General features: G+C 45.0%; 6 protein-coding genes and 1 non-coding gene across 12 annotated transcripts; 4 read left to right on the top strand and 3 right to left on the bottom strand.

The window, feature by feature from the left end:
- Positions 1–3,411: 3,411 nt before the first annotated feature.
- nup50 (nucleoporin 50) lies at positions 3,412–9,356 on the top strand. 2 transcript variants are annotated; one of them, XM_069139396.1, is made up of 8 exons: positions 3,412–3,588; positions 4,748–4,826; positions 4,920–5,003; positions 5,121–5,319; positions 5,588–6,187; positions 7,442–7,526; positions 7,743–7,861; positions 8,517–9,356. In XM_069139396.1, exons 2-8 carry the CDS (start codon positions 4,758–4,760, stop codon positions 8,714–8,716), a joined length of 1,356 nt encoding a protein of 451 aa, XP_068995497.1. In that variant the 5' UTR covers positions 3,412–3,588; positions 4,748–4,757; the 3' UTR covers positions 8,717–9,356. The 2 variants fall into 2 exon arrangements, with proteins under 2 accessions (XP_068995497.1, XP_068995498.1); XM_069139397.1 differs by having other exon boundaries at positions 5,588–6,064.
- A 544-nt stretch (positions 9,357–9,900) lies between these two features.
- On the bottom strand, positions 9,901–24,073 carry kiaa0930. 3 transcript variants are annotated; one of them, XM_069139381.1, is made up of 10 exons: positions 23,602–24,073; positions 21,553–21,723; positions 18,861–19,009; positions 18,668–18,772; positions 16,962–17,141; positions 16,584–16,724; positions 16,318–16,509; positions 14,842–15,001; positions 14,498–14,653; positions 9,901–13,357 (listed from the first exon to the last, which is right to left on the bottom strand). In XM_069139381.1, the coding sequence occupies exons 1-10, from the start codon at positions 23,741–23,743 to the stop codon at positions 13,317–13,319; spliced, it is 1,437 nt and encodes a 478-aa protein (XP_068995482.1). In that variant the 5' UTR covers positions 23,744–24,073; the 3' UTR covers positions 9,901–13,316. The 3 variants fall into 3 exon arrangements, with proteins under 3 accessions (XP_068995482.1, XP_068995480.1, XP_068995483.1); XM_069139379.1 differs by having other exon boundaries at positions 21,553–21,771; XM_069139382.1 differs by lacking the exon at positions 21,553–21,723 and having other exon boundaries at positions 23,602–24,069.
- A 3,107-nt stretch (positions 24,074–27,180) lies between these two features.
- Positions 27,181–31,566, bottom strand: fbxo7 (F-box protein 7). Its single transcript, XM_069139378.1, has 10 exons — positions 31,470–31,566; positions 30,488–30,610; positions 30,003–30,210; positions 29,674–29,916; positions 29,449–29,593; positions 29,098–29,181; positions 28,862–28,957; positions 28,210–28,386; positions 28,048–28,088; positions 27,181–27,765 (listed from the first exon to the last, which is right to left on the bottom strand). The coding sequence occupies exons 2-10, from the start codon at positions 30,607–30,609 to the stop codon at positions 27,349–27,351; spliced, it is 1,533 nt and encodes a 510-aa protein (XP_068995479.1). The 5' UTR covers position 30,610; positions 31,470–31,566; the 3' UTR covers positions 27,181–27,348.
- A 727-nt stretch (positions 31,567–32,293) lies between these two features.
- On the top strand, positions 32,294–37,586 carry rtcb (RNA 2',3'-cyclic phosphate and 5'-OH ligase). The gene is made up of 12 exons (XM_069139356.1): positions 32,294–32,563; positions 33,257–33,335; positions 33,416–33,483; positions 33,550–33,649; positions 34,109–34,265; positions 34,405–34,561; positions 34,775–34,934; positions 35,019–35,194; positions 35,770–35,958; positions 36,045–36,155; positions 36,252–36,371; positions 36,475–37,586. The coding sequence occupies exons 1-12, from the start codon at positions 32,471–32,473 to the stop codon at positions 36,580–36,582; spliced, it is 1,518 nt and encodes a 505-aa protein (XP_068995457.1). The 5' UTR covers positions 32,294–32,470; the 3' UTR covers positions 36,583–37,586.
- Positions 37,587–41,172: 3,586 nt separating this feature from the next.
- Positions 41,173–54,511, bottom strand: xpot (exportin, tRNA (nuclear export receptor for tRNAs)). 3 transcript variants are annotated; one of them, XM_069139355.1, is made up of 25 exons: positions 54,409–54,511; positions 51,822–51,973; positions 51,622–51,704; positions 51,400–51,456; positions 51,233–51,302; positions 50,903–51,121; positions 49,950–50,134; positions 49,190–49,358; positions 48,854–49,090; positions 48,681–48,719; positions 48,542–48,604; positions 48,100–48,224; positions 47,612–47,756; positions 46,975–47,094; positions 46,797–46,891; positions 46,333–46,402; positions 46,005–46,243; positions 45,045–45,330; positions 44,771–44,960; positions 44,351–44,467; positions 44,079–44,194; positions 43,953–44,000; positions 43,790–43,861; positions 41,642–41,698; positions 41,173–41,566 (listed from the first exon to the last, which is right to left on the bottom strand). In XM_069139355.1, the coding sequence occupies exons 2-25, from the start codon at positions 51,879–51,881 to the stop codon at positions 41,540–41,542; spliced, it is 2,889 nt and encodes a 962-aa protein (XP_068995456.1). In that variant the 5' UTR covers positions 51,882–51,973; positions 54,409–54,511; the 3' UTR covers positions 41,173–41,539. The 3 variants fall into 3 exon arrangements, with proteins under 3 accessions (XP_068995456.1, XP_068995454.1, XP_068995453.1); XM_069139353.1 differs by having other exon boundaries at positions 54,325–54,511; XM_069139352.1 differs by lacking the exon at positions 54,409–54,511 and having other exon boundaries at positions 44,351–44,461; positions 51,822–51,966.
- Positions 54,512–55,512: 1,001 nt separating this feature from the next.
- On the top strand, positions 55,513–58,305 carry rpl18a (ribosomal protein L18a). Its single transcript, XM_069139416.1, has 5 exons — positions 55,513–55,587; positions 56,997–57,176; positions 57,400–57,529; positions 57,777–57,886; positions 58,164–58,305. The coding sequence occupies exons 1-5, from the start codon at positions 55,570–55,572 to the stop codon at positions 58,254–58,256; spliced, it is 531 nt and encodes a 176-aa protein (XP_068995517.1). The 5' UTR covers positions 55,513–55,569; the 3' UTR covers positions 58,257–58,305.
- LOC138192199 (small nucleolar RNA SNORA68) lies at positions 56,790–56,921 on the top strand. Its single transcript, XR_011177780.1, has one exon. It is a non-coding gene; the product is annotated as a small nucleolar RNA SNORA68 (small nucleolar RNA).
- Positions 58,306–63,297: the final 4,992 nt, after the last annotated feature.

Consider the following 63,297-nt stretch of genomic DNA (forward strand, 5'->3'; position numbering starts at 1 on the left):
CTTAAATACCATATTTGGACGAGCTGGGGAGGAGCGAGTGGGGGGGATCTGACACTATAAGCCCCGCCCACCAATACCGGAAACCCTTCTGCACCACAGACCTGTCAATCAAACCAAACTAAAGATTTGTACCAGTTTGTATTTTGCATTCATTTAATTGGATTTTATTAAATTGTGGTCATCAGCTATCAGAATGGGTGTAAATAAAAGAAAATTTTTGTTTTAATCCAACTCTGAGGATTTTGTATTAATTTAGCTCTTATTTTAAATTAAATAGTCTGAACACTTTGCAGCACTTGTCTCAAACTTGTTGTCCACACAGCTGCTCACAGTTTGATGATTTATCAGGAATAAATTATTAATCAGAATAATTCAATCACCTGTCGGATTGTTTCAAAGTGTTTGCTGACGGTTTGTACTTCCTGTAACTTCCTGTAACTTCCGGGTCTGACTGATGTTTACGGTCAGAAACTTAATAAAAGTGATTACTGATCTCAGGTGTGTCTCCTCCACCTGCACGCTCACAGTGACGTCAGCTCGTAGCGCTGAGACCAACAATACTTTATTTAAAAAACTCACCTGCAGCTCGGCGGCAGAAAGTCCCGTCATCCCCACAGGTGAAGCCAGGTGAGGTGAGGACGCAGGTCCCCGCCACGTTTGTTCTCATCTGAATTCACGTTTAATCTCGTGAGTTCCTGTGAGATCGCTTTAAAATAGTCCGTCCAAGAAGTCACGATGAACGCAAAACAAAAAACAAACAAAAGGTTTTTCACAATGAAGTTAATCAAAAGAAGGAAGACTTTCAAAATAAAAACCTGGTTTATGAATAAAGACTATCTTTACAAAACAAAAACCACAAAACAGGAAGTGACGGGGTCTTATCATGAAAGTCAGTCTTACATTTATTTCATATATTTCATTGACAGACGTCTCAGAATGTTTGTTGACTGAATGTTCAGGATGTGAAAAAAGTTTTCTACAAAATAAAAGGAGAACATCTTTGAAAAAAGGGTTTGAATTTTGAATTGTTTTTTTTTATCGTTTGATAAGTTGATGATAATATTTAAATTTTTTGTTTAAGTGCGAAGCTGTTGAATTTTCTTTGTTGCTCTCTTTCATTCCTCCCTGAGCCACTAGAAGGCCTTCGCTCGTCTTCCTCTCATCTCCAGACAGAGGTCCAGTCAAAAAACACACTTTTACTCTTGAGGTGAGCAGAAACTCCTGAAGTCTCCATCCTGTGATTAAACTCTGATCATTTAGATGTGAGATCATTAAGAAACATCAGTTCTGCTTCCTTTTAATTTGTCACTGTACTAATTGCCGTCCACACAGCCAGTCGATTAATCCAACCTAATTACAGCTCCATTTGCAGAAGCCTAATTGACATGTGGATCTGTGAGCTGAGCGGGAGATTAGAGAGGAGATGCATCGAGTCAAAAAATATTTTAATGATTTAATCAGATCGGATTAATTAAAGGCAGAAATCGGAGGTTTACCTGCCGGCCACACCAGGGTTCATTCACAAAAGACAGGATTTTATTCTGGTGTCCTTCTGCTCAAAAAGAGAGACTTTATGAATGAAGTTCAAACTCCACCGTGTTTCTGTGTGAATTTAAGATCTCTGCAGTGACGACTGATGTTGGAAAGCTCGACACCTCTCAGGGACCACGTCGCCTTTGATTCGACTCTCATCTCTAAAGCCCGGTCCCGTCCAAACCAGGTCCGACTCGCTCTGAGTCCTGCCGGCTGCTCCGGGCTTCAGAGGCCCCCCTGTGGAAGGGGGGGGTGCTGAGCTGAGGGGCCCCTCGTCTTCATCATCCTGCAGTGATTCAGAGTGCACAGCAGGACGGAGCTGCTGAAACAGGAATCACACAAATATCTCCTAACAGATAGATGCTCAGTTTTATTATTGACCATAAAAATGTTAAAAAATAGTCCAAAACTCAAAGATTGCTATTTACTGACATAAAACTGAAAAAAAAATCTGAAATTCTTCCAGTTTGTTTAAAGATTTGTATTCATTTTAAGCTCCTTAGTGAAACATTTTCACGCTTTTTTTTTTCTTTTTCCAACATTTTGTGTTTATTTCAGCTTTAAATTTGCACTAAAGGAACATTTCCGTTGAGTTTTAGACGCATTAAATCAGTCAAATGTTTCTAAATCATCTTTAAAACTGTGCTGTCAGTCAGAGAAGTGTCATCGTGCTTTATTTAAAAGCCTTTAAAGGCCTCTCTCCGCCGGCTGGCCTGCTTCATCCACATTATACAGGTTTTCTGTCTTTTCTGCTGCCAACTCGTTCCATTTTCTCCTCGCCAGCTGGTCAGGGGTCTCCTGCTGCCGCCAGGGCCCACAGCTCACTTCCTTCTTTCTGCAGCACCTGTTCCTGTTTGGCAGCGCCGGCCGGGACGCTGAAAGCTTGGAGACGAGCCATCTGCCGCCCGAATCTGCAGCACGTTGCACCGGTATCTTCCTCCAGCCTCTCTCCGACTTCCTCCTCTGAAACACACCGAGCTCTCCTCCGTCTCCTCCGTCTCCTCCGTCCACACAGAGCCGGACCGGATACCGTTTATCTGGAGAGAGCCAATCAAACAGCTCGTTTACCTCCTGCAGGCGGAGAGACGCTCGTCTTTCACCTCAGCTGCTCAAAGTTATTCTGACATTGATGCATTTAAAAGCTGAAAAAGTCCTTGTGTGAACATCACAGAATTATGTTCACGCCTTCAATGGAAGTTCAAATACATTCTGCATGAAATCAATCCAGTTTCTTGCCTTTAAATGTCCTTTAACACCCACATAATGACATGATTAAAGGGGTTGGAAGATATTTTTTTTTATCAGTAATGAAACAGCAGCTTTTACAAACTTTTAATTTCACATATTTGTAGCTGATAAATTGTTAATAAGTCTCAGATGTGTTTGTTTTGGTTCATGAGTTTAACATGGAAACAGACTGTAAACAGCAGCTTTAGAGCTCGTTATTTCATTATTATTGTTCTGACGTCCTTCAGCTTATAGTCACTATTTTTATAAAAAATAAGTTTTTCAGATGTTACTGTGGCTGAAATGTAAATGTAAATCAAAATTTATAATAACTTTGACCCTTTGTGAAATATGTTGGGAAAGAGAAAATCTGGCCTTTTAAACAAAGTGAAGGTTTCACTTTTGTAGTTCAAATCTTTTGAATGTGGATACAAAGGTCATGTAAATGCTCTGAATATAAGAAAATAAACATGCATATGTGTGTTGATTGTTTTTACCATTTAAATGTGTCAATATGTTGATTTGCAATTAAATCTGAATTCAGAAAAGTCTCCTTTTGCGGGTAAGACCTCCCAACACTTTGTTTGGACTACAACTCCCGCCGGTGATAGCGGCCCTGTCTGCTGCGCATGCGCCAGAAGGAGGGGCGCGTGCGGACGCATGCGGATGCACCGCTCTGTGAAATGGCGGCGCGAGGAAGGCTCGTTCACGCAGAGCGGTAGTTGAGACGGCGGTTAGCCAGCGTTACCGGGAACGGCCTTCGTCCCGCGGATCAACCGGAGAGCCGCGAAAAAGGACAAGAGGAAGAGGATTTACATTCCAGAGAAGGTCCGACATTTTCTAGACTTCATATAAAATAGATTAAAACCCGGTTGGTGGAGGAGATGAGGTTAGCAGCAGGCTGGCCGCTTGCTACTGCTCGGGCCCGGCTAGCTCACCGGGTCATCGGCCCCGAACCGAACCAGAACCGGTCAGCGAGTCTGTGAGTGGCAGCTACGGTAACGGTCACCTGGTTACCTGGTTCACCGGATAACCTAACGGAAACGTTATTGATGATCTAGCTCGCTGTGAACGGACCGTGTGATTGTTGTGTCCCGGAAACGGAAAGCGAACCAAGTTAAACGAGTTAACCGGTAACTAACCACGTTAAACTAGTTAACTGGTAACTAACCAAGTTAAACGCGTTAACCGGTAACTAACCAAGTTAAACGCGTTAACTGGTAACTAACCACGTTAAACGAGTTAACCGGTAACTAACCACGTTAAACGCGTTAACCGGTAACTAACCAAGTTAAACGCGTTAACTGGTAACTAACCACGTTAAACGAGTTAACGGTAACTAGCCACGTTAAACGAGTTAACCGGTAACTAGCCACGTTAAACGAGTTAACTGGTAACTAACCTGCCCGGTGAACCGGACCTGGTAAAGGGGTTAGTGTGATTTTTAAACAGCTGATTAACAGGCTGATCATCTGAACCGATCAGATTTATTTCTCTGGATAATAATAGTATTAAACTAGTTTTACTAATATCAGCTGTTTGATTTTAATATGGTGTCTGAGGTATATTAAAGATGATTTTCTTTTATTGATCTGATCTGTTTTGTATTTTTCTCAGAAAACTGATCAATCAGCTGTTTGGTGGAGAAAACAAAATTAATTTTAATCAGAATTATTGATTTGACTGGTTTAGAGAATTTTTTAACCTTTTATTTATTATTTTTATTTATCCATAATTATCCGATTGTTTTCTACTTGATCGATCTGTTTGAATGTTTCGATTACGATCAATAATCAGAATGTGTTGCCCCAGTGCATGCTGGGAAGGATGCTCAGGTTAGTGTAGATGATGAAGGACACCTTTGTCTGACCTGCAGCCGGTTGAGCTGTTGTGATTGATGGATTGATGATTGATGGATTGATTGATTGACGGATTGATTGATTGATGGATTGATGGATTGATTGATTGATGGGTGTTTGTGTCTCAGAGTCGGAGGGATGGCGAAGAGGATCGCTGACAAGGAGCTGACGGACAGGAACTGGGATCAGGAAGAGGAGGGGGAGGAGGTGAGGCGGCGAGCAGGTTATCGATGGCGGTTCTGATCCGATCTGAGTCTGGTGCTGACTCTGGTTCTGGTTCTGGTTCTGGTTCTCCTTCAGGCCGGGACCTTCTCTGTGGCGAGCGAGGATGTGCTGAAGAATCGGGCGATCAAGAGGGCCAAGCGCAGGAACACAGGAGCAGAGGTACAAACACAAGCTCCGCCCCCTGCTGCCAGCCTGTCTGTGACATCACAGCGCTGCATGTCCTAACCGTGTCCTAACCGTGTCCTAACCGTGTCCTAACCGTGTCCCGTGTTTAAGGGCGAGGTGAGCGGAGCCTTCAAAGGATTCAAAGGCTTCGCTATGACTGCGGCGTCAGGGGGCGGAGCCTCCACCCCGACAGCGTTCTCCGGCTTCGGGAACGGCGGCGGCTTCAAAGGCCTCGGAGGTCTGACCAACGGGAACAGTGGCACCGCGTTCTCTGGCTTCTCGTCTCCACCCGGCTCGACGGCGGCCGCAGGTGAGAAAAACAAGTGGCACCAAACTGCATTCAGAGGATTTTATTTTGAAAAGTCGACACTTAAAGGAAGTGAAAATCTGTCTGAGGGTGTAACGGAGCAGAACCAGCTGTGTGTGTGTGTGTGTGTGTGTGTGTGTGTGTGTGTGTGTGTGTGTTGGAGTTGCTAGGGGGCGGGGTGTATGCAGAGGGGGCGGGGTGTGTGCAGAGGGGGCGGGGCCTCCTCCCTCCCTCCGCCTGCTCTCATGTGTTCCTCCTCCTCTCCTCTCAGGTCTAACGTTCAACGGTCTGACCTCGGCCAGGCCGGCCGCTGACATCACGGCCAAGCAGACGAATGGCTCCGCCCCCGGCGCGGCGCCGAGCTCCAGCGGTAACAAGGAGTACAGCCGCCAGCTGACGGCGCTGAACTGCTCGGTGCGGGACTGGATCACCAAACACGTCAACGACAACCCGCTGTGCGACCTCAACCCCATCTTCAGGGACTACGAGCGCCACCTGGCGAGCATCGAGCGCCAGTACGGCAGCGCCGCCGCCGGGGGCTCCGAGGACAAGAAGCAGGCCGCCGCCCCTCCTCCTCCGTCTTCCTCCTCCCCCTCCTCCTCCTCCTCAGCTCCGAACTCCGCCCTCTTCTCCTTCAGCAAATCAGACGAGTCGAGTCGGGAGAAGAACGCCGCGACGCCCGCCGGCGTCACTTTCAACTTCGGCCAGAAGGTGGACGGCTCGGTTCTGAGCGCCTTAGGGTCCAAAGGTCCGCCCAGCTTCTCCTTCTCCTCTTCATCCTCCTCCTCCTCCCCCTCCGGACAGACCTCCCTGTTCGGAGCCGCGGCGTCTCAGCTCTCATTCACTAAAGCTGAAGATGCTCAGCCGGCAGGTCAGGAGCCTCTTCATCGCTCTTCATCTCTCTTCATCTCTCTTCATCACTCTTCATCTTCTTCATCTCTCTTCATCGCTCTTCATCGCTCTTCATCGCTCTTCATCGCTCTTCATCGCTCTTCATCTTCATCTCTCTTCATCTCTCTTCATCGCTCTTCATCTCTCTTCATCACTCTTCATCTTCTTCATCGCTCTTCATCGCTCTTCATCTCTCTTCATCGCTCTACATCGCTCTTCATCTCTCTTCATCACTCTTCATCGCTCTTCATCTCTCTTCATCACTCTTCATCTTCTTCATCACTCTTCATCGCTCTTCATCACTCTTCATCTCTCTTCATCACTCTTCATCTTCTTCATCGCTCTTCATCGCTCTTCATCGCTCTTCATCGCTCTTCATCTTCTTCATCTCTCTTCATCTCTCTTCATCGCTCTTCATCTCTCTTCATCTTCATCGCTCTTCATCGCTCTTCATCTTCTTCATCTCTCTTCATCGCTCTTCTTCTTCATCGCTCTTCATCTCTCTTCATCGCTCTTCATCGCTCTTCATCTCTCTTCATCTTCATCGCTCTTCATCGCTCTTCATCACTCTTCATCTCTCTTTATCCTCTTCATCTCTCTTCATCACTCTTCATCTTCTTCATCACTCTTCATCGCTCTTCATCTCTCTTCATCGCTCTTCATCACTCTTCATCTCTCTTCATCACTCTTCATCGCTCATCTTCTTCATCACTCTTCATCACTCTTCATCTTCATCGCTCTTCATCTTCATCACTCTTCATCTTCATCGCTCTTCATCTTCATCACTCTTCATCACTCTTCATCTTCATCGCTCTTCATCTTCATCACTCTTCATCACTCTTCATCTTCATCACTCTTCATCTTCATCACTCTTCATCTTCATCACTCTTCATCTCTCTGGTTGGATCTTAAATAAAAATCCTTCAGTTTCACGTTAAATATCTTTTTATAGTTTAAGTTTAATAAATGCAGGTTTAAACCTGAATATTCATAATTCAGTTTAATCAGATTATTAACAGATGTGGTCTGATAATAATAATAATAATAATAATAGTAATAATAATCATAATAATAATAGTAATAATAATAATAATAGTAATAATAATAATAGTAATCGTCTGATTATCAGTTTTATTTGATCAGCTGCTGAAAAACACTTTTTTCTGTATAAAGTAAAACTGTTTGTTTATTTTTTTTCAAATTGAATCCGACTTTGTTTTTGTCCTTCGTGCAGACGTGAACGGAGACGAGGAGACGGAGGAGCCGCCCAAACCCGACGTCAAGGAGGTGAAGGAGGACGACGCCTTCTACTCCAAGAAGTACGTCAGAAAGATCGTTGAAAGAAACGTTCAACACCAACAGATTCACAAAACTCCCGCAAGTCCGACTTTGTGGTATTTTATATATGGATGAAAACCAGACTCCATTCACAAAACGTGCGATTTTAGAGAGCGGTGTGATCCGGAGGTCAGAGGTCGTACTCGCATCAAAGCGATGGTGAATCTGACCTTCTTCTTCTTCTCTGCTGCCGACAGGTGTAAAATGTTCTACAAGAAGGAGGCGGAGTTTAAAGAGAAAGGTGTAGGGACGCTGCACCTGAAAGAGACGGAGGAGGGGAAGACGCAGATGATCATCCGCGCCGACACTAACCTCGGTAAAAAAACACGTTCAATATCACGTCTTCATATTCCAGCAGAAGTTTGGAAAACAGTGAAGAAGAAAAGGAGGTTTTTAAGTCTGGTGTCTGGTGAGACGTTCTCAGATATTGAGCACGCTCACCAGAGACGTCCATCTTCATCCAAACCGGACAGGAAATAAGACTTGGTGTTTTCAGCTGAGCTGTGGTCAGACAGCTCCCCCTGCTGGTCGAACACGGGAACTCCTGATCATCTCTTTCCTCTTTGATCTTCACACTAACTCAGTCACACATCAGAGCTGAAACAATCGATCGATCAAGAAACATTAACTTTTAATTTCTCTTCTGATCATTTTTCTGCCTGAAAATAAACATTTAAAATGTTTATCTTCAGCTGTTGGAAATTGAAAGCTTTTCATCTTTATTTTTGCATTTCATCATTAATCAATAAAATAATTAATTATAAATATTCATTTGAACAACAGAAAACTTTTATTTACTTAATTAATTTGGGAGATATTCTTATTTAAAACTAATCTAAATGTCGAACTGATTTTCTATCACATTTAAAAATCCTGATGTTAATTTGGGGAATAATCAATAATCGAGACTGTATGATGTATATATATGTATATATTGCCTGGATCGATGACGCCCCCCCTCCCCCCTCCAGGTAACATCCTGCTGAACGTGCTGGTGAACTCGTCCATGCCGTGTTCTCGTCTGGGGAAGAACAACGTGATGGTGGTGTGCGTCCCGAACCCGCCGGTGGACGACAAGAACGCCAGCAGCCCGGTGCCGTTCCTGATCCGGGTCAAGACCTCCGAGGACGCCGACGAGCTGCACAAGCTGCTGGAGGAGAAGAAAGGCTGAAGCCCCCCCCGCCCCCCCCCTCTGAGCCCATCACCCCCCCCCCCCCCCCCCCCCCCCCCCCCGAGCTTTTAGCAGACTTCACCTGGTCATCCGCCGACCTCATCACACACACACACACACACACACACACACACGTCCTGGTTAATCAGCTATCTGATGGTCAATCGCTCGTCATACTGTGAAATCTCTTCGTCGTAATCGAAGCCGTCGTCATGGCTACATTCCCTCCGACCTGCTGCTGTCCGTCAACGATCACCGACCGTTTTCATTGGAGGAACCGAGCGAGTCGAGTCGAGCTGTTTTTTGGGGAGAAAAAGCTCCGAAATAAAATTCAAATTTTTAAAAAGCCAGTCGATTTGGTTTTACAAATTAAAACAGTAACAGTTAACATTTTAACGAGCGTCTGCCGAGTGGGTTTATTTTATTTTTTAGCCTTTGTTGTTCTGGATCTATTTATTGTGTCGGCAGGATATTTCGTCTGCAGAGCGTCTGAACACGAGTGAAGGAACGCGTCGGACTTCCTGTCGTCCTGTAAACATGGACTCTGTTGTTCTCCAAGTGTCCTTCGTGGCCTCCTGACGAGGCGAGCTGTCATCAAACATTTGTAAAGACATTTATTGGAATAAAAGGAACAAACCGACTCGCATCATCACTTATTTCATGATTATTAGTGTTTTGTTTGTTTTCAGATTCAGATTCATCTTCTAGTTCAGTTTTAACGTACGGTTTTATTTGTTTGTTAATTTGAGAGCAAGATTTCACAATAAAATGTTGAAATATTCTCGTATATTAAATACGAGAATATTAAACGTTAAACATTTTATCAGTGAAAGTCTTAAATTCTCTGATTATATCAAAATGTTTTCCTAAATATTCACGGAGCTGAAGGTGTGCTCACTTGTGTGATGTCATCAGCAAGGAGGCGGAGCCAGAGAGTGTTTTGTAAAACCAACAATGTCGACTGAAGTCCGCTTGTCAAAACAAACACCACCTGCAGAACAGCTGTCCTGTCACCATGGTTACGGCCTCTGGACATTGTTCTGACGTACAAACTGAAATAACGTAAATATTCGGACAGGTTAGCCTTTTAAGTTGGGAGATCGTCCCCCTACGATAAAATCAATAAATTAAATATAAATTATATTTAAAGAGGAGTTTTACGAAGTTAAACAATGTACGAAGAGTTCGCAGCAGAAAACAATTTTTTTATTTCTTTTTTAAATACGAGTGTTTATTATGAAAATGATTTTGAATCACTAACTGGATATAAAAATGTCTGCAGTCTCAGAGTCTAAAATGTGAAAAAGTCAGGTTTTTGGTGGAGGTGGGCGGGGCATAGTGTCTTAGCTCCTCCCCAGCTCACCCAAATATGGTCATTTCTGGTTTAAAAAAGATGATGACAATAAAAATGTCAGACGGGAAGCTTCAAAACGTTCACAAACCGACGGGGACTCGCTGATACATCGAGTCGGGACGTCTTCGAGCCAATCAGCAGCTAAAACACGTAAATTATTTATTACACATTAATCCTGCGTAACGCTAACGTAACGCTGCTGCAAAGAAAAAAGTTATTTGAAGATGCTGAATCTTCATCCAGGAGCTCCAAAGTTATTTTAAAAATATAATTTAGAGGAAGAAGTTCACAAAAACCAGAACAACAGAAGTGAAAGAAGAAAGTTTGAAACGTTTTAACTGAAATAATCTGATCAAAACTCTAAAAACACGTAATCGTAAAGATCGTAATCCTTTCACGGTTTTAATCCTTCAGTACGACTTGTTCAAAAAGGTTTTTGTACCTACAAGCTTTAAAAAAAACAAAAAAACCTGATCCTGGATCGCGGATTAAACATTTAAGTGAAGCTGTAAGTGTGACGTTTGTCCACCGGGAGGCGCCAGAGGACGCGTCCAGGGAAACAGTGAAACACCAGAGAGGCTTTTCTGCTAATGTGTATTTGAATAAATAAAGAGGAAGATGTACAGAGAGTCTGAGAGCAACAGAAGACTGAAAACATGCACAAAACTGTCGGAGTACAAAAAGCCGTGAAAGAAGAAACAAAAGATTTTGAACAAATCGTTCATAAAAGGCTCTAAAAGCTTTTTACAGTGCAAACTGTCAGCTGCTGTCATCCGACGGTTCAGCAGTCTTTGTATTGATCAGCGTGGATACATTCAGCTGGAGGATCTATCAACTACGTCATCAATAACACCGACGACTCCACCGACACAAGATTAAAAACAACTGAAAAAGTGTCCTGTGGGAGATTTTACCGTTTAAAACACGACGAAAACACTTTGAGCGACTTTGAGCGACTTTGATCGACTTTGATCGACGATGACTTCATCTGAGTGCAAATCAATCAGCGATAGGAATCTGATCAGGAACACCAGCTGACCGACGTGAAAACAGACACCAAAAACAGCCACAGCTGTCAATCATTACTTTTAAATCCATTAAAATCATCAGATCAAAGAGTAACTGATAATTATTAGTTTTATTAGTTTTAACGCTGCTGTTTGAAAATGGATTTTAAATTTCGCCAATAAATTGTTACTAAATTTAATTTGTTTTACACAACGAAGCAAAGAAAGAGAGAAAGAAAGAAAGAAAGAAAGAAAGAGTGAAATTGGAGTTTTAATTTTAAGAAGGAACATCTGAATATTTTGAGAAAAATTCATTTCTGCAACGTTTTCTTTTCCCGTTATTCTCCTAATAGTAAAAAACAACGTTCAGCATCATTAACGATTTCCTATCAATTACTTTTTCTTGAGTATTTGTAATTCATATTACCTCAAAAATAAAATTACTAATTCATTTCTCTTAATAATTTTTTGTTAATTATTTTCACATGACGTTAAATTCGTTATTAAAGTCAGAATTTTGAAGTATTTATAACTTGGGATAAAAGTTAGTAAAGTTTTTCTCATTTAATAATTATTTGTCAAACACTTTATTCCTGCAAATTTCTTCAAAAACTGAAGTCATGTTTGGAGAAAATTAGATTTGAGAAATCAAATGAGTAACATTTTGTTGTCAGTTTATTGTCTGTATGAATTATTTCTCAACAACGATGACTAATTTCAAAACATTAACATTTTTGCCAAAACATTTTCAACGTTTATCTTGAAATTTCATCTTAAAAACTGATGTAACATTTCAGAGAACATTTAGAAAATTGCAATTTTGAAGAAACGTGTTTTTTTTACTTTCAGTTCTTTTATTCTTTGTTATGAATTCTTTCGAAAAGTTTTGAAGCCTCTGAATTCACAAAATCACGTGAAAATCAATCGTCAGGTTTCAGCGGTTCAAACGTACCGACGGCAGGAAGCAGCTGTTCGTATGAAAACGGCAACGATCTGATTGGTTGAAGTTAGCATTGATTGACAGATGGTTCATCCAATCAATAGCCTGCTTTGTTTCCAAACAGTTTAGAATAACTTTCTAACTATTCTGTCACAAAACATATTTTGACTTTTATTTAAGTGTTTTCTTTCTCAAAATATTACATCATAATTTTTCCTCCACTTTGACGTGATATGATGACGTCAAAAATAAAACAATATATATTTGCTGGTTCTATGTTTAAAATGTGAGACTGAAGCTTCGCTGGAAAACAACGTAAAAATCAATCGCAGTAAAAAAGTGATTCTGGCGTCTCTGTTTTCATCGGATCTCCGGGGAGAACCGACGGATCGGCCGGCTGCTTGTTTCTGACCGTTCGAATGTTTTACAGGCGAGTTCAACGAACTCGAAGAGAAACAGAAGAAACGCAAGTCAGATTTTAAGGCTTCGGGAGCTCAGAGGGAGAAAAACCGTTAAAATCCCTTTAAAACATCAGTCGTCTTCGTCTCGTCGGTTTGTTCCCTTTAACGTCTTCGTCACGTCGTAGTTTGTTTCAAGTCTCTTCCAGTTTGTGAGAAGCAGTAAAAAGTCCGCTGGGTTTCTGTGAGGGTGGTTGTGTTTTTGTTCTTTTTCTTCTCTACGTTGGTGAGAAATCGACGTCAGCGTGAATCCGTACGGACGTTTTATTTCTTGAAATGCAGATGTTGATGTCGGGTCAGATTCTGGCTGCTGAGTCGACTCCTTTCTGCTATAAATGTGTTTTAAATACAAAACAAGGTCTGTGTATGTGTGGTTTCACTCCTCCGCCTGACGTGGTGGTTTTTAGAAAAAAGAAAGGAACTCCACGAGGTCCGACGACGAGCCGGACAGAACCGGACAGAACCGGACGGAACCGGACGGCGTCGCTGACGACCTTCAGTCAAGGCGTCTCCGTGAGTAAAGCAGCAGGATATTTACAGGACAAAACACACATTCTTCACCTCCCTCGACTTCCCGGTCAGAGTTCAGCCAATGCCTCGTCACAACACCGAGGGGTCGCGGGATGCCGGCGCCGGGCCCGTTACCGCGGAGACGACCTCGGACGCGGCAGGAACCGAACAGAAGAGGAGGCACTTCTCGGATGGCTGGTTGGTCGTCGTCCCTCTGACGGCGCTCGTCTCCGGGTGATGTTTGGTTGCGGGTCTCGGTCTGGACACCGGGGGGCGCCGCAACGCTCTCAGCGGCCTGATGCAGGAGGCACTTGGTAGTGATGCTCTGAGGCTATGTCATCAAGATCGGCTTCTGACGCACCTCCAGGATGTCTGACACACAAACACACCGCTTACAGCCTGCAGGGGGCAGTGTGTGTGTGTGTGTGTCTGTGTGTGTGTGTGTAGATATGTGTGTGTGTAGATATGTGTGTGTGTGTGTGTGTGTGTAGATATGTGTGTGTGTGTGTGTGTGTGTAGATATGTGTGTGTGTGTGTGTGTGTAGATATGTGTGTGTGTGTGTGTGTGTGTAGATGTGTGTGTGTGTGTGTAGATGTGTGTGTGTGTGTGTAGATGTGTGTGTGTGTGTGTAGATGTGTGTGTGTGTGTGTAGATATGTGTGTAGATATGTGTGTGTGTGTGGATATGTGTGTGTGTGTGTGTGTGTGTGTGTGTGTGTGTGTGTGTGTGTGTAGATATGTGTGTGTGTGTGTGTAGATATGTGTGTGTGTGTGTGTAGATATGTGTGTGTGTGTGTGTAGATATGTGTGTGTGTGTGTGTAGATATGTGTGTGTGTGTGTAGATATGTGTGTGTGTGTGTGTGTGTGTGTGTGTGTGTGTGTGTGTGTGTGTGTAGATATGTGTGTGTGTGTGTGTAGATGTGTGTGTGTGTGTGTAGATGTGTGTGTGTGTGTGTGTGTGGATATGTGTGTGTAGATATGTGTGTGTGTGTGTGTAGATATGTGTGTGTGTGTGTGTAGATATGTGTGTGTGTGTGTGTGTGTGTGTGTGTGTGTAGATATGTGTGTGTAGATATGTGTGTGTGTGTGTAGCTATGTGTGTGTGTGTGTGGATATGTGTGTGTGTGTGTAGCTATGTGTGTGTGTGTGTGGATATGTGTGTGTGTGTGTGTGTGTAGCTATGTGTGTGTGTGTGGATATGTGTGTGTGTGTGTAGCTATGTGTGTGTGTGTGTGGATATGTGTGTGTGTGTGTAGCTATGTGTGTGTGTGTGTGGATATGTGTGTGTGTGTGTAGCTATGTGTGTGTGTGTGTGGATATGTGTGTGTGTGTGTAGCTGTGTGTGTGTGTGTAGATATGTGTGTGTGTGTGTGTGTGTAGCTATGTGTGTGTGTGTGGATATGTGTGTGTGTGTGTAGCTATGTGTGTGTGTGTGGATATGTGTGTGTGTGTGTAGCTATGTGTGTGTGTGTGTGGATATGTGTGTGTGTGTGTGTGTGTTGACCTCTGACCTGCGGTGATGCGGTGCAGCGGCAGCGTGACGTAGGTCAGGTGGGAGTAGAGCAGGAAGTAGTCATCAGCCCGGTTCAGTTTGAGCCACGAACCGACCAGAGAGCGGCCGGTACCGGACAGAGAACGGGACCGCAGGTTGGAGGTGGTGTGTAGATCTGAGGACACACATACACACACACACACACACACACACACACACACACACACACACACACACACACACACACCCTCAGTGTTTTATCCTGAAACGCTGCTTCATCACGGCTCTACGATTCTTCATCATCATCATCATCATCTCGTCGGGTATAATGTTTTAGTTTTTCGTGTTTTTTTAGATCGGTACCTTCGTCCTCTTCCTCCCTGAAGAACTCCTCGCTGTCGTTGGCTGAATGTGACTTCTTCATCTCGGCGATCCGGTTTCGTGGAACTTTCCTCCTCAGAGACGGAGAGAAGAAGGAGGGCCGGTTCCTCTCCGGGGTCGGAGGCGTGCTGAACGACGTCACCTGAACAAGTTCGGACATATTTAAGGAATATTCTGTCTATATATAATATTCTTCCTCATAATGTCATAACCATCAGTGATGTCATCAACCACCAGTGATGTCATCAACCACCAGTGATGTCATCATCCATCAGTGATGTCATCGTTGGTTTGTGAACGTTATGAATCCTCCAGTTCAGATTCTGTCCGTCACCATCTCGATAGTTCGGAGCGGTTCGGAGCAGGAAGTGACCATATTTGGACGAGCTGGGGGAGGAGCCGACCTCTAGTGGCACTCGGTGGTATTGCAGATTAACACATTGAACAGCAAAAACTTTTTTATTTTTGAACTCTGAAATGTTTTAAAAACTAGAATTCTTCTCCAGGTCAGTAATTTTCACCTCATTTTTGGAGATCTTTGAGTAGTTTCGGTGTTTGTGAGGAAAACATGATTTTATTTAAAGACCAGCTCCATTTAAACTTCAGCTGGTTGAAGTATTTAGACGGATTTCAGCAGCTTTGTCCTGTTTTTCTAAAAACATCATCTGGGATTCGGTCCGATTCTCGTTTCCATCGTTCAGATTGATAATCGAAGTGTTTCGTCATCCAGAACGTCTCAGAGACCCGTCAGAACGTCTCCAACCCGTCAGAACGTCTCCAACCCGTCAGAACGTCTCAGAGACCCGTCGGGACGTCTCAGAGACCCGTCGGAACGTCTCCGACCCGTCAGAACGTCTCAGAGACCCGTCGGAACGTCTCCGACCCGTCAGAACGTCTCAGAGACCCGTCAGAACGTCTCCGACCCGTCGGGACGTCTCAGAGACCCGTCGGAACGTCTCCGACCCGTCAGAACGTCTCAGAGACCCGTCAGGACGTCTCAGAGACCCGTCAGAACGTCTCCAACCCGTCGGGACGTCTCAGAGACCCGTCAGAACGTCTCCGACCCGTCAGAACGTCTCCGACCCGTCAGAACGTCTCAGAGACCCGTCGGGACGTCTCCGACCCGTCAGAACGTCTCCGACCCGTCAGAACGTCTCCGACCCGTCAGAACGTCTCAGAGACCCGTCGGGACGTCTCCGACCCGTCAGAACGTCTCCGACCCGTCAGAACGTCTCCGACCCGTCAGACTGTAAAAAGATGCGTCGACCCGTCTGGAAGAATCTCTTTTTGATCCGAGCTGATTTCATGTGTTTGAAGAGGAAGCTGCTCGGAGGTTTCTGCACGTTTCCTGTTCTGGTTCTCGGATCTCCTCCGACGGCCACAAACAGGAAGTGGAACCGACCCGGCGGGAGGTTCTGAACTTCCTGCTTTAAGGTGGTAATAAACACATCGACTCACCCTCTCGTGGATCGGCGACACCTCCTGGTCCTCCTCGGTACCGCAGGGCGACGTGTCGCCCGTCGGCACCCTGCTGACGGCCATCTCGGCGTGACCTTTGCCCTGCGGACCTTTCATCCGTACGAACTCCATGTTGTTGTACTTGTAGAAGCCGAAGGACATCCGCTGGGCCATCTTAGCGGCGACGCTAACCTGCAGCCGCGACAACACGCGTTAGCCGCTGAACGTGTTAGCATCCCGTTAGCGTGTTCTGGTTAGCGCCTCACCCGGTTGTCGTAGACCTTCTTCAGCGCCTCGTAGCGGATCGAACCCTGGAAGATGACGCCGTGGAACGTGTTGCTCTTATCGCTCGCCACCAGCTCCACACACACCATCTCCCCCTCCCCCACCGTCATATCACTGAACACCTGCACACAGAGACACACACACACACACACACACACACACACACACACACAGAGACACACACACACACACACACACACACACACACACACACACACACACACACACACACACACACAGAGACACACACACACACACACACACACGTTAGTCCAGGAAGAAGTCAGGAAATCAATAAATCTGATTATACGTGTTTTTATTTCGCAGTAAAACCTAAATCAGATCAAAGATGATTTCACCTCGTCGAAGTTGTCGATCATGAAGAAGATGTTGGGGTAGCTCATCTTAGACTCCTCCCCTTTGCTGTCCATGGCGTGTTTGCTCGGAGACGCGAACACCTCCTGACATTTCTTCTTGTGGATGTGGATGTCTCCGGCGTCTGAGCGCGTGCAGACGGCGCACGTCACCACGTAGTCCAGCTGGAACACATCAGAGGTTCAACCTGGATCCACCGACACCGGAGGAACCGAAGGAACCCGCAGGAGGAACCACAAATATAGTTCTGCTGCGTATCCCATATCCCTCCCCCTCGTATCAACCAGTCTGTCATTTCATCTGTGGAGCTCACGGCACTTTACCGGCTAAACCAGGTCCTAAAACCAGGTCCTAAAACCAGGTCCTAAAACCAGGTCCTAAAACCAGGTCCTAAAACCAGGTCCTTAAACCAGGTCCTAAAACCAGGTCTAAACCTGGTCCTAAAACCAGGTCCTAAAACCAGGTCTAAACCTGGTCCTAAAACCAGGTCCTAAAACCAGGTCTAAACCAGGTCCTAAAACCAGGTCCTAAAACCAGGTCTAAACCAGGTCCTAAAACCAGGTCCTTAAACCACTTCTAAACCAGGTCCGAACCAGATCTAAACCAGGTCCTAAAACCGGTTATGAACCAGGCCCAACCAGGTCTAAACCAGGTCCTAAAACCAGGTCTGAACCAAGTCCTAAAACCAGGTCTAAACCTGGTCCTAAAACTAGTCCAGAAATAGTCCTATAAAATGAGCCTTGCAGAAGGTGCCAGTTGTGTTGCTGCTGTACGACGTAACGGATCAATAAAAAGTGTCTCCAGCTGTGTGACGGTGTTGTTGACGGTGTTGTTGACGGTGTTGTTTTATTGACGGTGTTGTTGACGGTGTTATTTTATTGACGGTTATTTTATTGACGGAGTTGTTGACGGTGTTATTTTATTGATGGTTATTTTATTGACGGTGTTGTTGACAGTGTTATTTTATTGACGGTGTTGTTGACGGTGTTATTTTATTGACAGTGTTGTTGACGGTGTTATTTTATTGATGGTTATTTTATTGACAGTGTTGTTGACAGTGTTATTTTATTGATGGTTATTTTATTGACGGTGTTGTTGACAGTGTTATTTTATTGACGGTGTTGTTGACGGTGTTATTTTATTGACAGTGTTGTTGACGGTGTTATTTTATTGATGGTTATTTTATTGACAGTGTTGTTGACGGTGTTATTTTATTGACGGTGTTATTTTATTGACGGTGTTGTTGACAGTGTTATTTTATTGACGGTGTTATTTTATTGACGGTGTTGTTGACAGTGTTATTTTATTGACGGTGTTATTTTATTGACGGTGTTGCTGACGGTGTTATTTTATTGACAGTGTTGTTGACGGTGTTATTTTATTGACGGTGTTATTTTATTGACGTGTTGTTGACGGTGTTATTTTATTGACGGTGTTATTTTATTGACAGTGTTGTTGACGGTGTTATTTTATTGACGTGTTGTTGACGGTGTTATTTTATTGACGTGTTGTTGACGGTGTTATTTTATTGACAGTGTTGTTGACGGTGTTATTTTATTGACAGTGTTGTTGACGGTGTTATTTTATTGACAGTGTTGTTGACGGTGTTATTTTATTGACGGTGTTGTTGACGGTGTTATTTTATTGACGGTGTTGTTGACGGTGTTATTTTATTGACAGTGTTGTTTACCTTCTGCAGGATGAGGTTCAGGTAGACGCTCTCCTCCCAGTCGATGTCCGGGTCTCCGAGGCCCGGCAGCTTCTTGGAGTCCCTCCTGTAGACCTCCACCTCCACCTGAAACACATCCTGGATCAGAACCACACCACCTGACGCAGGTCCACTTCCTGTCACAGGAAGTGTGTAGGTGGAAGCGTTTCGTCACCTTTTTGCCCTCCGTGTTGTCACCGCTGACGTACGACAGCTTCCTGCGTACGTAGAACAACATGTCGTCCTGCCGCGGCGCCAACTTCTCCATGAAGTAGGTGGAGAACATCCAGGTCCAGAACACGATGCGGTCGTCCTTGAAGCAGCCTGCAGACACGGTCAGAACAACAACACGTTAACCAGAGAAAGAAAGAGTCGGTTGGATGTGTGAGTCTTCTTACTTTGTTTTTCAAACCACTTCACATCGAGTTCATTCGTTCTCTGACCTGAGAAAAGTTCTGAGAACTGAAAGGTCAGAATTTATCAACAGAACAACCGAAAACACAGAAACAACCTCGTCAAGGACACTAAAACACGCTGAAGCAGCCTGAAGCTCCTCAATGAGGAGAACCAACAGAACCACTTCAACACCAGTGATTATTTTCCCTTCATGCGTATAAACCTTTAACCCCATTGAGTCTGTGTCCCCCCCCCCCTACCCCCATCGTGAAACATCCAGCCGAACGCAGCTCGCTGTGTTTTTGTGATTCGTGTTTCTTTCATCAGACGAGCAGCTTCATCACACAGCTGATGTATTTTTAAAAACGCAGCTATAAATAGATTTTTCTGCAGAACTGAACTCTGCTTCAGGTGGAACGACGGAGACGAGCAGCGAATGTTAAACCGGACGCTCAGAAAACCAACCAGTCATCCAAAGAGCTCGTCTGGAAGTTTAACTTAATGCCGCGTCATCCTCCGGCCGCCCCGGCAACTGTTGCCAGGCAACCAGGGCAGGTGTTTTCTCGGCCTGCGAGAGGAGAGGTAGCGGAGGTCAGCATCACAGCGATTATTGATCGGGCGTCTCCGTCCTCCGCTGTCTGATGACCGTTTGATCACTTTTCAAAATAAAAGCGGTGGCCCGGCAGCTGTGTGAATCATTTATCAGATGTGTTATCGACTGAACAGAAGTCACAGCTGAGTATTAATAAAACAGTCTGACTGCTGAACTCATCGCATTAGAGGAAACTGCACTTCCTGTCAGCGGTTTTTCACATTAAAACGACACTTTAATTCTACGGTCGTCGTCTGTTTAAACATTTTGGTGACTGGAGTCTTTTAAACGTATTTTCAGACTAAAGCGTCCGTAACCACGTGACCTCGTCCGAGTCGCCTTCTCACGTTCCAGCCGAACGACCGGATGAAGTCAAGTGACGAGACCTTCAGGCCCGTCTCGTGTTCTCAGAACCGACGACTCGCTGCAGGTTTCAAAGCTTCAGCTGATTTCCTGATGATCATCCAGAACCAACGACCCTGAAACACAGAACGTCTCGTCGGCCTCGCTGAACAACAATCCTCCAAACAGTTTGTTGTTGATCCACCTTCATGTCCACTTGAGTTTTGAAGCTTCACAGCGATTGTTCTTTAGCGACGGATCTCCAAATGCTAACACGAGTGCAGGGTGATCAATACTGACAGGAAATGATGCAGAGAACCATCAAAATAAGAGCGCAGCTGCAGTAAAGGTAGTATTCTGTGTGAAGACCTGAGTCACTGTTAGCGCTGACTCATCATCAGCAGCCTGCAGAGGACCGACCAAGGACACAGACGACACTCCACCGGGCACGACGTTTACTCGAGTACGTTTACTCGAGTACGTTTACTCGAGTAAACGTACTCGAGTAAACGTACTCGAGTACGTTTACTCGAGTACGTTTACTCGAGTACAAGAAGTTCTTCTTTCTTCTTCTACTCTGGTATTTTTACTCAGCAGAAGTTTCTGTACGCGACTTTCCTTCATGAAATACGATCGTACGAGCAGCCAGTTACGTCTCGTGTTTGTGTTTCACTGTGGCGCCCTCTTGTGGTCGTAGTTATCGTGACAAATGTTACTTAGGAAAGTTATTAGTAACCATGACGACAAAGGTCTACACCTATCGACGCTTTTTATAAACGAAAAGTGGGAGAGGCTAATTCGGGAGAAGATCTGATGTGACTTTCCAAATTAAGATTTTGATTTTAAATACGACGATTTGTTAGAAACTGAAAAAGCCAACAGAAAACAAACGGAAATGATCAGAACGTTAAATCAATCAATCAATCAATCAGTGGATTGACAGCTGCTGGATGGACCTGGAGGTGAGATCGTCTCGTTGTTTCTGAAAAGAACGTTCAAACCTCAGAAAAAGAAAACCAAATGTTTAACTGGAGAACTGAGGAAGGTCAGACTGAAAGCTCCTGAAGACACTAAATAGATGTTGTGGTGAGATTATTTTCTTTGTCGATTAGTCGCTAATAAGTTTTGTATTTTTTTTTGTATTCGTCTTCGTATGCGTGAATTTCACGTTAAATAAGTCCTTCTACTCTCAAAAGGAAATCCATTCAAAAATGAGCCGATTTGAGATATTTGTGTTCGTATGTATAAATACAGAATAAACAGAGATGAACTCTGGAGGTTTTAAAAATCAACACGGTTTCCTGCTTAATTCAGCTGATGTGATTTACTTATTTAATATAAAATATTAATAACAGTTCATGAATTGATCTTCCACTGAATTACTTTATATTTTATTAGGCTGCATCTCTTGATGATTTTTCTCTAAACGTCTTGTTTTTATCCGACCAGCGGTTCCAGATGTTCAGTGGATGACGAGCACAGAAACACGAACAGAAGCAGAGAGTGTTTGACATTTTGGCAGCGCTGCCTTCATCACCGTCTTCATCGCTGCCTTCATCACCGTCTTCATCGCTGCCTTCATCGCCGTCTTCATCGCTGCCTTCATCGCCGTCTTCATCGCTGCCTTCATCGCCGTCTTCATCGCTGCCTTCATCACCGTCTTCATCGCTGCCTTCATCGCCGTCTTCATCGCCGTCTTCATCGCCGCCTGCGGGTGATGAAACGAGGCCATGTGCTGCGATGATGAAGTCACTGGCTGCGAACAGACCCGGTATTGATTTATCCATCAGAACAAAGAGTTTGCACTGAGGAAGAGGAGGCTGCTGGTTACGGGACGGTCCGGTTAGAAATTATAATAATTCAGATTTTAATTTGAAAATTCTAGTTTTCAAAATTTTAAATCAGAGTTTGACTTTCATGGTAAAAACTTTTGACTTCTCAGAGAATTACATCACAGTTAAAACCAGAGTTTGAACCTGAGGACAGTTTTTTTGTTAAAATACTTCAATACAAGTAAAAGTCCCGTCATACGAGATAAAATGCCAAAATTAAGAGTTAAAATTCAAACTTTGAACTAATTGGGTCAAATTTATCACATGAAAGTGTCATTCTTTAAATTTTGAGTTAAAAACACTTTCAAAACCAAATCAGGTTCAATCAATTTTAATCGAAGTCAAAATTTGGACATAAAAGAAACAATAAGGTACAAAAATGAATCAAATTAATATTACAGCTGCATTAACGTAGATTTTTATAATTATTTAAGGTTATTTTAACTACTTTATGTCCTGTTGTTGAATTTAATCAACAATCATATTCTATAATACTTAATATGTTTGTTTTGTTTCTGTTCAGTAAGAATCTCTAAAAAGTCAAAACAAAGAATTTTATATTGAATCCAAGTTGATTTTAAACAAGTTTATTTAACTTAAAAAGTACAAGAATTGTCATTTAATCCTCCAGATTATCAGAAAAATTACAATTTAAAATCAATAACTTTGGAGATAAATGTTTTTTTACAGTAAAAAAAGGGAATGAAAAACTAAACTAAAGCTGTCAGATAAACGTAGTGAAGTAAACAGTTCTTTATTTACTTCTGAGGTAAATCTGAGGTTTGGTAGAGAATGAAAATAGTCAAATACAAATATCTCAAACCTGTACAACAAACTAACTGCAGATAGAAGTCTGACATTTCTTTAATATGCTGCATTTAATTTAAATGTAATAACCTGTCAGGAAAATCAATAAATAAAACTAAAGTAAATAAAATATAATTAGTTTTTTTTCTTTAAGTTAAATATTTGAAAAATTGTTAAGCGTAACATTTTTACATTTCAGGAGCTGAAACTACAGAAAATAATTTAATTATAACGGATCTGTTGGTTTATTTTCCGTTCCCGGTTCCCTGAATGATTGTTCCGGGGGTCCTGAGGGGCCCCGCAGCTCGCCGTGCCCCGGGGCCCTCAGCAGGAGGCTCCGGTCCTGCCCGGTGACCGGTGAAAAACAAGCAGGATGAAAACGTGACGAGCACGAGCGGCTGCTGGAGGATTATTTCCCGCTCCCCTCCCCGGTCCTCGCTCCCCTCCCCGGTCCCCTCCCCGGTCCTCGCTCCCCTCCCCCGGTCCCCTCCCCGGTCCTCTCCCCCGGTCCTCTCCCCCGGTCCCCTCCCCCCGGTCCTCGCTCCTCTCCCCCGGTCCCCTCCCCCCGGTCCTCTCCCCCGGTCCTCGCTCCTCTCCCCCGGTCCCCTCCCCCCGCTCCTCTCCCCCCGGTCCTCGCTCCTCTCCCCCGGTCCCCTCCCCCCCGGTCCTCGCTCCTCTCCCCCCGGTCCTCGCTCCTCTCCCCCGGTCCTCTCCCCCGGTCCCCTCCCCGGTCCTCTCCCCCGGTCCCCTCCCCGGTCCTCGCTCCCCTCTCCCGGTCCTCTCCCCCGGTCCTCTCCCCCGGTCCTCGCTCCTCTCCCCCGGTCCCCTCCCCCCGGTCCTCGCTCCTCTCCCCCGGTCCTCTCCCCCGGTCCTCTCCCCCGGTCCTCGCTCCTCTCCCCCGGTCCCCTCCCCCCGGTCCTCGCTCCTCTCCCCCGCCGTCCACTCACCGAGCCCGCTGACCTCCTGCCGGCCGCTCAGGCGGCTCCTCTCGTCGGCGATGGCCTTCAGCATCTGCTGCAGGGAACCGTCCAGCTCTCCGTTCTCCTCCGCGGGCCCGACGGCCTGACACAAACCGGGGAAGGACGCCATCTCCGAGCTGGGATCATGACAGTCCGACGGCACCGGTTCACGGCAGCTAACGGGCGGCTACACGGAGCGCGGGAGCACCGAGGACCCCCCCCCCCCGACCCGGTTCCTCCTGTGACTGACCCGGAGCTGCCGGAGGCCGGGACCGGAGCGCTCTGCGGCGGAGCCCCGAGAGAGGAGCGGGCAGGTCGGGCTGCTGAGGGAGCCTCCGCTCCGTCTGTTGTTCCGATCAGCTGGAAACACCCTCTCACTTCCTGGAACAACACGAGGCTCTTAAAGGGGCCGCAGCACGGACAGGTGTTACACCGCAGTCCGTCCCCAGCTACATCCGGTGGCCGGGGGCCCGTTTCCTGCCTGTCCAAAAACAAACAGGAAAACTTTTCACTTTTACACTCAAAATCACGATTAACAACAAGATAAAGATTCATTATGTCACATCACGTTTAAGGGACAAAATCAGTCTTATTTTCAATTTAAATCAAGATTATAATATGAAATTAACAAATCGTATCATATGAAATAAAATGTAAAAACATGAGTGAAGAACTAAAAACTAACTAAAACTGAACTAAAAAGTGACATGTTGAGATTAAAAAGGACAAATTAAAAGCTGTCACTCAAAATCAAATCACCTTCAACCCATTAAAGTCAAACTACAAAAGTAGCTGAGATAATTAAAATGTTTTAACTTGCTGAGTCAGAATAATGAGATTTTTTTTTTTACTTGCTAAATAAAAATTAAGAGGAATTACAAGTTTAGAAGCCCATTTCTGCCTGTTCAAAAACAATAATAAGCATCACAATTATGAAATAACAAAAAAACAAAAAATGACGGCGACAAAGGTCAGAGGTCAGATTTGGGGATTTATTTGATTTGATTTATAATTTAGATTTTTTTATTTCACAGTTTTGATGTTTAATCATTCTTATTTTCTACTCTATCTGCCTGATTTTATATGTTTGATCTCCGTTTCCCTCCTCTGCAGTCCTACATTTATTACTTTGGTTCTTGTGAATTCATCTTGATCAATTTGTTCATTAGAAAATGCTGCAATGAAATTATTGCTCCAGAAAAGTGCCTCTTCTTTCTGTCTCCTGTGAACTGACTCCTCCGGTGCCCAACGGCTCACCAATCAAACGCACACCCCAGTTGACGTTGCTGCTGGACGGCAGGAGGCACCGAGAGTCCCCGCCCGGTGGAGAGGAAGAGGAGCACCGGAATAAAGACGATGAAGACACACCGGGAATTAACGGGAAATCCCTGAGTGACGCTTTTAAAAATGTCACATCTGGTTGATTGAAGGATGTTTCATCACATCCGGTGACTCCACGGACACAAACAGCCCGGAGACTCAGGACGTCATTAGTTTAATGTGTCGATAATCTATAAATCAAATTAAAATGTTGCTGAAGTCGGTACCGGGTCACGTTTTCTGAAGGGTGACAGAACTGAGCGGGACACCGCAGCAAACTCCGCCCCCCCAGACGGCTCCTCGCCGCCGGTCAAAGTGGTGATAATAAACGAGTGTACCTTTTGTTTCAGGACAAAAGATGACGTAATTGGCTCGCGAGCCTCTGAGACGGTGACGAGAAACTAAAATTAGTGTTTTATTGGGACCACCGATGGTGAGGAAGCAATTATTATGAGTCTCCGTAAACAAATGCATTTTTGAAGCTTTATCAAATTCAAAAACTCATGAAAGTTGGAACACGCGACAAACGGCATATTTTAGTGGAGTCGCGAGTGGGCGTGGCCTAATGGCTCACTAGCGCCCCCTAAAGAGATGTCCCGGCGGCCACATGTACCGACAGGCACGAGATTCGGTGGACGTGTGTCACTGAGATGTACAAAAAGCATGTCGTCCAAAAAGTGAACCAAAAATTACTTGAGAGTCACTTTTTGCTATAATATGACTTTAAAAGATAGTCATGACAAATGGTGGGGGGGGGGGGTCAAACCCCAAACCTTCTGGCTGAGAGGCAGCAGTGCTAACCACTGACCCATCAACCTTCCCAGGAGTTAGGCAGCATTGTGACAAATCTTTGGCTCACTGCAACCTATAACTCCACCGTCCACAAATATTCATTCAAATGCGACCAAAATTGCCGCAGACATTCTTTGGATCGTAGATATACGTGTTTTCAAGGAGGTCTGCAGTGATATTAAATATCTTCCTGTAATGTGTTATGGATGCAAAACTTTTTTTAATTTCTCCAAACGTTTCAACTTCACTAAAGGTTGAATCACCATCAACAGCTGGAATCTGAACTATTAATATCAACCTTGGTGAAGGAGAATCTTTTACCTGTTGAGTTAACCAGACTGAGTTTGAGTCTCTGAAACTCTTCGTCCTGGTTCACGGAGGGCGAGACCTCCTGAGGAGAGTCCGTCTAAAGGTCAGACACACTGATACCAAACAAAGGTCAACAATACAAAACAAACCTAATACCAAAACTAACAGGTGTCTTTAAATCTTCTTGGATTTGTCTGAACTACCACAAACTTTATCCCCCAAAATCCCACAAATACATTTTAATTCTATGGTATGACTTTTTTTTTCTTCTATATTTCAGTGTGACAGTGGTCACCCACGACCCGCTGGACCCGCCGGACCCCCGACCCACCGGACCCCCGACCCGCCGGACCCCCGACCCACCGGACCCCCGACCCGCTGGACCCGCCGGACCCCCGACCCACCGGACCCCCGACCCGCCGGACCCGCCGGACCCCCAACCTGCAGCGTGCGAGAGCTGCATATCACTGCTTCACAATTATTATTATTATTTGAATTATGAATTTTTATTGTTACAGAAACACAATAATTTTTAGTTTGTTTACTGATCGATCGATCGATCACTCCAACAGTCAGTGATGATTTCAACTGATTCTTACTTGAGTCAATATTCTAATAAAGTCAGAAAAGATCTGAATATTCAAACTAAAAATAAGAAAAATAAAATACATTATGAAATTAAATATCTGTAAATATTTTCACTTTTTCAGCCAGAAAAAACACAAAAATGTTTCTTTTAAATGAACAATTTAATGTTCGTTTCGAAAACTGTAAAAAAAAAAAAAAAAAAGTGTAACATTTATTTCTTAATTTTATTTTGTTCTTAAATCATTATTTTTATTTAATGAATCAAAAGCACGAGACACAAAGTCAATAATTAAGTCAAACATCATAGTTTGTTTTTAAACTTTTATTTAAACTTTTAAATCTTCGTTATTGATCGGTGCTGATCGGTTTCTGTTTCTTTACATGTTAGTTTTCTGTTTTCTTTAGTGGTTTTAAATATTTGAAGTAATTTTAAAATAACAAATGAAGACTCGACTGATATACGTCTTTTATAAACCGATGTTTCCTCGTCATAAATATATTAATATCGGCTTTGAACACTTTCTAAAAAAAGTAAAACGTTAGTAAATCATAAAGAGATGCATTAGAAATAGTTTTTATTTATTTATAGTTATTTAAAATGATGAACCTCCAGTGAGGTCCAGTGTTTCAGAGCTCTGATGTCCGTGTGGACATTCGCTGCATACAAAAGGAGAATATTAAAGTTTTTATTGGTTAAGTTGAAGACTCCTCATTCACTTCCTGTTTTCAGATGAACCCTCGCCGGGTGTTAGCGGGGCGTCCTCCCATCGGTCGGTCTCTGCGGAAGTCCAATCGAGGTCGTCTGTCGGGATCTGGGGGCGGGCCGATGATGTCGTGGCGGGGGCGGGGCAGCAGGTCGTGGGGGAGGCCCGGCACCGGGTGGACGGAGGGGAGGGCGGGGAAGGGGCGGAAAGGGGGAACGGGGGGGACGTGGTGGAGGCCCGGTCTGTGGTCGTACTCGCCGCCGATGATCCCCGGCACCGGGTGGACGTGGGGGAGGGCGGGGAAGATGGGGGGGTCGTCGGGGAGGGCGGGGAAGGGGCGGAAGGGGGGGAAGGGGAAGTCACGGCGGCGGTACGGGGGGAAGACCTCATGCGGCGCTCGTCGGACTGTGATGCGTGTCCTGTACGCCGTTTTATAAACCTGGAGGGAAACATGCAACACGGAAACAAACATTCATTCATTCATTCTTTTATTCATTCATTCATTCATTCATTTATTTATTTATTCATTTATGTGGCAGCAATACGTCATCAATCCAAATGGTTCTTTTAATAATTTTTTTGTAAAACAGCAGAAACAGATTTTCTAATCAATTTTAAAATGATTTTTATCCTTGAAACTGCAGATCATCAATAAAATCCTTCATCATAAAAACAATCAGCAGATTTATGGATCAGAAGAAGAACTGATGAAGTTTCTCACCTCTTTCCAGTCGGTGTCTCTGGATCTTCTGCATTCTGTAACTGAACAACAAACAACAACAAACAACAACAGGAAGTTCATAAATCATCAAACATGAAAACGAGTCTCTGGGAGGTTAACGGTGTATAAAAGTGTTTTCCGCGTCGTGTCTCGTGGCCTCACATCTGAAGTCGCGGCGGAAAAGGTGTCTCCATAGCGACGAGTCGGCCGTAGCGGCGTTGAAGTGGCGGCTGACGAACGACAGCTGGAGAACCGACTGAACGTCCAGCAGGCGGACGATCCGGAGGAGGAGCTCCGGAGGAAGAGCCGGCAGGCCGAACGCCACCGGCAGCGCCATCGCTGGAGGAGGGAGCAGTTATATCACCTTCATCATTGTTTAATAACATCTATTATTGTTTAATAACATCTATTATTGTTTAATAACATCTATTATTGTTTAATAACATCTATTATTGTTTAATAACATCTATTATTGTTTAATAACATCTATTATTGTTTAATAACATCTATTATTGTTTAATAACATCTATTATTGTTTAATAACATCTATTATTGTTTATTACAGTTTTATTACCTGTACAACAACTATGATGAATAAAATGTCAGATTTCATATCTGCTTATTTCAAACACTGAAAATTGAACCAAACTGCTGCAGAAAACAATTTGATTGTTAGTTTCTTCCAGAATAATTCTAATAATAATAATAATAATAATAATAATAATAATAATAATAATAATTCACTTTGTTCAGACTTTTTAAAACGCAAACAGCTTCATCAGAATCAGGTTTAATGAGTTGATGTTGAACCGACCGTCTCTGGCGACAGCGATCAGCGGATACGCCAGCTGGTCTTTGAAGACCCGTGACAGTTTCCGGAGGTCCTTGAAGGCAGCAGCGGCACTTTCTCCTGAAACACACACACACACACACACACACACACACACACACACACACACACACACACACACACACACACACACACCTGTTTTACAACGACGGCCAGGCGGCGAAGGAGCGGGGCGAGCGAGCGAGCGAGCGCGACTCTACCTGGCCACTCGTTGGTCACGTAGCTGGACGCCTTCAGACGAAGGTTACGAACCGCGGTGACCGTTTCTGCCACCTTCAGTGTTGCTGTGGAGACGAGAGGAGAGGAGAGGAGGAGGAGAGGAGGAGGAGAAGAGAGGAGAGGAGGAGGAGGAGGAGAGGAGAGGAGGAGGAGAGGAGAGGAGAAGAGAAGAGAGGAGGAGGAGGAGGAGAGGAGAGGAGGAGGAGAGGAGGAGGAGAGGAGAGGAGAAGAGAGGAGGAGGAGGAGAGGAGAGGAGAGTAGGAGAGGAGAGGAGGAGAGGAGAGGTTAGCAGGACTTAAAGGAGAGTTGTGCTGTGGAGAGCCTGTACTTACTGTTGATGACCAGCAGGCGGCCCATGCTCACGCCCACCACCGAGGCCACGCTGTCGTCACACAGAGGGTGTGTGTACTGCAGCTTGTAGACTCCGCCCACTGACCTCCAGCCGGCCGGCATCTCTCCGCCCTTCAGCTCGCCGCCCTGCAAACACAAACGTTCCCGCTGACTGACGGACGGACGGGTCGCCGGGCGGGAAGCGTCTCGGCTCTCCGCCGTCTCACCTGAGGACTGAAGCCCGTCTCCAGCATCAGCAGGTGTCCGGCCACCATGACGCCGTCGTCGGGGCTGCAGATGTGAGCGGCGTGGTAGAGCAGCTCCAGGGACAGCGGGGCCTCGCCGGCCGCCGCCTCGCTGCACAGCATCGGCTCCCGGACGGGCGGCGACGCTTCGGGCTCGCGGGCCTCCTCCGACCGGGCCGGAGGGAGACCGGCGGTGGTGACGGCGCCGCCGCCGTCGCTGTTCATCTGTTTCAGAAGGAAACTGTCAGGATCCGTCAAACCGATCGATGAGTTCAGTCTGTTCCCGCTGCGGATGACCTACGACCTCTCACCTGGCCGGTAGTCTGCCGCCTCTGCTCCCGATCGGTCGAGCCGTCGGTCGTCGCGTTGCCGGTCGAGTCTTCGGCGGCGGCCGCCGCGGGAGTCGGCATGACGACGCAGATCAGGTCTCCGGATACGATGCCGTCGGACGCCAGACTCTGACCGCGGTCGGTCAGCGGCGTCGAGCCGTTCAGGAACAGACTGAAGTTGGTGTCGCCGCTGAAACACAAACAGGAAGTGGACTTGCCGAGTCACCGCTTTTATTCTTTGAACAACAGGAAGTAAAAATATGACACGTGACGTGTCCGCAGAACAAAGAATTCTGATTGGCTGGTTTGGTTCTGAAATGTTGCCGAGTCGTGGCGAAGGCGGCAAATTCAATCTGACAGGAAGTGATCGGAACGTAACTATAACGTAACTTCAAGCTAAAATAAATAAAGTCAGAAAACCTCGGCTGCGTGTCAGAGAGGATGTTGGGAAAATAACGGTGTCTGACCTGAGCCCATGAGCAGACAGCAGCGTGTCCTTGACGTGATCCGACAGCTCCTTCAGACTCGGTTCTGCTCCCGATAACTCCACCTTCCTGGTCTGACGGTGGATCCGAACTCGCAGCTTCATGCTGTGGATGAAGACCCCGACCCTCATCATCATGATGTCACTCTGTTTATCTGCTGTACTTCAGCATCATGTTCACCATCAGCTCTTTATTGTGTCTTAATGGATTCAAATGTTTCACGATGGACAGCTTCCAGAATCTTTACACCAAACTCCATTCACTTTTTATCAATTTATAGTCAAATCTATCCACATATTTTGACACTGTGCTAATAAAAATAATGATAAAAAAGGGATATCGTCCACATATATTCAGCCATGTCACAACACGGATGTTAAACCTTCATCTGTATGTCAGCGAACAAGAACTTTTAACAGCACACTTTAAAGCTGTGACACATTTTTACTAAAAACTGAAGAAAAGTCGATGGAGTCTGGTGTAGAGCTGCTCACCTTAAAGCCTTTGATTACTGACGTTTTCTTATAAACTAACAGTTTTATTTTATACTTTTATTCTGCTGGTATTAAACTACACCTAATTTAAGTACTAAATCCCAAAGTACTAAATCACAAACAAATTTAAGTTTTGATGAGTCATTAACGTTTTTATGTCCCAAACTGTTATTCAATATTTAAACAATTCAGAATCAAACTGACATAATTAGTTTGACGTTAACGTTAAAAACGTGACGTTTGAACAACATTTCAACGGAAAAACCGACAGAAATAAATGTAATAAAACAGAAACGTTTCGTTTTCGTTTCAGCAGCCTGAACGTTGAACAGCTGCTGCGGAACACTGAAGCTCGTTAGCTCCTGTTAACTAACCACTAACTAACTAACCAGGTTAGTTAGTCGGTTTAACTTGTGTTTTTTAGTCCTGACAGGATTCAGAGCTCCGGAGACGAACATAAAACCACTCACATGATGAACTGACGTGCTGCTGTCCGCCACACTTCATCTTGTTCCTCTGTAAAAACAAACCGGACTGTTAGCGTCCAACTCAGCACAAACTGCTTCCGGCTTCCGTTTTCAAAATAAAACTCCTCCGAATACGACGATTCATAAACAAAACATTCAAAAAGAAATAAATCCTCTGGAGTTAAAGGCCTTTTTTTATGAGATGGTTTAATTTCAGGCCTTCATGGTGAACTCTCTTCAGGGATATCTATGTCTATATCTATTTTTTTTTTTAAATTTAATTTAACTTTCTTTATTAATTGACTAATCATTGTTTGATTTCAGCTTTATTTATAAAATAATATTTTATTGCAAACATGCAAAAAAAAAACTGCTGCACATAGAAAAATTACAACAGCACACAAAAATAAAAATAAAAAATAAAATGTAGGTGTTTATCCCAAAGTTAGTATTTATACATTCATGGATGGAAAACATGAAAAGAACTACGTAGCATCATCCAGAAAATACGTCCACCTCTAAATCAATGGTGAATCATTATTCACCATTGATTTAGGAAGAAATTAATTGATTTAAATCTAAAATTTGAAAATCTCGAGAAAAATGAATGTTTGATGACGTTCTCACGTCAAACAGGTTTGAAGGCCAGTCAGAAGACTTCCGGTTTTATTGAGGACATCTTTGTCAAACTTGACAAAACATATGAAACTACAATTACGGCAACTGAGCAGTTTAATGCTGCGCGATGACTCAGAGATATTTAAAAATACTAAACATTACACAAATACATATTTAACATCGCGTGCTTTGGAAATTTTAAGTTGTAATTGGTACACTTCATATTCGGCACTTTTCTTTATTTTAATGCGTCATTCAAAATTAACCATCGCGTTTTCCTGTACGGGCTTCCGTAGTGCCGTGGCTGTAGGTGACGTCACATAGCCGGTGAAGCGCAGCGTTAAAAGTGTGAAATCTTTCGTCTGCGACGTTTCTGCTGCTCAACAATGAGCCGAAGTTACAACGACGAGCTGCAGTTCCTGGAAAAACTGTCCGGGAACAGCTGGAGGATCAAGAAGGGCTTCGTGCCCAACATGCAGGTGAGGCGCTAACGAGCTGCTAACGTGGCTAGTTAGCCGCTAGTTAGCCGCTAGTTAGCCGCTAGTTAGCCGCTAGTTAGCCGCTAGTTAGCCGCTAGTTAGCCACCGAGCTCCCAGTTGACCGGTCAGTTAGCCCACGTGGTTCTGGTTCTGTGGGTTTAACCGGACCGAAGAGACCAGAACGCGTTTAATGTGGCCATAATAAGAGCAGAACCTGACACCGGAACCAGCCTTTAACGGAGCTGAGTCAGGCTGAAGTATCGATCAGATGGCAGCCGGATCGATCGATCAGTGACGTAGTAAATAAATAAAGCCAAGAAACGTCACATTATTATTTATTATTATTATTATTATTTTAATTTATTCACACTTGACTTTTAAATTAACGTTTCTTTTCGTGTAATGAGACATAACATCAATATTTATCTCATGTTACTTTTAACTTAATTGATCTCATCTTTCTGATATTATCTTTTTATTTGTTTAAAATGATCTTTTAACATGAATTAATCTTATTGGGTAACTTTTCACTTAAATGTTTTCTTTAGTATTATACAACTTAACTTTTTAAAACATGACTTTTAATTGATTGTATTTTAACTCCTAATATAAAACACTTGTCTTTTATCTTTTAATATAAATTAATTTATCTTGACTTCTATTAGAACTTCTCTTTTATCATATTTCTTTCAGGTCGAAGGAATCTTCTACGTCAACGAACCTCTGGAGAAGCTGATGTTCGAAGAGCTTCGTAACGCCTGTCGGGGAGGAGGTGAGATGAACTTTGACCTCTGACCTCGTCCCAACACCTCGACCCCTCCTCTGATTCGTCTGTCCGTTCTTGTCCTTCAGGTATCGGCGGATTCCTTCCCGCCATGAAACAGATCGGGAATGTGGCGGCGCTGCCCGGGATCATCCACGTGAGTTTAACGATGATTAGTGGACGATGTTGTTGAGCGGTTGAACTCACCGTCGGTCCTCCGCAGAGATCCATCGGCCTCCCGGACGTCCACTCTGGTTACGGCTTCGCCATCGGAAACATGGCGGCCTTCGACATGAACAACCCAGACGCGGTCGTGTCGCCGGGTAAGAAACGCTCCTCTGCCACATATTTACTGAGACGATCAGAACACCTTTTAATGTGTTTGTGGTGCGTTCAGGGACCACCGTCATGTTGAGAAACCAGAAATCAGCTGTCCACATTCTTGTGGTCGTTCGTGTCGTATCACGGAGAAGCAGGAAGAAGAAATCCTGCGGATGAAAACAAGTGGACGGAGTTCCACTAAAATTCGATGAAAAATGAATGTAGTCTGGTGGAGCGATTCCAGTTTTAACAACTGCTGTTTGTGCGTCCGTGAAAATATGAATAAATATATAATATTATATAAATCATCAACTTTCTCACAGAATGTTATTTGATTCCTAAAATATTTGATTTACTTTCCTGTCAATCAACTTATTGATTAACAGACTAGTTTTGGATTTCTTGTCGGTAACCGTTGGATACGATCTCGGCTTGAATCTGTGTTTCCCGTCCGTGTTCAGGCGGCGTTGGTTTCGACATCAACTGCGGCGTCCGCCTGCTGAGGACGAACCTGGACGAGCGAGACGTCCAGCCGGTGAAGGAGCAGCTCGCCCAGTCGCTGTTCGACCACATCCCGGTGGGCGTCGGCTCCAAGGGGGTCATCCCCATGGGGGCCAAGTAAGGGGGGAGGTTAAGGGGGAGGCCACAGCAGGGACACCTGTCCCACCTGTTTCCCACCTGTTTTAAATGTGCCACCTTTTTCACCTGTCTCACCTGTGTCTCACCTGTTTTAAATGTCCCACCTGTGCGTCCCCAGGGACCTGGAGGAGGCCCTTGAGATGGGGGTGGACTGGTCTCTGAGGGAGGGCTACGCGTGGGCCGAGGACAAGGAGCACTGTGAGGAGTACGGCCGGATGCTGCAGGCCGACCCCAACAAGGTGTCGTCCAAGGCCAAGAAGAGAGGCCTGCCGCAGGTATCCGGTAGCCCCGCCCCCCACACCCGTAGTCACACCTGTCCATGAACAACATTCATCAGCGTCACACGTTGACGCGTCGACAGATTTTCGTTAAAGTCGTGGAGTCCGGTTTCCTGTGGAGGTGGGCGGGGCTTCGTGTCCTCAGCTCCGCCTCTCGCTCCTCTTGACTTTGTCCTCTGAAAGTGAGCCGTGTGTCGTTGTGCGCTGCAGCTGGGAACTCTGGGAGCAGGAAACCACTACGCTGAGATCCAGGTGGTGGACGAGATCTACAACGACTACGCCGCCAAGAAGATGGGCATCGACCACAAGGGCCAGGTGTGTGTGATGATCCACAGCGGCAGCCGGGGGCTCGGCCACCAGGTGGCCACAGGTACCGACCGACGAGCTCTTTATAGAACTTCTAAAGATTATTAAATGTAAAACGTAAATAAAAACCACGGTTTGTTGTTGACAGACGCGCTGGTCGCCATGGAGAAGGCGATGAAGCGGGACAAGATCACGGTGAACGACCGGCAGCTGGCCTGCGCCCGCATCACCTCCCAGGAGGGTCAGGACTACCTGAAGGGGATGGCGGCCGCCGGGAACTACGCCTGGGTCAACCGCTCCTCCATGACCTTCCTCACCCGACAGGTACGCTCACCTGAGCATCTCGACGGGGTCAACGGGGTCAGCTGACTCAATCAGAATCAATCAGCTCCAGAAACGTCACAAGTGTTTGTAGTGACGCCGCTTTACCTGCTGAACAAGTCCTAACGAGTCAATCAAGTCCTAACGAGTCAATCAAGTCCTAACGAGACAATCAAGTCCTAACGAGTCCTAACGAGTCAATCAAGTCCTAACGAGACAATCAAGTCCTAACGAGTCAATCAAGTCCTAACGAGTCAAGTCCTGATAAATGAATTTCATTCAAGTTGATTACGGAGTAAAGAGTGAACTAAGACTCGATGAGTCAGTTCTTAGTGAGTCCAGATGTTTAAGACCAGACGAGTTGAGAAGATGAGGCCTCAAAGATAGAATCAACTTCTTCGGCCTCAGAAGGTCAATTAAGACCCGATAAGTTGATAAATACCAGATGAGACTGACGGAAAACTAAAAACAGACAAATTCTCAGGCAACTTCTGAACTGTGTTTCTCTGGTTCATCCACTTCCTGTTTCTTCTGCGTTGAGCCCGTCCGGTACGTCACCACGTCATCGTGTGTTTCAGGCGTTCTCCAAAGTGTTCGCCACGACGCCGGACGACCTCGACATGCACGTCATCTACGACGTGTCTCACAACATCGCCAAGGTGGAGGAGCACATGGTGGACGGGAAGCAGAGGACGCTGCTGGTCCACCGCAAAGGATCCACCCGGGCCTTCCCGCCGCACCACCCGCTCATCCCCGTCGACTACCAGGTACCGGTACCGGCGCCGCTCGGACCAGCCGGTCTCGCGCGTGAAGCCCGGCGGGACGTCTGAACGTGTTGCGGTTTGTTTCTCAGCTCACAGGTCAGCCGGTTCTGATCGGAGGGACGATGGGAACCTGCAGCTACGTCCTGACGGGGACGGAGCAGGGCATGACGGAGACGTTCGGGACCACCTGTCACGGAGCGGTACGGGTCGCACGATCGATGATGTCACTCACCGCGAGCTCGTCCGGACTTCCTGTTTTGTTTCACCTCGTTAAACCTCTTCCTGTCTCCTTTCAGGGTCGCGCGCTGTCTCGAGCGAAGTCCCGCCGGAACCTGGACTTCCAGGACGTCCTGGACAAGCTGGCCGACAAAGGCATCGCCATCCGGGTGGCGTCGCCCAAACTGGTGATGGAGGAGGTGAACCGGCCCGGCCACCATCTTTGAGTTCAGATCCACAGACGCGATTCGCCGATTAATTAAAACTCCCGTCTCGGTTTTTGTTTCTTTGTTTTTTTTTCAGGCTCCCGAATCGTACAAAAACGTGACGGACGTCGTCAACACGTGTCACGACGCCGGAATCAGCAAGAAGGCGATCAAGCTGAGGCCGATCGCCGTGATCAAAGGCTGAATCACCGGACTGATCACCACGAGGCGAAGGACGATGAGGCGAGGAAACAAGGACTTCACTTTCTTTTCTTTCAGGAGAACGACATGAATTTATGTTGAAGAGATTTCAAATCAGATTTTTATGTTGATGCCAAATCTGTGATCCAAATAAAGACGATCACTGAAATCTGAATTTTATATTTTCACATCACAGAACAAATAGTTTTTAATTCACTAATTAACTTCCAAATTCAACACTTCCTGCTAAAGTTTCAAATTAAAAGAAGATTTATGCCATTTGGGTCTCTTCAGGGCTTTTAATGTGAAACATTTTGCGCAGGAAGTGTTGAATATTTACTGACAGCAGCTTCACAATCAAAAACTAATCATTTAGTTTCTCTTATTATTACATGTCAATTTCAGCAAAATATTCATTAATATTGTTGATTTAAAAGATGTCACCCAGCTTCAATGTGGATTTGTACGGAGTCCCACAGGTCAAAATTCTCACCACGACCCCTTGAATGTGTGTTTTTTTTTTTAAGACTACTTTTGTACGATTGTAATATTTCTCTTCTTCCCTTCTGGCCTCTGAAAGAATCGTGAAGTAACGCAAAAGTAGTCCGAAACAAAAAAGCTGGCCGTGGCACCTCGGGGACTCCATGCAGTTCTACTGAGGAGAGGGAATTCAGTTTTATTTGTTGTACTTTAAATTGTATTTTCTTGTGTGCAGATGCATGACATTTTTTTTATTTATTGTTATAAATGAATGTACATTTTTTTGGAGTAATTGTTTGGTCAGTTGAACATCGGTAAATTATGAAAATCGGTCGTCTCAGCAGCCTCAAAATGTGAGAGCAACACTCAGAAAATGTTATTTACAGTAAAGACAAGTGCAGCAATTTTTTTTTTAAAGTTTCTTAAATTTGTCTGATTAACTTATCAATTATTCATTAGCTTAAAAGCAATACTGTTAAATCAATACACTGTTAAAAAAATAAAAGTAAACCTGATTTACTAAAGTGAGCTTGTTTCAACTGGTGATAAAATACAGAATATTTTGCATTTCATTGCTCACATTCATTTTATTTGTCCTTAAAAACATGAAACTACTTCTGAATCCGCAACGCTGAACAAACTAAACAACAAATCCAACAGGAAGGAAGACGATTAGTAAACATTTTATTGGTTCTAAGAGATGTTCAAACAAGAAGGTTCATCAATAAAAATAAATCAACACGTTTTACCATCAATGAATTCATTTGGCAGCTTTTCAGGTCCGCTGATTTAAATGAAAATAAAATCGATCGCAGGCTGCAGAAACCTGAATATTCATCAATAAACATCTAAAGAGGCTAAATGTCCCTTCAGCTGAAAACACTGGTTTCTGCTTCGGTGGGTTCACGGACGTAAACGTTCGGAGGCAGAGCGTGAATACGACGGCGGTACGAAGAGGAAACAACCACCAACATCTGGAGGGTTTGTGACGGTTCATCAGACTTTAACGACAGATGTGTACGGAGTCCAAACTGGGTCAACACTGAGGGAACGGCAATATTTAGGAGAAAAAACACGTTTCTTTCTTCGTGAGATGTTCGGATAAATATAAATCTTCGTCGAGCCGAGATTGTCAGCAAGAAATAGTTCGTCATTTTTATCTTTACAGTCATTTTAAATCAGTGAGCTCTTGAAGTGTTAGCAGGTATTTTATTTGACCTTCGTACGGAGCTAGGCTAGCTGTTTCCCTCTGCTTCCAGTCTGTATGCTAAGCTAAGCTAATGACTAAACACACTCGAGGCCGATATCATCTGAACATCTAACGATGACAAAAAGACAATTTTACAAAATACTTTACAGAAAAAGCAACTTGCAATTCTACAGAAGCCAACTTCTGCCATGTAAAGAAAAAAATTATGAAAAGTTTCCTCAAGTTGAATTACCATGAACATAAAAATGTTTGGTAACTATATTTTATTTTACTGGCAGTAATGGGCTTCCACACGCAGCTGCGTCCGGGCCGGTTTTATGTACGTTTAATTTAAGAAATAGTTTCAAAGGTCCAGTGAGATATTTTTTTGGGGGGCAAAGCTATTTATTTATTGTCTTTATAATCAAGAAGATGGATATTAGTTAAATCTTTGTGCATCCAGTACAAAGACGTGTTTAGCTTAGCTTAGCACAAAGACTGGAAGCAGGGGGGACTGTTAGCATAGCTTAGCACAAAGACTGGAAGCAGGGGGAACTGTTAGCATAGCTTAGCACAAAGACTGGAAGCAGGGGAAATGCTAAGAAAAGGTTAATTATCTTGGATGTTTTCTTGGCTACTAGCGATCAGTTTTCCCTCTGATTCTAGTCTTTATGCTAAGCTAGGCTAAGCAACTCTGCAGTCAGAAATATAACGAATAACCATTTTTTTATGACTGTAGACAAAACCATCGAGTATTTTTAATTTGAATGAAACCGTTCATGCTACGATTTTGTAACGCTAGCTAAATATGTCAACATCTAAGCTCAAGTTCCCCGACCGCTAAAAAATCTGAACTCTTATCGCCATGAAATTAGCATTGTGCTAATATTGAATTAGCTCGCATGCTAACAATTTTTTGCAAAAAAATCAAGCTCAAGTTCAATTTTGGTTTTGTTGCTTCAGAAGAGCTCGTTTTAATAAACGCCATTTAAATGATCACCGGGGAAGTTTGAGGACTAATTTCAATCTGACATGTTGCAGTTTGACAAATTATTTATTATCAATTTAATTGTTAAAGTTACGAGTCTGGAGATATTTTATCAAATTGTTTTGTCAACAAATCCCATCTAATCATAACATTTGCTAAAAATACACTGAACAGCTGTTTCAGTAAATAAATGAGCTTTTTTAAAAAATTATTATAAAACAAATGATTTTTTTTTTTTAATATGTATGTTGATTTTGGTAGAAAACAAAGTTCAGCCACTAAAAAAAATTAATTTGGTTTTCAACCTTTTAACGGGATCCGTTGACGACAAAATAAAATAAACTCCAGACTGATGCTTTACATCAGATTTATTCTGATTATTTTGCCTTCACGACCACATTTAATTTAAGGAGAGCAACATTCAGGCACTTTTATTTTGCAGAGGTTTTTCAAAGGCAACATTTTAAGGAAAATATAGGAAATTTAAAGCCAAAAAAAGAAACTGAAGGCAAATAAACCGAATTACATGGAAATGCCATGAACTTATTTAAATGGCGTCGGCAAGACAACAGGAAGGGGCGGAGTCACAACATCCGGAGGTTTAAAGTTTCTGTACAGAGTCGACGGTTAAAACGTGTTTCTACGGTCGGATGTCGTCGCCTCACTGATTGTTGTTGCAGGACAGTTTTAAACGTTTGGCAGCTCCTTCACAGTATCACTCGTTGCATAATCAATCAACCGATCAATCAATCGATCAACCGATCAATCAATCGATCAATCGATCAATCGATCAATCATCCTGAATTGTCACAAAACGTCACTTCAATATAAAATTCATCGAGTTGCTTCTGTAGATGGGAAAATTAATGTTTTTTTTAAATGAGCTGTACATGAACAAATTCATGTGTTTCTACGGAAGCCCATAAACGCCAAGAAATGAAACATGGAATGAAAAAAATTTAAAATGTCTAAATTATGAGAATTACAAGGTCAAAAAATTTAACGAGAATTGGTGAAAAATTACAATTTAGTCTAAATTAAAAGATAATAAGTCAAAGTCAAATGTTAAACTTAAAATATCACAATTAGAATTTTAATTTTACTGAATAAATTTTTACATTCAAGTCACAATAATGAGTCGAGTCAAAACTACAAAGTAAAGTCAACAATATCAAATTAAAATCATTATAAATAAAAAACAAAAAGTTAAAGTTAAAACTGATAACTTCAAATTATGACTTTTTAGTCCTAAATTAATTGTTCAGAAGAACAAGAACAAGGAGCTTTCAATTTTGTAGTTGAAATGTTTAAGGCACAATTCTGAGATTTTAAGGTCAAAATTGTGAGTTGTAAAGACTTGCAATTTAATTGAAATCAACTTATTAATATAACATTAATATTTAATTTTTTTTTCTTTACTGGAAGAAATGAGCTTCCGTACAAAGTTTCCAGATGGGAATGAATATTGAAAAAAAACTAAACCTCAGAACTTTATTTACATCTTTTAACATCTTAAATTCTTATTTACATTTTGTTCCTCCATTTTATGTTCATTTCCATCTGAAATTAAAAACATCCCAAAATATTCTGGGCACTCGCGTTTTTATGGTAAGCTAACGTCGTAGCGCCACGCTGAGCATCTCCATGCGACCGGGTAACAAACGTCGAGCGGCTGCGATAACCGATAATATTTGAGGAAGATGAAGTTGGTGGACGGCAGATGCACATCGAGTCGGGCTCAAACATTTCACTTCAAACAGAAAATCTGCCGTTTGTTTCCTCAGAAAAATAAAATCAATGCCACGTTTAAATAAAGATAAAACAAACAGCCCTTATTTTTTTTGTCATTCTGTGGCAGCAAACAAAGAATCAAAAACCTCAAATCTAGTTTTGAAATGTTTTCTACTGTAAAGGTCCGACTAGAGTAAAGTGTAAAGGTCCGACTAGAGTAAAGCTATCGTTTCCTACCGAGAGGCGTTCCCGTCATAATTACCGAGCGTTCTCCGACACGTCCGGCTTTACGTCTAAAAGCTTTTCCGAGTCTCGACTTCCAACAAAGTTCTCCACGTATTTCTGAGCTCCTCCGCGTGGCGTCTCGTCTCGTCTCGGCAGCCGGAGGCGTCGGTCGGCCCGCCGGGCTTCCGTCCGTTCTCCCGACGGACCGGCTTCGTTATGCATTTACTGTTTAATTGCAAAAAGCAGCTCCTATGCTAAGTTCAGTGTTGTTTTTAATTGATAAGTGGCGAGTGCGACCACTTCCTGTGAAGAGTCCTTTCAGTCCCGGTGAACTTCCAGTTTTATTTGCTACAGCTTCGCTCGCTGAAAGAACGCCTGCAACCAAAGGAAGGACTCGTCAGTCGAACACGAACACGACCAGAAATAGAAATTTAATCAAAACTCTCGTACCTTAATGTAGTTTTTCAGGACTTTGAGGTCCGGTTGCTGAAGCACTTGACACAACTCCTGTTGGATTAAAGAAGAGGAAGAAGAGGAGGAAGAGGAGGAGGAGGAAAAAGAGGAGGAGGAAGAGGAAGAAGTTGTGTTAACAGTCATGAACACGGTGATTCGAACACCAACCAGAGTCCAGGTTAAAAAAAATTGTTTTCGAAAATTAAATAAAGAACAAATGGAAAACATATTTTATGCTTCTCAGATCCCAGAGTATCATGTTGGTGTTTCAGCGTTTCAGGGTGTCTCAGGGTGTTTCAGGGTGTCTCAGGGTGTTTCAGGGTGTCTCAGGATGTCTCAGTGTGTCTCAGGGTGTTTTAGTGTGTTTCAGGATGACTCAGTGTGTTTCAGGGTGTCTCAGGGTGTTTCAGGGTGTCTCAGGATGTCTCAGGATGACTCGGGGTGTCTCAGGGTGTCTCAGGGTGTTTCAGGATGTCTCAGGGTGTCTCAGGGTGTTTCAGGATGACTCAGTGTGTCTCAGGGTGTTTTAGTGTGTTTCAGGATGACTCAGTGTGTCTCAGGGTGTTTCAGGGTGTCTCAGGGTGTTTCAGGGTGTCTCAGGATGACTCAGGGTGTCTCAGGGTGTTTCAGGATGTCTCAGGGTGTTTCAGGGTGTCTCAGGATGACTCAGGGTGTTTCAGGATGACTCAGTGTGTCTCAGGGTGTTTTAGTGTGTCTCAGGATGACTCAGGGTGTTTCAGAGTGTCTCAGGGTGTCTCAGGGTGTTTCAGAGTGTCTCAGGGTGTTTCAGGGTGTCTCAGGGTGTTTCAGGGTGTCTCAGGATGTCTCAGGATGACTCAGGGTGTCTCAGGGTGTCTCAGGGTGTTTCAGGATGTCTCAGGGTGTTTCAGGGTGTCTCAGGATGACTCAGGGTGTCTCAGGGTGTTTTAGTGTGTTTCAGGATGACTCAGGGTGTTTCAGAGTGTCTCAGGGTGTCTCAGGGTGTTTTAGTGTGTTTCAGGATGACTCAGGGTGTTTCAGAGTGTCTCAGGGTGTCTCAGGGTGTTTCAGGGTGTCTCAGGATGACTCGGGGTGTCTCAGGGTGTTTCAGGATGTCTCAGGGTGTTTCAGGGTGTCTCAGGATGACTCAGGGTGTTTCAGGGTGTCTCAGGGTGTTTCAGGGTGTTTTAGTGTGTTTCAGGATGACTCAGTGTGTTTCAGGGTGTCTCAGGATGACTCAGTGTGTCTCAGGGTGTTTTAGTGTGTTTCAGGGTGTCTCAGGGTGTTTCAGGGTGTCTCAGGATGACTCGGGGTGTCTCAGGGTGTTTCAGGATGTCTCAGGGTGTTTCAGGGTGTCTCAGGATGACTCAGGGTGTTTCAGGGTGTCTCAGGGTGTTTCAGGGTGTTTTAGTGTGTTTCAGGATGACTCAGTGTGTCTCAGGGTGTTTTAGTGTGTTTCAGGATGACTCAGTGTGTTTCAGGGTGTCTCAGGGTGTTTCAGGGTGTTTCAGGATGACTCAGTGTGTTTCAGGGTGTCTCAGGGTGTTTCAGGGTGTCTCAGGGTGTTTCAGGGTGTTTCAGAGTGTCTCAGGGTGTCTCAGGGTGTTTCAGAGTGTCTCAGGGTGTTTCAGAGTGTCTCAGGGTGTCTCAGAGTGTCTCAGGGTGTCTCAGGATGACTCAGGGTGTTTCAGGGTGTCTCAGGGTGTTTCAGGGTGTTTTAGTGTGTTTCAGGATGACTCAGTGTGTTTCAGGGTGTCTCAGGATGACTCAGTGTGTCTCAGGGTGTTTTAGTGTGTTTCAGGGTGTCTCAGGGTGTTTCAGGGTGTCTCAGGATGACTCGGGGTGTCTCAGGGTGTTTCAGGATGTCTCAGGGTGTTTCAGGGTGTCTCAGGATGACTCAGGGTGTTTCAGGGTGTCTCAGGGTGTTTCAGGGTGTTTTAGTGTGTTTCAGGATGACTCAGTGTGTCTCAGGGTGTTTTAGTGTGTTTCAGGATGACTCAGTGTGTTTCAGGGTGTCTCAGGGTGTTTCAGGGTGTTTCAGGATGACTCAGTGTGTCTCAGGGTGTTTTAGTGTGTTTCAGGGTGTCTCAGGGTGTTTCAGGGTGTCTCAGGGTGTCTCAGGGTGTTTCAGAGTGTTTCAGAGTGAAGTGCAGGTGTGTGCGTTACCTGTGAGATTTCTGGTGACACCCGCAGAGAGGGCAGATACTCCTGCTGTAAGAACTGGATGAACTCCGGCCCCTGAAACAAACACATTAATATTAATATTAATATTAAAATATTCACATCAGAAGAAGAAAGTCAAAAGTTACTTCAGTAAAAGTGTTTGTACCCGTTTGAGATGAATCATCTTCAGTGTGACAGCACACTCCGACAGCGTCTGCAGAGGAGACGCAACGCTGTGAATGAACTGTTAAAATCACATGTTTTTCAGCTGGACTCTGGTACAGAGACTCACCAGGACCGTCTGAGCGTCTGAGAGGTCAAAGGTCGGTTTGAGAGGAGCCAGGAAACAGGCCGGGACGATGTGTTTGTAGATGAAGTCGGGGAAACCCACCATGCCGTCTTTACCTCCTGCAGCGTCAGAGAAAGAAAACAAGCGGCTAGCATCCAAGTTTCTAACGTCTAACAGTCGGAGAAGACCGAAGGTTTTTAACACCAAGACAGTTTATAAAGTGTGTGTGGGCGGAGCTACGTGTAGCCCCGCCCCCAGCTCGTATTTCCACCCACCCCACAGCTCCACCAGCTTGGAGAGGATGATGAAGCAGGTCTTCTGAGCGATGGGGTCGGGGAAATCCACAGCGCCCTGAATGATGGTGAAGACGACTCGTTCGATGTTTTCTGCTCCTGGAAACAACCGTTAGTAACTAATCATACATTATTTTATTTTTCAAACTCAGAGAAAAATTAGATGAAATGTTTGACTAAAATCAATGAACCAGCCTGCTAGCTATTCAAGGTTCCCGTCTACAAACCGGCCCTCCAGGAGTTTAGATTTAAAACTTTATCACCTTGTAGGTCTTTTATTTTGAAAGAATCGACTTCAAAACCTTTTTTTAAAGTTCCTGTAAAGTTAAAAACTCCCCGACAGCTGCTACTCATCCTTAAACAAACACTTCAGTATGAATTTCTTCTCCTTCTGTTGCTCACCCTGGTTGGCCATCACCTCGTTCATCCCACTTCCTGTGACGGTCTGGATGAAGCAGAAGTAGCTCCTCCTCAGCATCTGCTTCTCCAGCGCGGCCGCCTGGTCGTTGTCCTCCGCCGGCCGCGCCAGCACCTCGAAGATGGCGAGCACCAGCGGCATGAACACCTGCTGCAGGAAGGGAGACACCTGCCGCTGCCGTGGCAACGGGAGGAGGAGGAGGATCAGCGTGCGGTCCTACGGCTCCGCCTCCGTTTCCAGTGAGTCGGCTCCGCCTACCTTGAACTTGGCGGTGATCTGGCTGATGAGCGGGATGAACTCCTGCAGGTCTTTGGCCTCGCAGTCCTTCAACATGTGCTCGGAGGCGGCGGGCACGAAGGGCAGCACCTCCTCCTCCAGGCAGATGATCATGCGGTGCAGGAAGGAGCGCACCGAGCTGCGCAGCACCCCCCGCTGGACGGGGCAGCTCAGCGCGGGCAGGAAGGTCTGCAGGCAGTCGCGGTAAACTTCGGTGCAGCCGCACTGCTTCACCGTCTGCTTGTTGCTGAACGCTTTGCTGGTCCGGCTGCAAGACACGAGGGCGGCGGTGAGACGTGACCTCATCGACGCTTCAAACATTTCGTTATTTTATTCTACTTCAACACCTTTTATCACCCGTTGTTACAGTTACATACTTTTAATTCCTCATGTTTGATCCTTCCTTCTGACTGACGCTAACTTTTATCTCCTTTCTAGTTTCTCTTCTTGTCATTTTCGCTTCTAATCCATCTTCTACATTTCTTTTGGTCTGAAATGTATTTTATTATTCTGGTGTTCACCCGTCTGTCTTATTATCGGCCTGTCACTCCAAAATGTACAAAAAGTGCTGCATAAATAAAGCTTTGATTGATTGATTGATTGGCAGCGTGTCTATCTGCAGTGATTCAGGCTGCGTTCAAGGCCCACGCAGGTTTCTGTTGTTTCTAACTGCTGTCTGTTTCACAGGAAACTCTGAAATATATTTGCTTCTACAAACACCTTTTGTTTATTTTTGGGGGAATTTTTAAATTGTTTCACTTTTTACTTGTGAAATCAAGAACAACTCAAACTTTCCATCAACACGAGAGAAAAGAAAATCAACATCTGGTTAAAAAGCTGCGACCAAAGAGATAAACCTGCACGTGAATGTTTGTTTCCGCTTCATAAACAAACCTTTTAGTTTGTCTTTACGTTTCATAGTAAACTAAACCTGCGTGTCACCTGGCGAAGCCGACGGCGTGGCTCAGACAGTCGGCCAGCGCCGCCTGCCGCTCCTCCTCCGTCTCCTGCGCCATCTTGGCGAGCAGCAGACGGAAGGCGTCCATCAGCGGCGTCAGCAGGCTCCTCATCAGCGCCTGCTTCCTCTCCGCCGGACTCTCCCCGTTCACGATCAGCACGCCCGCCGTCTCGAACATGAAGAGCTGGTCGTCGCTGGTCAGCAGCGCCGGGAAGCCGTTCTCCTGCTCGGAGGACGGAGACGGAGACGTGAGGACGGAGACGTGAGACCTCGCGGCGGGACGAGGACACGGCGGTTGCCGTGGATACTTACGGGAGGAGCGAGCTCCAGCAGGTCCTGGATCCTCGTCAGGATGTCCTCGATGAAGGCGTTCATGTGTTTACTGTCAACAAACAGCAGCGATGAGGTCAGAGATCACAGAAACATCTGGAGGGAAGAAGTTTGACTCTTTTTTCAAATTCTCCAGATCGCAGCGCAAAAACCTGAAGTCCTGGAGGGATTATTCATCAAATGAAAACTAAAAACTTTATTCAGATCATTTAGGATCCAAAACATCTGGTCACATCAGGTGGTGTTAAAGAGTTCTCCTCAGTTTATTGTCTCTATGCTGCTCTTTTCTCTCAGCTCTCACTCTGCTTCTGTCGGAGCTTCTTCTTCTTTCTTCCCTCAAATGACTCCTGTTGTGATTTGGTTCTTTAATAAATAAATAAGCTGAAAATAAAAATGTGATTTAATAGTGATATTGTGTTGTTTGACCCGGTTTGAGTTGAACTCACTGCAGAGTTTTGATGAACCTGGAGAAGAGGTAGGCGACTCGGCTGCGGACCTTCGGGCTGTTGTGTCTCAGTCCTCTTTGGTCCAGAAACGCCATCTGACAGCGAACACACCACGGTTAAAGAACTCGGACCTTAAATGTTGCCTTCAGGTTCTGTGACGGTTCCGGTCCGGACTCACCAGGACGTTGGGAATGTGCTGCGGCTCCACGATGAAGAACTTGTCGTACCGGACGACAGTCTCGAAGAACTCCAGAGAGACGGAGGAGTGCTGGTAGCTGCTGACGCTGCACGACACCAGCTGATCAACAACAACAAACACACATCAGCTGATCAACAACAACAAACACACATCAGCTGATCAACAACAACAAACACACATCAGCTGATCAATAACAACAACAAACACATCAGCTGATCAATAACAACAAACACATCAGCTGATCAACAACAACAAACACACATCAGCTGATCAACAACAACAAACACACATCAGCTGATCAACAACAACAAACACACATCAGCTGATCAACAACAACAAACACACATCAGCTGATCAACAACAACAAACACACATCAGCTGATCAATAACAACAACAAACACATCAGCTGATCAATAACAACAAACACACATCAGCTGATCAACAACAACAACAAACACATCAGCTGATCAACAACAACAAACACACATCAGCTGATCAATAACAACAACAAACACATCAGCTGATCAACAACAACAAACACACATCAGCTGATCAATAACAACAAACACACATCAGCTGATCAACAATAAACACACACTGAGTCCGGTGTCTCACCGTCCTCATCATGTCCTGCAGGGCGCTGGTCTTCGCCGTGTCTCCGGTGAAGTGGGCGCCGTGAGACGCCGGCAGCGCTTCTCCCAGCATGTAGAGCAGCCGGATGGCGACCTCCACCTCCATGAACGGAGCCGCCTGCCACGTCCTGACGGGGGAACACACGCCAACCGTTGAACAACAGTCTAACATACAAACAGTCCAGAGCAGTTTCCACCAGGAGGAACTCAACTTTCATCACCTCTTTAAACCCAAATCTGCTGCTACAAAGAAGATGATTCAGTTCAGCTCCTGTTTCACCAAACACACAAACAAACAAGCACACAAACAAGCAAACAAACAAGCACACAAACAAGCAAACACACAAGCAAACACACAAACAAGCAAACAAACAAGCACACAAATAAACACACGCGCGCGCACACACACAGACACACACACACACTCTCTAATAGCCAGCAGAGCCGTTGACCCGTCGGCGTGTCTCTTACTGCATGGTGTTGGTGAAGACGCGGCGGACGGCCTCCAGCAGCAGCTCCGGAGAAACCTGCGCCAGCCGGTCCAGCAGCATCTTCAGCTGCTTCCTGTACTCCACGAACATCGCCTCGTCTTCGCCCTGACACACAAACACACAAACACTCTGTTCACCTCCGGGTCTCCGACTCAACTCACTTCAGAACAAACCATCTCCACCAGATTTGGCAAAATTCCTGCAATTTTTCCCTTTAAAAACATCGTGAACAGAAGCTCTGCTGACAGTATGACATCATAAAGTGTCCTTTCAAAATAAAACTGACTGACTGAATGTGATTTTAAAATAATTTAATGCTCTTATTTTGACAAGCAATTTTTTTTTATTCCCCAAAATCACAAAATCTAAAATATTTGATGAGAAAAAAAAAAATCCCCAAAACCTTGAAGGTATAAACTCACCTCGTTCTCGAAGTTGTACTCGTCGTCGTACGTCAGTTTCTTCATCACAGCCAGCATGATGGCCTGAGGTTAAAAAACTGTTTTTAGTGATTCTGAATGATCTGAACTCATAATTACGTGTATTTAGATGAGCGCTCACCTCGATGTTTGCTTTCTGCTGCTCTGTCAGCTGAGGAAGCTGCAAAAACACAGAACTTCAACATCACAAACTCATTTATTTCTGAACCCTAAAATGTCACGAAACAGTGAAACGTCCTCTTAAAGAGCGAATAAAGTGCCGTTGCACCGGTGAGTGATGTCATCAGGACTCGCCTGCTTGAGGACGTGCAGGTACTCGTAGCAGAAGCCGACGATGTTGGCCGAGATGTCGTCGTCCTCGTGCACCAGCAGCTGCAGCAGCAGCGGCACTTTGGCCTCCAGCGCCTGCAGCGTCTCCGCCGCCTCCTTCACGCTGCCTCCTTTGGCCAGCTTGGTCCAGCTCAGCACCAGACTCTGACCCATCCCGTTCACCAGCCGGGAGAACTTGGCCAGGAAGTCCACGTCCTCCTCCTGCCGGGGACGGGAACACGAAACGCGTCAGCCTTTTAAAAATCGCTCACAGGAAGTGGATCCTTCAGAGTAAAAGCAGGTAAAGGTTGAATGTCCGACCTGCTCCACGTTGAAGAAGCCGGCCGACTGCAGCACTCGACACAGAGACTCCACCAGCTTGGTTTTGTCCACCGGGTCCATCCCTTTGTTGATGATTTCAAACAGGCAGTCACAGGCCTCCTCACGGAGCTCCTCCACCGACATCTGGCTCAGCAGCAGGTTCACGAACCTGGAGACACACACAGACACACACTGTACACAACAGGAAGCTGTACACACACACACACACACACACACACACTCTACACAACAGGAAGCTGTACACACAACGGCAGGACGAAGTGTGTCGTTGACGTCGTCCTGTTATTTGTCGTGTCTCAGTTGTTTATCACATGTGTTCTTATCGCCATGACGATGAAAATACGATTCATCATCAGCTGACTTTTCCTCCAACATTAAGTTTTATTCACTCAACCTCAGCGCGACTTTCTTTAATGCGACTTTGTTACGCAGCAGACTTGCACTGATTTTTATAATCACGACTTCTATTCTCTCGACACTAATGTTTAACTTTCTTCACACGACGTCAGTGTGCGACTGTTGTAAAACATTTATAAAATAATTTAGCTCGCTGAGACTAAAGAAACCAGTTTGAATTTTTTGGTTCTGCTGAACCAGAAAGCACCAAACTGTGTGTTTAAATAAAGAAACTCTTCGGTGTTCAAAAGAACCACAGACATGATTCCTAACAGACACTAACACCCCGTTGAGTTTCCTCTCATGGCCGATGGTTTGCTGCGTCGGTGTTTCGGCGACTGACCGGTCGTTGGCGATGAGGTTGAGCTCGATCCAGGACACGAAGGCTCCGACCACCTCCAGACACTGGCAGGTGAGCTCCGGGTGGGAGCGCTGGTACGTCTGCAGGATCTGGAACCAGGACTCCACCAAGCTCGGGATGCAATGCTCCCTCATGGCGTCTTTGATCAGCGTGTTCCTGCGAGTCTCCTGAAAGGGAAAAAAACAACAAAGTCTGTGGAGTCAGTTTCTGACCAGAAACAACGTCGACATCTTCTGATAAAACCTGACATACTTACTGTTTTTTTCACTTTCACGAGAGATTCTCGTTAATCCAGTTAAATGCAAATATTTTAGCTGTTTTTATTCCCAGAGGAAAATAACAACTAATGAACTAATAGAATAATAATTAAATAATTGAAACGCAGAGTACAGAGCGGTTCCAGTCTGACTCTGTTAAACCTGTTTTTTTTTGTTTTTTTTAGATAATTCTGCTTGTTCAGTAGTTTTAATGAAGCTTTTTACACGAGTAACTTCTGGGAGATTAAATGAATTTTACAATTTATTGATTATTAAAGCAGTCTGGGGTTCATTTAGTGCTGCTTTTTACTTGAGTATTTTTTATTTATACTGCCACATCACGTCGCTCCTCCGCGTAACGTGCTGTAAAAATGAGTTTAAAAAAAATCTCAGAAACTGTAAAACTGGATTTATTTCCCTTCTGTAAACATCAGATTATTTACTTTCACTGACAAACATACATGAAACCCTTCAGGACAAGAAAAAAATGAACTAATCCCAAACATTGTGTTTATTCAGTTCCTCACCTGTCCCTCATTGTCCTCCCCTCCCTGCTGTATTTATAGTCTGTGTGCTCTTCTTTGTCTTGAAGTTACCTGTCTATATGAACCTGTCCTAACTGACTATCTAACAGAATCTCAGGATTTCCCCACCCTTTCTCAAGCCCCGCCCCCTCACCTCCGGCGTGTGCAGGATGTCCCGGTCCACCACCTCGGCGTCGATGGCCATCAACGTGCGCAGGTAGACGTCGACGCCGTGCGGGTTCAAACCGACCAGCGACAGGATGTCGTAGAAGAACTTGGGCCACAGCGTCAGGTACTCCATGATGAAGGTGAGGGCGAACACCTGCGCCGCCTTGTTCCTGATGAAGGGCTTCTCGGGCTGAGCGTTCATCAGCTGCGCTCGACGGAGAGACACGGTTAAGAAAACAGCAGGAAGCAGTCTGTACTTTCAAAATAAGAGGCCTCTTTGTGGGACACGAGCCCCAGTTTGAGACTCGCCGCCTACCTGAACCTGCAGCCACTTCATCAGAGTCTCTCTGATGAGCTGCTGCTGGACCGCCGTCAGACCTGCATGTCTGCAACACAGACAGGAGACAGGTGAGGACGGCTGTAACAGGTGAGACTAATCAGGATGAAGCTCCTCCTCCTCCTCATCATCATCATCTTCCTCACCTGAACTTGATCTGATGCTCCAAAACTTGGAAGCAGAAGAACTTCACGTGATCGTCACTGAAACGACAAACATATGTTTAATTATTCAGCTGCAGGGTGCGATGACGTCACTGCAGGGTGCGATGACGTCACTGCAGGGTGCGATGACGTCACTGCAGGGTGCGATGACGTCACTGCAGGGTGCGATGACGTCACTGCAGGGTGCGACGGCCTGACACTCACTTGTAAATCCCTTTGGCGAGGGCCTCTGCACAAACCTCCCAGGCGTCCCGAGACTCCTTCAGCTGCTCAAAATAAGCCATGGCCTGAAAACAGAGACGTTCACGTCGTGTTATCGGTGAGGAGCGCTCGCTTTCACCACCTGAACAAACAACCATCAAATCCATCCGACGGCTTCCCCCCACACGGAGCTGCAGTCTCACCCTCTGCCTGTAGCGGGCGTCGGCGTTCGGGTTGAGCCCCAGCAGGGCCTGCTCGTCCATGACTGCAGACAGACCGGCAGGCCACTCGTGGGTTAGCTTTCCTCCGCGGCTGCTTCTCTCCTCTCGGCTGCTGTCGGGCGGATTTCTCTCATCTATCGGAGGAAAGAACAAACTGATCTGAAACATCCTGCCGTCTGTTACTGATCTGAAACATCCTGTAGTCTGTTACTGATCTGAAACATCCTGCTGTCTGTTACTGATCTGAAACATCCTGCTGTCTGTTACTGATCTGAAACATCCTGCCGTCTGTTACTGATCTGAAACATCCTGTAGTCTGTTACTGATCTGAAACATCCTGTAGTCTGTTACTGATCTGAAACATCCTGCTGTCTGTTACTGATCTGAAACATCCTGTAGTCTGTTACTGATCTGAAACATCCTGTAGTCTGTTACTGATCTGAAACATCCTGTAGTCTGTTACTGATCTGAAACATCCTGCCGTCTGTTACTGATCTGAAACATCCTGCCGTCTGTTACTGATCTGAAACATCCTGCCGTCTGTTACTGATCTGAAACATCCTGCCGTCTGTTACTGATCTGAAACATCCTGCCGTCTGTTACTGATCTGAAACATCCTGCCGTCTGTTACTGATCTGAAACATCCTGCCGTCTGTTACTGATCTGAAACATCCTGCCGTCTGTTACTGATCTGAAACATTAGCGACCGAACAAACACACGATGCAGCAGATTTTAAAATTCAGGTTATTTTTGTTTTTTATTATTTTATTGACGACTCAGCTGTTTGTGGAGACTGAAATCAAAGTCTGGGATTCATTTATCAAATCAGGAGACATTCTTGTTCAGAAGCAACGGGACATTTAAAAAAAAAAATGCAAATAAGATGATGTTAATAATAATAATAATAATAATAATAATAAGTTTCTAATGAATAACAGCCCTTTAAAAAAATGATAAATTTAACATTTCGATTCCATTGAAAACATCATTATTGATTAAAAACAGAATAAAGACCAATCAGTCCTGTTGACAGATAAACAGGAAGGACTCGAGCCGAACCGGACCGTGTTAACATAAACTATCCCGCGTTCACAGGTACATTAAACCCTGATTTATTCCGGGTTTACCGGTGATTTATTCCGGGTTTACAGGTGATTTATTCCGGGTTTACCGGCGATTTATTCCGGGTTTACCGGCGATTTGTTCCGGGTTTACAGGCGATTTGTTCCGGGTTTACCGGCGATTTATTCCGGGTTTACAGGCGATTTATTCCGGGTTTACCTGTGATTTATTCCGGGTTTACAGGTGATTTATTCCGGGTTTACAGGTGATTTATTCCGGGTTTACCGGTGATTTATTCCGGGTTTACCTGTGATTTATTCCGGGTTTACCTGTGATTTATTCCGGGTTTACCGGCGATTTATTCCGGGTTTACCTGTGATTTATTCCGGGTTTACCGGTGATTTATTCCGGGTTTACAGGTGATTTATTCCGGGTTTACAGGTGATTTATTCCGGGTTTACAGGTGATTTATTCCGGGTTTACAGGTGATTTATTCCGGGTTTACCTGTGATTTATTCCGGGTTTACCTGTGATTTATTCCGGGTTTACAGGTGATTTATTCCGGGTTTACTTGTGATTTATTCCGGGTTTACAGGTGATTTATTCCGGGTTTACAGGTGATTTATTCCGGGTTTACTTGTGATTTATTCCGGGTTTACAGGTGATTTATTCCGGGTTTACAGGTGATTTATTCCGGGTTTACAGGTGATTTATTCCGGGTTTACCTGTGATTTATTCCGGGTTTACCTGTGATTTATTCCGGGTTTACTTGTGATTTATTCCGGGTTTACCTGTGATTTATTCCGGGTTTACAGGTGATTTATTCCGGGTTTACAGGTGATTTATTCCGGGTTTACCTGTGATTTATTCCGGGTTTACCTGTGATTTATTCCGGGTTTACCTGTGATTTATTCCGGGTTTACAGGTGATTTATTCCGGGTTTACAGGTGATTTATTCCGGGTTTACCTGTGATTTATTCCGGGTTTACTTGTGATTTATTCCGGGTTTACCTGTGATTTATTCCGGGTTTACAGGTGATTTATTCCGGGTTTACCTGTGATTTATTCCGGGTTTACCGGTGATTTATTCCGGGTTTACCGGTGGAACAGACATCCCGACACGTAGCCAACACGTCCAGCCACGATATGTTTACACCGTAAAACCGTGACTAAAAACCGGAGCTGAACCGGACCGTGACTCCGGACCGGGTCGGTGTCCCGTGTTAGCGCTACCGGCTAACAACTAGGAGCTAGCGTTTAGCCGGTTAGCCGCCGGAGGAGCTCCTTCTAACGGGACAAACACACCGAACCCGCCGGTGTCACGCGGACGGTCTCCACACCGGGCGGTACCGGTAGTGTGGGAGCAGACAGAGCAGCTTTCCGGCGGTTGTATCCCGGTTCATCACGGCCCGGTGACGCTACCTGCTTGACGTCTCTCGCCTCCTTCAATCACCGTCAGCCGTTTCTTCTCTGAACGTGTCCGACCGGAAACACCGAGCGGCTCACCTTCCTGAGCGCCTCGTCCCGCGGGGCTCGGAGCTTCACGGTGCCGCGGACAGACGCATGTCGGTGGGCAGCGGCGCGGCGTGTCCGCGCGGTTCTCATCCGGGTCATGAGCCCACATCCGGGTCATGAGCCCACATCCGGGAAGAGATCCAGGCGCGCGACGACAAACATCCAGAAAAACGAAGTTTTTTAAATTGATAAAAAAAAAAAGGACAAACATCCGATATAAAACATACAAAAAACACAAGTACCAAGAAACAGGCCAGAAATATTTAAAAGAAATACCAAACACATAAAAACAGAACAAAATGACTGCAATCATCAAAAACAAGAAAAACAGTAAAAATAAACTGCACATGTATTTTTTTTTTTTAAACAGAGAATTTTGTTTTAAATAACCGTCAACAGACACCTCTCTACTTTGAAGATTGAACACAAAGGTTTAACATTATTTTGTAAATGTATAGAAGTAAAGGGACTATGTGGACGTAAATGTGTTTTTGAACTATATTTCAAAATAAAAACAGAAAAGCATTAAAAAATATCCTTTACATTTATGGGAATATAATAAATAAAACAGGCGTCATTTAAAGGCAGACAGGTGCAGATGTAAGAGGGAGTTTACCTTCTTAACAGAATAAACATGTAAACTAAACAGGAAGTGTTCTGTTGCCAATAAGTTTTTACTCTGTATTTATTTACATTCTTTATAATTGTATTATTATTTATTATAACATTTTATTTCATAAGTACGCTGAATTATCTGTTAACAGTTCCTTTTTGTTTGCTCCACTGGATATGCAGAAAACTGTCAGAGTTACTTTGAAAGTGATGAAAACCTTAAATCTTGATGATTCTCAGGCAGGTTCCACTTGGTTCCACTTGGTTCCCCTTTAAGTCACATTTAAATTGCCTAATAAATTTGACATATGAAGTTATAATGATGAAATAATGTTAAAATAAAAACGTAAGTGTTGCCGCAGCGGAACGTTAAGTTGGGGGATGTGTTTGTGGGTGAACTCCTCGGACATGTGTTCCGGCTGGTTCCGGAGCTGTTCCCCCGCCCCGCCCCGCCCCCCCCCCCGGTCTTCCGTCCTCTTGACGTCCTCTGGCTCCGCCCTGCTGCGTCCTCTTTTCCCGCAGCAGTGAGCGAGAGACACCATGAAGGCGTCCGGCACGGTACGTAAAACCTGGTTTGTGCCGTTTCATCGCGCCGCAGACGAACAGCGCCGGAAGATTGATCGAAATAACGCGAAGTTGGTTCGATTCGTGTTGAAATGTTTCTAAAAAATCTTCATTAAAGCGGGAATTTAATCATTTTCCGTCCCGCGCTGTTGCTGCTCCAACATGGCGTCCGCGGCACCATGTGGACGGCGGGCTGTTGAGTGACGGTTACAGTCCGCACGGAAAACACATCCTCACTTTTAAAATAACACAAGTCACAGTCGGTGGAGATATAAAGATTATATGTCGAGTTAAACTCCGGTTTGTGTCAGCAGACTCGGCTTTACGTGGAAGCTAACATTAGCCGCTAGCGTGTGTTTCTCAACGTGGACTTAAACACGTCGTAAGTAGTGAAGTACTTCAATTTACAGAAACTTTAAAGTGCCGATGCATTCATATGGATTTATGGATTAAAGAAAACACCCGAGTTTAGGAGCTCGAGGCTCAGTTTTTGTCGGGTGAACTAGTTTTTGCAGAACACCGGTTTTTTCAAATGTGGTTCTGTCAATGTTTCAGCCATTAAAAACTCCCAGCTGATACAAACCGTGTTCTGCACAAAGAACGAAGCCTGAACTCGAGTTAACCTGATCTGGAGGAACATGACGTCCAGCAGGACAAACTTAAACATACCGCACATTAAACGTCCAGAGATTCAAGGCAGGAGAACCTGCAGGAGAACCTGCAGGAGAACCTGACTCATTTCACGTTCCTCCACTCTCCCAGTGAGTTGGTTGTAGTTGTCTGTACATCAAGGCTTCATCACATCCAGGAGATAATAACGGACAACTCCCTTATTTTTAATGGGACAAATTTGACTTAAAGTAGATAAATACACGGTTAAATATTTATTATCAAAAATATTCAAACCTTTTTTGTAAGTTGTGTTAAAACCTGTAAAACATTGCAAATAAATTACAGATTGAAACTGACTTTACAGGTCTTAAGTTTATTTAAAGGACTAATATTGCTGGCACTGTCCCTAAAATGTACCTTAAAAGATTTAAGAAACAACAAAACTGTGTTTACAGAAGTGTTCAATACTTTTTCTTTGCTTCTATTTGCAGTAATGTAACTTTAATATATATATGTGTGTATATATATATATATATGTGTGTATATATATACATATACATATATATATATGTATATAAAACGCTCCTGCACCCAAACCCAAAGGCCCCGCCCCGTCAGTGGTGGGCTCTTGTCTGGTGTGCGAACAGTGAACTGGTCCTTGTCGCCTTTCTCTGCTGCTGCCGTGCCTCTGAAAGTGAATCCAAGGGTCAACAAGTCCAACCTCCATCTTTAAAAACACCCTAATAACCTTTTTTACGCGACTCACTGACTCATTTTCTCTCCGGCCGCAGCTTCGGGAGTACAAAGTGATCGGGCGTCTGCTGCCCTCGGCCAAGAACCCGGCGCCGCCTCTGTACCGCATGAGGATCTTCGCGCCCAACCATGTCGTGGCCAAGTCCCGCTTCTGGTACTTCGTGTCCCAGCTGAGGAAGATGAAGAAGGCGTCGGGAGAGACCGTCTACTGCGGACTGGTAGGTGGAGGAATTCGAGTTCTCTGGTTCGGCAGGAAACTTTAAACAAGTTGGATTCATCGCTGACACGAGCTCATTTTCTCAGAACATGTCCCATGAACGCCTCTCATGCGGATGCTATAATTTACTGAGTTCCCTGAATGCGTCAGACGTTGGCTGTCGTGTGTTTTTATTCTGTTGTATAAATAGATGTTTAAAATCTGATTGTTTCGTTGTCGTCCAGGTTCACGAGAAAACTCCTCTGAAGGTGAAGAACTTCGGTATCTGGCTGCGCTACGACTCTCGTAGTGGAACCCACAACATGTACAGAGAGTACAGAGACCTGACCACCTCCGGAGCCGTCACCCAGTGCTGTGAGTCAACAACAACAATCATTAATAACAACAACGCTGCAGCTCAGATCTGATTCTGGGTCATTTTTTAAGTCGGAACCGTAAAAGATCCGATCGGAGGTTCGGTTGGAACGTGATGGCGGAGAGTTCGTTAAGATTCAGGCGGCTCGCCGTCGAGATGAAACCTGTGAGGAAGAACCTCCAGTCTGGTTCTGGTCCCGGTTCTGGTTCTGTTGGGTCTCCATCAACCGTCCCTGCTCTGTTTCAGATCGGGATATGGGAGCTCGCCATCGCGCCCGCGCCCACTCCATCCAGATCATGAAAGTTCAGGTCATCGCTGCCAACAAGTGTCGCAGACCGGCCATCAAGCAGTTCCACGTGAGTCTCCTCCTCCTCCTCCTCCTCCTCCTCCTCCTCCTCCTCCTCCTCCTCCCTGAACCCGGCGGGTCTCTCTCTGGTCTGCCGCCTCCTTCGTCAGCGCCAGTTTAAAAACCCGCCAGACAAAACAGCCAGATTTCCTCTTCCAGATTTCAGCTTCCATCTTCAAACCTGGCGGTTCTGAAACTGGCAACAGACGACTGTTTTATATCTGTGGTTCTGTTCTGAAAACGTTCTACAGGTTCTGTTCTGTTCTGAACCGGTTTTCCTCTTTCAGGACTCCAAGATCAAGTTCCCGCTGCCCCACCGGGTCCTGCGGCGCCAGCACAAACCGCGCTTCACCACCAAGAGACCAAACACCTTCTTCTAAAAGAACTTTTTCACTTTGTGGGGGAAATAATAAAAATAATCTGAGAAGAGTCGCCGGGTCGTTTGATTCCTTTAAGATCTGTTCCATCATGTGACGATGATGATGATGATGATGATGATGATGATGATGGTGGACATGATGCTTTGCACCTTTTCCATCACTTCCTGTTTCCACCAGGTGGCGCCGTGCAGCTTCATGAAGGTCTTCAGACTTCTCCGAACACGTCTGAGGAGAAAATTTAAAAACTAGAAATGAGTTTCTTAGGAACACCTTCACTGGTCCGCATAAAGATGGAAATTTGAAAATGAGAGAAAACTCAATTAAAAGAAAATTTAGAAAAGTTTAGTATACAGTTTTTTTTTTGTTTTTTTTTTTTACATTGGACCCATAAAAACTTTGTTATAAAATCAAATTAATTTTAACTGAACATCATGCAGATTATTGGTTTTAAAAATCATCTTTAATCACAACGTCTGACTATATGCTGATCCAGGGGTCAAAGGTCAGCACCTGGCTGTGAAGCTGTTGCACCGGCTGTCCACACGGTGGCGCTGTTCTCTAGGACACGACGGTGGAGCGGCTCATTAAATGTTGAACGATTAGAGCAGAAATGAAAAGTCTCAACTGTTCAAACTGATGAGTTCCTGTCAATAAATCAATAACTTTATTGATTGTCAGCGTTCAACGGTTCCATAAGAAGCTGTTTGTCATCAGATGATTTGAAACACTAAGAATTCAGAGTCCTTCACTTCCTGTTCATTTCATTCTTCGACATTTCATTTCAAATCGATCAATATTATATTTTTGGCATCAATCAATAATCACAGATTTATCACAACAGACCTGAGAGGTGTCTGAATGTTGGGTCTCTTTGTTTATTTTAAAGAGGAGGAGGAGGAGGTGGAGATCAATGAGGAGGTGAAGGAGGAGGTACAGGTGGTGGAGTAGGAGGTACAGGGTCAATGAGGAGGTACAGGTGGAGGTGGAGGAGGAGGTGGAGGAGGTTTCTGGGAGCAGACGGATGTTTGGTGGCTGCAGAACAAGAAAAATCCTCCGTCAGTGAGTGAAATCTTTTTTCTCTCCGTCAGTCATAAACACGTGAAATGTTTCAGATCAGAAACGTCGTCGGTTCTTCCGACCGGTTCCAAACCGGACCGGAGCGCCGACGGCCAATTAATAATTAAATCCTCACATCCAGCCGCGTGTTTCTGAGTCGGATCCAAACGGAACATTTTCCATCGTTGCCTCGTGACAGGAAGTCGGTTCCTCAGAAACGAGTCGCACACAAAGACTCAGTGTTGCGCTGCAGCTTTTTATTGTCGGGATTAAAACGTCGTTTGGTTTTACGTTCTTCGAGCCTTCGAACTCTCCGACGCCACAGAAAGTCCAAGTTACTGCGTCCCAGCGGAGCTCGTTGTTGGACGACGACTCGGAGGCCCTTAAAATGTAACGGCCCAACGAAATGTTTGAAACGCTGCGACGTTCGCTGCCAAACGACGTTTACGCAGAAAATAAAACTGCGTTTTAAACGGATATTTAATCGGTTTCTGAGGGAAGTTCGGTGCCGAAGGTCTCAACGCTAAAACAACCGCGTCTTTAAAACTTCCTACGCCCTTAGTTCTGTGTGTTCTCAGTGGTTCTCAGTGATTCTCAGTGATCCTCAGTGGTTCTCAGTGGTTCTCAGTGATCCTCAGTGGTTCTTAGTAGTTCTCAGTGATCCTCAGTGGTTCTCAGTGGTTCTCAGTGGTTCTCAGTGATCCTCAGTGGTTCTTAGTAGTTCTCAGTGATCCTCAGTGATCCTCAGTGGTTCTCAGTGATTCTCAGTGATCCTCAGTGGTTCTCAGTGATCCTCAGTGATCCTCAGTGGTTCTTAGTAGTTCTCAGTGATCCTCAGTGGTTCTCAGTGGTTCTCAGTGGTTCTCAGTGATCCTCAGTGGTTCTTAGTAGTTCTCAGTGATCCTCAGTGATCCTCAGTGGTTCTCAGTGGTTCTCAGTGATCCTCAGTGGTTCTCAGTGATTCTCAGTGATCCTCAGTGGTTCTTAGTAGTTCTCAGTGATCCTCAGTGGTTCTCAGTGGTTCTCAGTGGTTCTCAGTGATCCTCAGTGGTTCTCAGTGATCCTCAGTGGTTCTCAGTGGTTCTCAGCGATCCTCAGTGGTTCTTAGTAGTTCTCAGTGATCCTCAGTGGTTCTCAGTGGTTCTCAGCGATCCTCAGTGGTTCTTAGTAGTTCTCAGTGATCCTCAGTGGTTCTCAGTGGTTCTCAGTGATCCTCAGTGGTTCTCAGTGGTTCTCAGTGATCCTCAGTGGTTCTCAGCGATCCTCAGTGGTTCTTAGTAGTTCTCAGTGATCCTCAGTGGTTCTCAGTGGTTCTCAGTGATCCTCAGTGGTTCTCAGTGATTCTCAGTGATCCTCAGTGGTTCTTAGTAGTTTTCAGTGATCCTCAGTGGTTCTCAGTGGTTCTCAGTGGTTCTCAGTGATCCTCAGTGGTTCTTAGTAGTTCTCAGTGATCCTCAGTGGTTCTCAGTGGTTCTCAGTGGTTCTCAGTGATCCTCAGTGGTTCTCGGTGGTTCTCAGTGATCCTCAGTGGTTCTCGGTGGTTCTCAGTGGTTCTCAGTGATTCTCAGTGATCCTCAGTGGTTCTCAGTGATCCTCAGTGGTTCTCAGTGATTCTCAGTGATCCTCAGTGGTTCTTAGTAGTTCTCAGTGATCCTCAGTGGTTCTCAGTGGTTCTCAGTGATCCTCAGTGGTTCTTAGTAGTTCTCAGTGATCCTCAGTGATCCTCAGTGGTTCTCAGTGGTTCTCAGTGATCCTCAGTGGTTCTCAGTGATTCTCAGTGATCCTCAGTGGTTCTTAGTAGTTCTCAGTGATCCTCAGTGGTTCTCAGTGGTTCTCAGTGGTTCTCAGTGATCCTCAGTGATCCTCAGTGGTTCTCAGTGGTTCTCAGTGATCCTCAGTGGTTCTCAGTGGTTCTCAGTGATCCTCAGTGGTTCTCAGTGGTTCTCAGCGATCCTCAGTGGTTCTTAGTAGTTCTCAGTGATCCTCAGTGGTTCTCAGTGGTTCTCAGCGATCCTCAGTGGTTCTTAGTAGTTCTCAGTGATCCTCAGTGGTTCTCAGTGGTTCTCAGTGATGCTCAGTGGTTCTCAGTGACGGGAGTCCCGAGTCCTCCGAGGCTTCGACCCAACCACAGTCGGGTCTCGGCCTCTGCCAGGTTTACTGTTCTGCGGCCGGCCCGGCAGCTTTGTGGGTCGCCGGCTTTCCGTCGGCACCGAGCGACGAAGCCTGAAGCCCCAGAAGCTGCAGGACGTGTTGGCTGTTGGTGTCGGATCTTCAGGAGCTGACGGGTGGAGACGAGGTCGGCCGACTCAGAGCGTTGACGGAGGATTAACGTGGCGCCGGCCCACTTCTGGGTCCCGAAGACTCGTCTCACGGATCTTCAGATCCTGATGAAGTTTCTGAGCCGCAACACTTTCAAATCTGAAATTCTCTTAGAAGATAGAAAACCCAACAAAACTTTACTGTTTCTGTTTCCAAAGCAACTTCTCAACATTTTGAGATTCCTCTTGGCGAGAGAAAGTCTTTAGTTTCAGCAGAACAAAAAGATTCGAACTGATTATAAAAGTACAAATTCAGCAAAACTTTGTTTCTTCTTTGCCTTCCCGGTTTGGTTCAAACACTAACGTGCTGCTGCCCCCTGCTGTTCTGTCAGAGGTACAACAGTGTTTAAACAGCTTATTACAACACCGTGCACGCGTAAACTCTATCACATTATTCGTCTGTTTAATGCATAAAACATTGTTTTCAGAGCAAATTTCTTTCACTGAAATCAAACCTCAAGTTTTTAAATAAAAACACATGAACAGACAATAAAATGATTTGTTGGTGGGTTCGACTTGGAGACGTTGCTTCTGCATGAACTGGATATAAAAGAGTTCGTAGCTTCAGGTCTGTAAAATGGTTCTGATCCAGAAGTGTCTTCAGCTGCAATACCAGCGAGTGCCACTAGAGGTCGGCTCCAAAAAGCCTCCGGCTCCATAGACTCCCATTCAACTTCTCTCATCAAATCCAAAGTGAATAAAATGTGTCCATCAGTTATCTCGGTGTTGTTAGCTAAAGTCACTCCTTCTTATTAGTTTTCTGGAGGTCCATCTGAAAATAATCCCTCATTCATTAGAAAAGAAGATTCAAGAAGACCTGTTTTTGGGGGCGTGTCTGCTTGATTGACAGGCCTGTGGTGCAGTCAGGTTACAGATATCGGTGGGCGGGACGTAGTATCGTCAGGTTTCCGATCAGATCGGTCAGATCCACCGCTGGCTCCTCCCCCAGCTCGTCCAAATATGGTCACTTCCTGCTCCAAACCGTCTTTGAAAGCAAGATTCTCTCAAAACAACTGAAATATAATGGATAATTTATTTGTTTATTTCAAGAAATATTCTCTCAAACGATCTTTTCTTCTGCTTTAAAAGAGGAAAACAACTTCATAATGTTCAGAGTGTTTGTGGCAGGTCGATCGTCCTCACAAATCAAACATCTGGCTGATTTCTGCCGGTTAACGGCGTCGAACTGGAGCCGTTCGGTTGTTATAATAAATCTTATCTCATAAGAACGACGGTCAGCGGAACCAACTTGGCCGAACTTTACATGAAACCGTCAGAAAGCTCGTCATATTTTAGCAGCGGTCTGAAACGGGTCCTAATCATTGCCAGGCTGGATCCTAAATAATCCTCCTGACAGTCGGTGCGGAGGGCCGGACTTCCCCCACGACCCGCTTCAAACACAGACACGCTTCCCTTCAAGAGTTACAGGCAGCGCCGTCCTCAACCTGCTGACTCAGGTTCGGCCCGTTTGATTGACTGGCTTTAGGTTTTCTCCAGGAGGAGAGCGGAGCCGGGCCGGACCCGGACCCGGACCGGGCCCAGACCACGGCTACGTTCTGCTGCACAGGAATGTGCTAAAAGCTCCGTCCGCACCAGCCAAGCGCTTTCCCCTCGCATTAACGTTTCTCAGAACCTCCCACGAACCTTCGGAGCGGGCCGAGCCAAGA

The sequence above is a fragment of the Embiotoca jacksoni genome, unplaced genomic scaffold (assembly GCF_022577435.1).
Source record: "Embiotoca jacksoni isolate LCO1_2020_lvr unplaced genomic scaffold, fEmbJac1.0.p SCAF_82, whole genome shotgun sequence".
Classification (NCBI taxonomy): Eukaryota; Metazoa; Chordata; class Actinopteri; family Embiotocidae; genus Embiotoca; species Embiotoca jacksoni.

Excerpts from the sequence above, each read along its gene's own strand:
- kiaa0930 (XM_069139379.1), bottom strand. The coding sequence starts at position 23,743 with ATGGCGTCCTTCCCCGGTTTGTGTCAGGCCGTCGGGCCCGCGGAGGAG. Across the intron at positions 16,510-16,583 it reads AGAAGGTCTACGACAACCGG|GTTAGCGTCGCCGCTAAGAT; the intron begins GTGAGGCGCTAA and ends TCGCGGCTGCAG. Across the intron at positions 14,654-14,841 it reads CAGGGAGGAAGAGGACGAAG|ATCTACACACCACCTCCAAC; the intron begins GTACCGATCTAA and ends GTGTGTCCTCAG.
- nup50 (XM_069139396.1), top strand. The coding sequence starts at position 4,758 with ATGGCGAAGAGGATCGCTGACAAGGAGCTGACGGACAGGAACTGGGAT. Across the intron at positions 5,004-5,120 it reads GCAGGAACACAGGAGCAGAG|GGCGAGGTGAGCGGAGCCTT; the intron begins GTACAAACACAA and ends CCCGTGTTTAAG. Across the intron at positions 7,527-7,742 it reads GACGCCTTCTACTCCAAGAA|GTGTAAAATGTTCTACAAGA; the intron begins GTACGTCAGAAA and ends TGCTGCCGACAG.
- xpot (XM_069139355.1), bottom strand. The coding sequence starts at position 51,881 with ATGGACGAGCAGGCCCTGCTGGGGCTCAACCCGAACGCCGACGCCCGC. Across the intron at positions 48,605-48,680 it reads AGCAGAAAGCAAACATCGAG|GCCATCATGCTGGCTGTGAT; the intron begins GTGAGCGCTCAT and ends TTTTAACCTCAG. Across the intron at positions 44,001-44,078 it reads CAGACGCTCAGACGGTCCTG|ACGCTGTCGGAGTGTGCTGT; the intron begins GTGAGTCTCTGT and ends TCTCCTCTGCAG.
- rtcb (XM_069139356.1), top strand. The coding sequence starts at position 32,471 with ATGAGCCGAAGTTACAACGACGAGCTGCAGTTCCTGGAAAAACTGTCC. Across the intron at positions 34,935-35,018 it reads CGGCCACCAGGTGGCCACAG|ACGCGCTGGTCGCCATGGAG; the intron begins GTACCGACCGAC and ends TGTTGTTGACAG. Across the intron at positions 36,156-36,251 it reads GGACCACCTGTCACGGAGCG|GGTCGCGCGCTGTCTCGAGC; the intron begins GTACGGGTCGCA and ends GTCTCCTTTCAG.
- fbxo7 (XM_069139378.1), bottom strand. The coding sequence starts at position 30,609 with ATGAAGCTGCGAGTTCGGATCCACCGTCAGACCAGGAAGGTGGAGTTA. Across the intron at positions 28,387-28,861 it reads GATCGCTGTCGCCAGAGACG|CGATGGCGCTGCCGGTGGCG; the intron begins GTCGGTTCAACA and ends TCCCTCCTCCAG. Across the intron at positions 27,766-28,047 it reads GAGACACCGACTGGAAAGAG|GTTTATAAAACGGCGTACAG; the intron begins GTGAGAAACTTC and ends GTTTCCCTCCAG.
- rpl18a (XM_069139416.1), top strand. Across the intron at positions 57,177-57,399 it reads AGACCGTCTACTGCGGACTG|GTTCACGAGAAAACTCCTCT; the intron begins GTAGGTGGAGGA and ends GTTGTCGTCCAG. Across the intron at positions 57,530-57,776 it reads CGGAGCCGTCACCCAGTGCT|ATCGGGATATGGGAGCTCGC; the intron begins GTGAGTCAACAA and ends GCTCTGTTTCAG.